At 41.6% G+C, this 72,089-nt stretch overlaps 3 protein-coding genes across 7 annotated transcripts; 1 reads left to right on the top strand and 2 right to left on the bottom strand.

Moving 5' to 3' along the window:
• Positions 1 to 10,003: 10,003 nt before the first annotated feature.
• Positions 10,004 to 16,717, top strand: gnpnat1 (glucosamine-phosphate N-acetyltransferase 1). 2 transcript variants are annotated; one of them, XM_045723285.1, is made up of 6 exons: positions 10,004 to 10,022; positions 13,759 to 13,922; positions 14,290 to 14,352; positions 14,734 to 14,861; positions 15,086 to 15,147; positions 15,733 to 16,717. In XM_045723285.1, exons 2-6 carry the CDS (start codon positions 13,769 to 13,771, stop codon positions 15,878 to 15,880), a joined length of 555 nt encoding a protein of 184 aa, XP_045579241.1. In that variant the 5' UTR covers positions 10,004 to 10,022; positions 13,759 to 13,768; the 3' UTR covers positions 15,881 to 16,717.
• A 107-nt stretch (positions 16,718 to 16,824) lies between these two features.
• On the bottom strand, positions 16,825 to 40,422 carry styx (serine/threonine/tyrosine interacting protein). The gene is given in 11 exon segments (NM_001141584.1): positions 16,825 to 17,317; positions 17,784 to 17,874; positions 17,998 to 18,070; positions 20,218 to 20,268; positions 20,427 to 20,466; positions 25,668 to 25,704; positions 25,814 to 25,874; positions 25,977 to 26,074; positions 39,397 to 39,450; positions 39,559 to 39,591; positions 40,240 to 40,422. Coding segments are annotated over 11 exon segments (672 nt in total). The 5' UTR covers positions 40,300 to 40,422; the 3' UTR covers positions 16,825 to 17,243.
• Positions 40,423 to 57,245: 16,823 nt separating this feature from the next.
• On the bottom strand, positions 57,246 to 66,673 carry fosl2 (FOS like 2, AP-1 transcription factor subunit). 4 transcript variants are annotated; one of them, XM_045723339.1, is made up of 6 exons: positions 66,443 to 66,673; positions 65,928 to 66,047; positions 61,533 to 61,761; positions 60,899 to 61,153; positions 60,535 to 60,642; positions 57,246 to 59,473 (listed from the first exon to the last, which is right to left on the bottom strand). In XM_045723339.1, the coding sequence occupies exons 4-6, from the start codon at positions 61,136 to 61,138 to the stop codon at positions 58,937 to 58,939; spliced, it is 885 nt and encodes a 294-aa protein (XP_045579295.1). In that variant the 5' UTR covers positions 61,139 to 61,153; positions 61,533 to 61,761; positions 65,928 to 66,047; positions 66,443 to 66,673; the 3' UTR covers positions 57,246 to 58,936. The 4 variants fall into 4 exon arrangements, with proteins under 4 accessions (XP_045579295.1, XP_014065488.1, XP_014065487.1 ...); XM_014210013.2 differs by lacking the exon at positions 61,533 to 61,761; XM_014210012.2 differs by lacking the exon at positions 61,533 to 61,761 and having other exon boundaries at positions 65,928 to 66,141; positions 66,443 to 66,669.
• Positions 66,674 to 72,089: the final 5,416 nt, after the last annotated feature.

Here is a 72,089-nt window from a genome sequence, read left to right on the forward strand (position 1 = left end):
TTCTTCAGTCTCCTGAGGTTGAAGAGGCGCTGTTGCACCGTCTTCACCACACGGTCTGTGGGTGGACCATTTCAGTTTGTCAGTGATGTGTACGCCGAGGAACTTGAAGCTTTCCACCTTCTCCACTGTGGTCCCGTTGATGTGGATTAGGGGGTGCTCCCTCTGCTAATTCCTGAAGTCCACGATCAACTCCTTTGTTTTGTTGACGTTGGGTGAGAGGTTGTTTTCCTGACACCACACTCCGAGTGCCCTCACCTTCTACCTGTAGGCTGTCTCGTTGTTGTTGGTAATCAAGCCTACTACTGTTGTGTCGTCTGCAAACTTGACGATTGAGTTGGAGGCGTGCATGGCCACGCAGTCATGGGTGAACAGGGAGTACAGAAGGGCGCTGAGCACGCACCCTTGTGGGGTGGAGATGTTGTTTCCTACCTTCACCACCTGGGGGCAGCCCGTCAGGAAGTCCGGGACCCAGTTGCACAGGGCGGGGTTCAGACCCAGGCCCTCGAGCTTAATGATGAGCTTGGAGAGTACTACGGTGTTGAATGCTGAGCTGTAGTCAATTAACAGCATTCTTACATAGGTATTCCTCTTGTCCAGATGGGATAGGGAAGTGTGCAGTACGATGGCGATTGCATCGTCTGTGGATCTATTGGGGCGGTAAGCAAATTGAAGTGTGTCTAGGGTGTCAGGTAAGGTAGAGGTGATATGATCCTTGACTAGTATCTCAAAGCACATCATGATGACAGAAGTGAGTGCTACGGGGCAATAGTCATTTAGTTCAGTTACCTTTGTTTTCTTAGGAACAGGAACAATGGTGGACATCTTGAAGCATGTGGGGACAGCAGACTGGGATAGGGAAAGATTGAATATGTCCGTAAACACTCCAGCCATCTGGTCTGCACATGCTGTGAGGACGCGGCTAGGGATGCCGTCTGGGCTGGTAGTCTTGCGAGGGTTAACAGTCTTAAATGTTTTACTCATGTCGGCCACAGAGAAGGAGAGCCCATAGTCGTTGGTAGAGGGCCACATCGGTGGCACTGTGTTATCCTCAAAGCGGCGAAGAATGTGTTTAGCTTGTCCAGAAGCAAGACGTTGGTGACCGCGACGTGGCTGGTGTCCTTTTGTTGTCCATGATTGTCTGTGGACCTTGCCACATACGTCTCGTGTCTGAGCCATTGGATTGAATCTCTATACTGACGTTTTGCCTGTTTGATTGCCTTAAGGAAGGAATAAATACACTGTTTGTATTCGGCCATATTCCCAGTCACCTTGCCATGGTTAAAAGCTCTTTCAGTTTTGCGTGAATGCTGCCATCCATCCACGGTTTCTGGTTAGGGTAGGTTTTAATAGTCACAGTGGGTACAACATCTCCTACACACTTCCTGATAAACTCAGTCGCCGTATCGGTGTATTCGTCAATGTTATTCTCGGAGGCTACCCGGAACATATCCCAGTCCGCATGATCAAAACAATCTTGAAGTGTGGATTCTGATTGGTCAGACCAGCGTTGAATAGTCCTTAGCACAGGTACTTCCTGTTTGAGGCCTGTAAGAAGGGAGGAGCAAAATAGAGTCGTGATCAGATTTGCCGACGGGAGGGCCTTGTAGTAGCAGTGGTCGAGTGTTTTAGCTGCGCGAGTACTACAGTCAATGTGTTGATAGAACTTAGGTAGCATTTTTCTCAAATTTGCTTTGTTAAAATCCCCAACTACAATAAATGCGGCCTCAGGATATGTGGTTGCAGTTTGCATAAATCCAGTGAAGTTCTTTGAGTGCCGTCGTGGTATTGGCTTGAGGGGGAATATACACGGTTGTGATTATAACCTAAAATAATTCTCTTGGGAGGTAATACGGTCGGCATTTGATTGTGAGGTATTGTAGGTCAGGTGAACAAAAGGACTTGACTTCCTGTATGTTATCACAATTACACCATGAGTAGTTAATCATGAAACATAGACAGGCACACACACACATACACAAGCTCCATCAAGGTGACACGGGAGATCAACACAACGGGGGATGTGGCAGAGCGGGAAGACCCTGTGAATGAAACAGGAAGCGATGAACATAATAGAACACGACAAAATGCCGATTTTTAGGTCGTGTCACTGTCAAGGAATTTGAGAATGTCTATCGCTCTGTTCTTAATACGCTGCCTGTGTCACGATTCTTCGACAGTCTCAAAAGGTCTGCCATGTCTCATAAAAAAAATGAATAATAATTTGATCAAAATGTTTGGATTGATTCTAGTAACACGAACCAGAGACCATGAGGACATGAACTATATTTTAATTGACAGCATGCATTAAAATGTGTTTGATAGATGAAAGAAAGAGAGGAATAAACATATTGTACTGCAGAATGTTACTGCATCATGTTTCTATCATATGGCTTGGGGGTCCCAGACTGAAAAGGCACTATAGTATGTCTAAACATTTTTACTGGATACATAAAACAATAGGTAAACAGAATAATTAAATGACATATCCACTTTCCACTAGTGTGAATCAGCGTAAGTGTTATTGCAATTTGCCAGGCGTGTAAAACACAGCCGTTTCTCCTCATCTCACCAGGATACAATAGCTTTGCTCAGGAAGTGTTTGGAAAGTGGAAACCCAGTATGCCCATTACTGTGCCCACTAAGCGGGCACAGTTCATCATAGCAGTGCAGCACAGGGACCAGACCAGGGACAGAGGGGCTCCCATATTACAGTGGAATCAATCTGATTCTGATGAACAGCACAATTAACAACAACCTCTATAAATAATTGATGTGCCTGAGTAGATGAATGGGAAGGGAGGGAGGGATTTATAAGCGGCTTTATTTCATGAGCCTTTAGCTTTTGCCTCTTCTGAAGTTGTCTAACACCTCCCTCCTGTCTTATAATTAGTTGTAGCAAATTTTAAACAGACTTTAGTTGGCTATTATTTAGTCATGATCACTATGAGATGATAAAATCACATTATAATTTATACTTGTGAAAATTCTTACAATGCATTATAACCACATAATGCATTATGTGGGTAAAGTAAACCTGTAAAATGTTGCAGAATCAGGCATGTCTGTTTTAACCACAGTCCCTAACGTACCTTTCCATTCACAATTCACATACACTACTACTCTGTGTGGCGACGTTATCACTGGGCTGCCATTCATGAGGCAATGGGGAGAAGGAGTGAGAGGGAGGCAGTAGGGGATAGGCAGTGTTTGGCCTTGCCTTGTGAATTGCACTGAGAGCTAAATTGAATCAGAGAGGAAGTCTCTGGCTCCATTGATCTTAGCTCAGCTCTCTCTCTCTGCCTCTCTCTCTGTATCCCTCTCTCTCTCTTTGCTCTATCTCTGTCACAGCAGGGGCCAAACTGCAGCCACTGCTGTGGCAACCAAGATGCTCTCGATAGTGTTACGGCATAAATGGTCGGACTGACATGATGCACTGTTAGTTGTTAGGAGTCATTATAATGCTATGGTGATAAGGGATTTATATGTTTAAATGTAATGATTAAATAATTATACCCTGAAACCTGACTATTAGTGATTATTAGTTTATGTAGCATGTATAATGAATAATTAAAGTACTAAACGTAAGTCCCATAAGGTTCAGTAGAGACCTGTGAGGAAGAGGTGGTGTGTGTGTGTGTGTGTGTGTGTGTGTGTGTGTGTGTGTGTGTGTGTGTGTGTGTGTGTGTGTGTGTGTGTGTGTGTGTGTGTGTGTGTGTCCAAGAAAATACAGAGAACAATTAAAACTGTTTGACTCGAACTCTGAGAGACTTATGATAGGACAGGGAGTACTTCTCAAGGTTCCTCTAATCTCTGGGGAATGGAACGGACAGTGCTGGGTAGTGATAAACAGTGGTGAGAACTCTGGGGAGGGATACAACTCACCTACTGTTCATGTGTGTGTATGTATGTGCGTAGGATATCTACTGTTTGTGTGGATGTATGTGCGTAAGGAAGGAGTGAACTATAAAATGGATGTCTCTGTATTATGGACTTCAGAACGTTCTCTGAATAAACTGTACGAACCTTTTGCAGAAGCTGAGTCTTTGCCTAATTATTATTATTATTATTAACCCAGTGTCTTACAAACCTTGGGGATTAGTCAAAGCTTATTGATTGTTAGTTATTATCATTGGGATTGAAAATTCTCTTGACATATGGTTAGGATGACTGTGCATGATGAGTCATTGTTTGAGCAGTGTCTTGTCTAATAATACACCATTTTTTTAGGGATAGTGTTCTGTTCAAGAGATTGATTGTGGAGTGGTTGGTGTCATTCAGTGAATTCCTCACTCTTGCGTTGCACTTCACTTCACTTGCTTTACAGTTCACCAGTTTATTGTGCAGCTAAGAATGTGACAAAGTTCCAATGGCAGACACGATCACACAAACAAGATGTTATTTCCTTTGCTTCCTAGAATGTATTTCCTGGAATTCAATAGGCCTGTGTTTGAATCCAGGAATGTCATACCTGTGATTGGCTTCAATGTCTCAGCAGGGCTTCTCTATTAGCTGGGGTGGCCGAATGTACCGGACAACACCTGTCGTGTCCTGCTTGCTCTCACAAACGAGAACCACAATGGGCTTTGACACCATCTGACGTTTTCATGCTATCCTCAATGACTTTAAATTAGTGTAAGACCATACTGTATATTGAGAGAAAGACCTGGGATCACAAACTGTATTTGTTTTCTTTCAAAATTGTAATATTGCCTGTGTGTAGCTGGTGTAGAGGAGTCAGGCGCAGGACAGCAGATATGAGTAATAAACGTAATTTACTCAAATATTCACAAATACAACGCAATAATTGGAGCCCACAATAACGGACCGTATTACAAACAAACAATCACTCACAAACAAACATGGGGGAACAGTGGAGGATGATCAGCTGTCCGTCCTGTCTCCCTGTAGCGCTGCCTTAGGCGTCTCACAGTACAGACATTGCAATTTATTGCCCTGGCCACATTTGCAGTCCTCATGCCTCCAGAATGCCTAAGGCACGTTCCGCAGATGAGCAGGGACCCTGGGCAACTTTCTTTTGGTGTTTTTCAGAGTCAGTAGAAAGGCCTCTTTAGTGTCCTATGTTTTCATAACTGTGACCTTAACCTCGCTGGGCAAGGTGGGATGCTTGTCAACAGCCAGTGGAATCGCGTGGCGCGAAATACAAATACCTCATAAATGCTAAACTTCAATTTTTCAAACATATGACTATTTTACACCATTTTAAAGACAAGACTCTCGTTAATCTAACCACATTGTCCGATTTTTAAAAGGGCTTTACAGCGAAAGCAAAACATTAGATTGTCAGGAGAGTACCCTACCAAAAATAATCACACAGCCATTTTCAAAGTAAGCGTATATGTCACACAAACCAAAACCACAGCTAAATGCAGCACTAACCTTTGATGATCTTCATCAGATGACACTCCTAGGACATTATGTAATACAATACATGCATGTTTTGTTCAATCAAGTTCATATTTATATCAAAAACCAGCTTTTTACATTAGCATGTGATCTTCAGAACTAGCATACCCACCGCAAACTTCCGGTGAATTTACTAAATTACTCACGATTAACGTTCACAAAATACATAACAATTATTTTAAGAATTATAGATACAGAACTCCTTTATGCAATCGCGGTGTCAGATTTTAAAATAGCTTTTCGGCGAAAGCACATTTTGCAATATTCTGAGTAGATAGCCCGGCCATCACAGCTAGCTAATTTGACACCCACCAAGTTTGGCCCTCACCAAACTCAGATTTACTATAAGAAAAATTGGATTACCTTTGCTGTTCTTCGTCAGAATGCACTCCCAGGACTTCTACTTAAACAACAAATGTTGTTTTGGTTCCAAATAATCCATAGTTATATTGAAATGGCTCCGTTTTGTTCGTGCGTTTAGGTCACAATCCGAAGGGTGACACGCGAGCGCATTTCGTGACAAAAAATTCCAAATTATTCCATTACCGTACTTAGCCTCTTGGCGTTCCCCCTAGGATAGGGGGCGCTAAAGCGATTTTTGAAAACAATTTGTGCCCATTTTAAACGGCCTCCTACTCAAACTCAGAAGCTAGGATATGCATATAATTAATACTTCTGGATAGAAAACACCCTAAAGTTTCTAAAACTGTTTGAATGGTGTCTGTGAGTATAACAGAACCAGAGAAGATTCCAAACAGGAAGCGCTCTCTCTGACTATTTCTTGGCCTTCTTGATCATCTCTATCCAAAACAGGGGATCTCTGGCATAACGTGACATTTTCTAACGCTCCCATAGGCTCTCAGAAGGCGCCAGAACGTTGAATGATGACTTTGCAGGCCATGGCTGAAAAACAGTAGCGCATTTGGATAGTGGTCGATCTGAGAACAATGAGACTGGGGGCGCGTGCACCAGACGACTCCATGTTTTTATTTTTTCGTCTTTGAACGAAAACAGGGTTTCCCGGTCTGAATATTATCGCTTTTTTACGAGAAAAATCGCATAAAAATAGATTTTAAACAGCGTTTGACATGCTTCGAAGTACGGTAATGGAATATTTTGAATTTTTTTTTGTCACGAAACGCGCCGGGCGCGTCACCCTTCTTTACCCTTCGGATAGTGTCTTGAACGCACGAACAAAACGCCGCTATTTGGATATAACTATGGATTATTTGGAACCAAACCAACATTTGTTATTGAAGTAGAAGTCCTGGGAGTGCATTCTGACGAAGAACAGCAAATGTAATCCAATTAGTTTTATAGTAAATCTGAGTTTGGTGAGTACCACACTTGGTGGGTGTCAAAATAGCTAGCCTGTGATGGCCGGGCTATCTACTCAGAATATTGCAAAATGTGCTTTCACTGAAAAGCTATTATAAAATCGTACACCGCAATTGCATAGAGAAGTTCTGTATCTATAATTCTTAAAATAATTGTTATGTTTTTTGTGAACGTTTATCGTGAGTAATTTAGTAAATTCACCGGAAGTGTTCGGTGGGAATGCTAGTCACATGCTAGTCACATGCTAATGTAAAAAGCTGGTTTTTGATGTAAATATGAACTTGATTGAACAAAACATGCATGTATTGTATAACATATTGTCCTAGGGGTGTCATCTGATGAAGATCATCAAAGGTTAGTGCTGCATTTAGCTGTGGTTTGGGTTTATGTGACATTATATGCTAGCTTGAAAAATGGGTGTCTGATTATTTCTGGCTGGGTACTCTGCTGACATAATCTAATGTTTTGCTTTCGTTGTAAAGCCTTTTTGAAATCGGACAGTGTGGTTAGATTAACGAGAGTCTTGTCTTTAAAATGGTGTAAAATAGTCATATGTTTGAAAAATTGAAGTTTTTGCATTTTGAGGTATTTGAATATCGCGCCACGGGATTACACTGGCTGTTGAGTAGGTGGGACGCAAGCGTCCCACCTAGCCCAGAGAGGTTAAACAGTGTTTCCTCCGACACATTGGTGCAGCTGGCTTCCGGGTTAAGCGAGTGGGTATTAAGAAACGAGGTCATGTTTCGGAGGATGCATGACTCAACCTTTGTGTTTCCCGAGCTCGCTGGGGAGTGGCAGCGATGAGACAAGATGGTAATTACGAAATTGTTAAAAAAAAAAAATATATATATATATATTATTTAAGGGCCCATCCAAGAATGCTCAAGGTCATTGACCACAGATAAAATGATGTCAAATCACGTTATATGTACCGTGGCTTTGATTGGACTGACCATGTCAACATCATACTTTCAGAATCTAGCCTAGCAGTCATCATTATGAATCAAGTCGACAATCTACTGGCAAATCCTTTTCAATCCTTGTCATATGAAGAGAAATTATAGGTAAAACGTATCGGTGCTCATCGGCCATTGGACGTAAACATTACACAACAATGAGTGGTTTGGAAGGAATCAGTGGCTAACTAACTGCAAGCATAGCAAAACAATCACTAGCCTGCCATACAGTGGAGTGGATGTATGGTCCAAGTCAGGGTTTCAGGGTCTCTTTTCCAACCTTAAAAGGATAAACATTCAACATTGGACATGCTGTCAATCCAGCATGACTTCTGCCGCGTTCGAAACAACTGGAAACTCGGAACTGGGAAATCCGACTTCAGTGAGTTCAACACAACTGCAAACTTTGGCGAAAAAAACTAGCTCCGACTGAGAAAATAAGTTTTGAACAGTCATCCAACTCGGAATTCCAAGTCGGGAACTCGGGCCTCTTTCTAGAGCTCTGACCTGAAGATCACTGAGGTCATGATTCAACCTTGTTTTTTTTCCGAGTTCCTAGTTGTCTTGAAAGCACCATAAATCCAGAGAATGCTAGACTTTGACAAGATTTGATGATCAATTTTACCACGAAGGACCACCGCGCCACCTCCCTGTTCAAGTGAGCACAGCACAACAAGATGTCTTGTATACTGCTGCATAAATTGTAATATGCCAGGGAGATATATACACTGTAGCTAAGAAAGTAATACTTAGTGTATGTTGTGTAGTAAGCTGTTAGTAGCCCATGTGCCTCACCCTAATAATTTGCTCCATTTTCCCCTCATAATTTAGACCTACTGTTGGTGGTGCTGGTTGAGAGAATGCCAAGTGTGCGCAAAGCTGTCATCAAGACAAAGGGTGGCTAGTTGAAGAATCTCAAATATAAAATATATTTTGATTTGTTTAACACGTATTTGGTTAATACATGATTCCATATGTGTTATTTCATAGTTTTGATGTCTTCACTATTATTCTACAATGTAGAAAATAGTACAAATAAAGAAATACACTTGAATGAGTAGGTGTTCTAAAACTTTTGACCGGTAGTGTAAGTATACAGACCCTTTACTCAGTACTTTGTTGAAGCACCTTTGGCAGCGATTACAGCATTGAGTCTTCTTGGGTATGACGCTACAAGCTTGGCAGACCTGTATTTGGGGAGTTTCTCCCATTTTTATCTGCAGACTCTCTCAAGCTCTGTCAGGTTGGATGGGGAGCGTTGCTGCCAAGCTATTTTTAAGTCTCTCCAGAGATGTTCGATCAGGTTCAAGTCTGGGCTCTGGCTGGGCCACTCAAGGACATTCAGAGACTTGTCCCGAAGCCACTCCTGCGTTGTCTTGCTGTGTGCTTAGGGTCATTGTCCTGTTGTAATGTGAACCTTTGGCTCAGTCTGAGGTCCTGAGCGATCTGGAGCAGGTTTTCATCAAGTATCTGTCTGTACTTTGCTCTGTTCATGTTTCCTTCAATTCTGGCTAGTTTCCCAGTCCCTACCGCTGAAAAACATCCCCACAGCATGATGCTGCCACCACCATGCTTCACCGTAGGGATGGTGCCAAGTTCCTCCAGATGTGACGCTTGGCATTCAGTCCAAAGAGTTCCATCTTGGTTTCATTTGACCAGAGAATCTTGTTTCTCATGGTCTGAGAGTCTTTAGGTGCCTTTTGGCAAACTCCAAGCGGGCTGAAATGTGCCTTTTTACTGAGGAGTGGCTTCTGTCTGGCCACTCTACCATAAAGGCCTGATTGGTGGAGTGCTGCAGAGATGCTTGTCCTTCTGGAAGGTTCTCCCATCTCCACAGAGGAACTCTAGAACTCTATCAGAGTGACCATCGGGTTCCTGGTCACCTCCCTGACCAAGGCCCTTCTCCCCCGATTGCCTAGTTTGGTCGGGTGGTTTCAAACTTCTTCCGTTTAAGAATGATGGAGGCCACTTTGTTCTTGGGGACCGTCAGTACTGCTGAATTTTTTTTTGGCACCCTTGCCCAGATCTGTGCCTCGACACAATCCTGTCTCGGAGCTCTTCGGACAATTGACTTGGTCTTTGCTCTGAAATGCACTGTCAACTTTGGGACCCTATATAGACGAGGTGTGTGTGTGTGTGTGTGTGTGTGCCTTTCCAAATCATGTCCAATCAATTGAATTTACCACAGGTGGACTCCAATCAAGTTGTAGAAACATCTCAAGGATGATCAACGGAAACAGGATGCACCTGAGCTCAATTTCGAGTCTCATAGCAAAGGGTGTGAACACTTACTACGTAAATAAGGTATTTCGTTTTATTTAATTTTTTTGCAAATATTTCTAAGAACCTGTTTTCGCTTTGTCATTATGGGGTATTGTGAGTAGATTTCAGAGGAAATGTTTTTATTTAATCCATTTTAGAATAAGGCTGTATGTGGAAAAAGTCAAGGTGTCTGAATACTTTCTGAAGGCACTGTATATAGAGAGTTGGGCCATTGCGGTTTCTGTCAGAACATTTAGAGTGCCACTTTCTCCTCCATAGCCATTACTAAGTGATAATTGACCCTTTGTTGTGCTGATTATTTCAGGTAGTCTTCAAAACCTATGAAGATGTCCAGTGAAAGCAGATATGCAATTTGTTGACAACACAACATAGTACAGACTTGGATACACATTATCCAAAATGCTAATCAATAAAAACATCTTAAATTTGCAACTCTTTTCTGCTCGTTTACAGCAGTAATTTCATAGGGGAATTGTGGGAGGTGCTCTCGTATTGTTACATCACCAAAATGTTAAGAATAACGGTGCAAACATGGCAGCTATTCTAAAACCTGGCCATACTACTTCAGAAAGTATTCACACCCCTTGACCTTTTCCACATTTTGTTGTGGAAAAGATTTGCTTAACAAGTCACATAAATTGCAAGGAATAATAGTGTTTAACATGATTTTTAAATTAATATGTCATCTCTGTACCCCACACATACAATTATCTGTAAGGTCCCTCAGTCGAGCTGTGCATTTCAAACACAGATTCACCCACAAAGACCAGGGAGGTTTTAAAATGCCTCGCAAAGAAGGGCGGGCACCTTTTGGTAAAAAAAAGCAGACATTGAATATCCCTTTGAGCATTGTGAAGTTCTTAATTTCAGTTTGGATTGTGTATCAATACACCCAGTCAATACAAAGATACAGGTGTCTTTCCTAACTCAGTTGCTGGAGAGGAAGGAAACGCTCAGGGTTTTCACCATGAGGCCAATGTTGACATTAAAACAGTTACAGAATTTAATGGCTGTGATAGGAAAAAACTGAGGATGGATCAATAACATTATAGTAGTTACTCCACAATGCTAAACTAATTGACGGAGTGAAAAGAAGGAAGCCTGTACATAATACAAAATATTCAAAAAAATGCATCCTGCTTGCAACAAGGCACTAAAGTAATACTGCAAAAAATGTTGCAAAACAATTCACTTTTTGTCCTGAATACAAAGTGTTATGTTTGGGACAAATCCAATACAACACATTACTGAGTACCACTCCATATTTTCAAGCATAGTGGTGGCTGCATAATGTTATGGGTATACTTGTAAACGTTAAGGACTGGGGAGTTTTTCAGGATAAACTGAATGGAGCTAAGCACAGGCAATATCTTAGAGGAAAACCTGGTTGTCTACTTTCCTCTAGACATTGGGAGATTAATTCACCTTCCAGCAGGACAATAAACTAAAACACAAGTCAAATCTGCACTGGAGTTGCTTACGAAGAAGACGTTGAATGTTCTTGAGTGGCCAAGTTAGTGTTGACTTAAATCTACTTGAAAATTTATGGCAAGACCTGAATATGGTGTCAAGCTATGATCAACAACGAATTTGACAGCGCTTGAAGAATTTTGAAAATAATAATGGGCAAATGTTGCACAATCCAGGTGTGGAAAACTCTTAGAGACATACCCAAAAAGACTCACGCCTGTAGTCGCTGCCAAAGTTGCTTCTACAAATTACTGACTCATGGGTATCAATACTTATGTAAATTAGCTATTTCCTTTTCAATACATTTGCAAAGTTTTCTAAAAACATGTTTTTACTTGGTTATTGTGTGTAGAAGGGTGAGAGAGAGGAAAAATACGCTATTTAATAAATTTTGAATTCAGGCTGTAACACAACCAAAAGGTGGAATAAGTCAAGAGGCATGAATATGTTCTGAAAGCGCTGCATACGGCTCTTGGTCTGGTCTACTTAGTATCATTGACTTCCAATGAAACAGAAAAAATCGGAGTGGGATGTCTCACTTCCTCTTCCGTCTCTGGCTCTAGCATCTCTGCCACGTCATATAGGAGTGATATCAGAAGAAGGAGGAAGAAAAAAATATTCTGTTTCGATCAGTGACGTAAACTAGTGATACACTCGAAAAAGGAGATCGATCAAGTATTCATTCATCTCATTCCGATATTTATTCATCTGTACGTGTCCTTACATTGATGTCACCGTAAGTACATTGACATATTTTCTTGATTTAGCTAGCTACATTAGCATAGCTGAAGAGCAATGTTGTGAAGTGTAGCTAACGTTAGCTAGCCAGTAGATCTCAGATTAATTAATTTAGGGTTAGCTAACTACCTAGCTATAATAAACATGTTAGCAAGAGATGGCATGTTAGCAAGTGTCAGAAAACGGAAAGGTAGTTACTCTCACTAGCTAGTTGTAACGTTAGCTTGTCAGGGAAAACATTTGTCAGGAAAAAGATTGTGGTACTATGGAAACTTATGGCATAAGTTTAAATAAATAATAGTGAACATTTTTTGACGGCTAGCAGTGGTGTAAAAAGTACCCAATGGTCATTCTTGAGTAAAAGTATAGATACCTTTTAATAGAAAATGACTCGAAGTAAAAGTGAAAGTCACCCAGTAAAGTACTACTTGAGTAAAAGTAAAATATTTGGTTTTAAATATACATAAGTATCAAAAGTAAAAGTAGAAATCATTTCAAATCCCATATGTTAAGAAAACCAGAGGACACCATTTTCTTGTTTTATTTACAGATTGCCAGGGGCACACATCAACACTCAGACATCATTTACAAATGAAGTATTTGTGCTTTGTGAGTCCACCAGGTCAGAGGCAGTAGGGATGGCCAGGGATGTTCTCTTGATAAGTGCTTGCATTGGACCATTTTCCTGTCCTGCTAAGCATTCAAAATGTAACGAGTACTTTTGGGTGTCAGGAAAAATAGATGGAGTACGAAGTCAATTATTTTCTTTACGAATGTAGTGAAGTAAAAAATATAAATAGTGAAGTGCAGATACGACTTAAGTAGTACTTTAAAGTATTTCTACTTAAGTACGTTTTACCACAGACTGCTAGCATTGAACTAACCTTACTCTTCTAGATTCATCAAGGGAAAGATATAAACACTTCCATAACTAGACCAGTCCTTTGCTGTTTATGAAACAATTCTAGGCAAGACAATTGACTTTGACCACCATCAGTCAGTTCCCTTACTTGGCAAAAGGTGGACGGTAGGCCTAAATTCTTGTTCTATGGCTGCACCCAAGTGTGTCCACATAGTGGGGTAGGTCCAACTCCTGTTACACGTCCTGGATAGGAGGACATATCCTGAACACAATACAGTTGTAATTCAATCCCAGCAAATGGAACATGGGAGATAAGGAGTTATTTCACCTGACAAAGCCAAGAGGAGAGAATGGTGTCATGAAATGATTCATACAATTTCCTCAAGTTGAATGTTAGTCACTCACTGACATTGTCTACCATTTTGGAAACTGCCCTGAGTGTCTTTCAACCCAAATTTAGACTCATTTTGATCCTCATTACTATTTTATACCGTATTTGCTCGGTCAAAGTCCACTGTCTGTACATCAGAACTGAATTCGTCACTTCAAAAGTAAACATATTAAGCTAATCTTGGAGAAAGGATTTACACACTATATACAGTTAGTATTTGATTAGTACATACATTTTATTCCCACACCTTTATGTCACAGTTTTGCTAACATTAAACTGTGTGTGTGTGTGTGCAGAGCCTGTGGGATGCTGCTGGATGAGACGCCACTATTCGAGCCAGCTCTCCTCCAGGAGCTGGACTGGAGTAGCAAGACCGTGTCCTTCTCTCCCCCAATCTCCCCCTCCCAGCCTGGGGAAGGTCTGGTCCTCAGGCCCCTCTGCACAGCCGACTTCAACAGGGGTAAGGAAGGAAGGGCCACTACAACACACTGCTTTATCTGGGTTGTGTGCATTCGGCACCAACCGGAAGAAAACGGACTGAAGCAGGAACGGTCATTTGAGTTTTCCGTTGCAAAACCTTTTGCTACAGTGTTCCCTTATGAGCACGACCCTGACTGACATATTCCAAATAATAAGACTGACTTAGCTGAACAACAATAAGAGACTGACTAACTTGTCCCTTACAATAGTGGCATTCCTGAAAGTCAGTGTTTTCACAATAAGAGACTGACCTGTCTGGTTCAACAGTCGTGCATTCTATTCTTTGTCTAAAATAAAATGTTGAATGTAAGTTTCCTAATAGTTCCAATGTTGTTTTTTCTACACAGGATTCTACAAGGTGTTATCCCAACTCACAACTGTAGGAGATGTTACGCCAGAGCAGTTTATTAGTAAGTTCCAATCGAAGCCTAGGTATGGCAATACACATTGACTGGTTGATTTTGACATGTTGTAAAGTGAATGTACATTCAGATTTATCAACGGCATGGTATGTAAATCCTAAAACAAACATTAAAAAAAATGTATATGCTGAAGAGCCTTACTAGCATTTACTGCTAAGAACTATTTTATTTAACATTTATTTTGACGGAGTCAGGCCGAGACCAAGGTCTCTTTTACAGATGAGCCTTGTATACACATCAATACACAATCATAGAAAACGCACATTCTTCAGTAAAAAGGTCCTCAATAAGCCTTTTGCCATATGATATCCTGTCCATCAGATATAGATGCACACACTACCCAAAATGATCCTGTATGTTCTCTCATAGAGAAATTTGAGCACATGAAAAAGACTGGGGACTACTATGTCATCGTGGTGGAGGACACAAACCTGGGACAGATTGTTGCCACGGCCACATTGATCACAGAGCACAAATTCATTCATTCCTGTGCAAAGGTAGGATTTACCAACAAGCAATACACAGTAAACCCTCCCTGGATCTATGTCAACTCCTTTTTGTTTGATGTACTTGGTCTAATCTTATCGGGCCGAATAGTGACAGACACACATGTAACATTGCATTGATGACTGGGATATTTTGCTCAAAACCACACGTTTGTCACATAGTTATTCAGCCCATTGAAGACTTCTAAATGTCTGACATTTTGTCTCATTCACAGAGAGGAAGGGTGGAGGAGGTAGTTGTCAGTGACGTGTGCCGGGGAAAACAGCTGGGGAAACTGTGAGTAGTCTCCACTGAGCTTAAAGGAAAAATCCACAAACAACAATTCCACTGTTGAGTCTCAATATTTGCATGTCAGCAGTCAGTTTGCTTCTTGAAAATCCTATTGACAAGAAGCAGTGTTACTTGCCACATTTTCAAAAATGTAACTAGTTAAGAACAAATTCTTATTTACAATGACGGCCTAGGAACAGTGGGTTAACTGCCTTGTTCAGGGGCAGAACGAAGATTTTTACCTTGTCAGCTCGGGGATTCGATCTAGCAACCTTTCGGTTACTGGCCCAACTCTCTAACCACGAGGCTACCTGCTGCCCCATCATGATGACTTGACTGCTGACGTGCATAATATTTAGGGACTATATGAACAGTAAACTAATGAAAAGAATTACCAAAATATAGTTTGACTTAATTGGTAGTTCTTGCCTCTCTTCCAACCCCTGTTCTGTAATACTATTTGGTTAACATGGGTGTTACATTTCACAGTGAGGTTGTAGCTTTAGCCAACTTGTCTCGCAAAACAAGGCGGGCTCTTGTCCTTTGTTAAACTCTTCGTTAACGGTTCTTGTTTTCTCTCACCAATTTCAGGTTAGTGTCGACCCTCACTCTCCTCAGCAAAAAACTAGATTGCTATAAAATAACATTGGAATGTGCACCCAAGAACGTGGCCTTCTACACAAAGTTTAGCTACTCCGCATCAGACGAGACTTACATGCAGTGTCGGTTCTTTGATTGAGTGTTGTTCTCCCTCCCTGGGATTTGACTTGAAGAAATTGGTTCCAGGACATTGTCATATTGGTTCAACATCCTAGGATCCCCCAACGTTCAAGTCGTCTCCCCACCGTCAGAGTCACCGTCCCTCTGGTCACAAAGCTACCTCACGTGGGGGAGATTTGGCATTGTGTCCCTGGCTTCCCCACAAAGGAATGTCAATCCATTCGGGAATTTGGGACTTCTGCACATGCAATAAAGTGCTCTCTGTGCTTTATAGATATTTTTCTGTTTTTTGATTCATAAATGTATGTGTTAAGAGGGTTTAGTTAATATTTACATATGTTAATTGCAATTTAAGGTTTGCAGACCGGTCCACATGTGAGATATGCGAAGGCAAGTGACACACGTACTACAAAGACCATTTGGTAACATTGATATCTTAATGTAGGGCAGAAAATTTGGGACATTGATTATGCTAAGGTACTGCATATTTATTTTGGGAAATTGTATTTTCTGTTCATTGGGAAAGACTTTGATCTCTGTGCCCTTTACACTAACTGTGCTTGCAACCTATTGGGCAGCACAGAATTACTGTGAAGTTTGACATATGCTTTTAGTGATCAATGGTACATGGGCTATTTCAAACCTCAGGAAGTTCAAGTTGTACACAAGTAAAATCATGTATAGGTTTGAGGGAATTCTGTTCTAGAAAATACATAGCTACATTTGGTATGAAGATATGGGTAATTGTAGTGAAAGCTTATTTATTCAACCTTAGGTTTTTTAGTTTCACAATTATGCTGTACAACTGGGGACACTTATTCTATGTAAAATGCTAATAAATTATTTTTACACTGGTTGTTACTTTGTTGGTCAAAATACAAAAACCTAATGTATAATATTTGAGGGCATTGTGTTGAAATGATTAAGAATGCTAGAAACTGGCAAAATAACAGTACAAAAGACAAGTTAGATGTTTGTTTATTGAGCAGTGGGTCGTTATTTCTCTGGCAAGCTGTTTCTCAATTGTAAACCTGATCTGTCCAACATTCCCAATTCCCTAACGTGGGGCTCAGCATTGGGCATTTACTTCCTATTACTGTACCTTACCAACTGCCCCCTTCTGGCAAAAAAATAATTCAAGTATCAAAAGTGCAATACTGTCCTGCTGCAAATGCAAAATACTATAAAACCTTCAGTGCATACAGCTCAAGAAAAACAAGTCACTTATGAAATTGTATCCCTCTCCCTTCTGTCTCAGACGTCAGGAAGTGGACCCCAATGCTCTCCGACCCCCTTTAGAAATTTAATATTTACATTTATATCAATAAAAAGTTTTTAAAAAAAGTGCACTGTATGTGATGACGGCTATCTGCATAATAAGCCTATCCGTTCTGCTCAGCGGCGACCTGCATTCCCCCAAAATCCTCGTCTTCTTCCAGGCTTCGTTTCAGGCTGCCTGTGAGGTACAGATTCAGAGTCAAAAATCCATAGACTGGTGACGAGATTAATAAACTGTAAAAATCAACTTCATGGGATGAAAACCATTTGTAATTGGGCATATGAGTGGATACATTCTGCCCAGTCACTGATCAATAATAATCAGCTACTTTCAATATGTTGCATTATAGGAATTATCTGACTTGCACCCATTGATTGTACATACACGAATGTGCTAGGATGATATGGGGTAGAGAATAACTTCTTGACATTAATGAAAAACATGAACAATGGTCGCTATGATGACACAGCCATGTTGAAATGAGCCTTGCTGTTGGAAAACCACAGAAAGTGTTGGTATATAAGCACCCTCAACTGCAATAGACTTCTTTCTAGGCAGTTTGTAAGTCATCTCAAATGCACCGACGGTGACACAAGCCCAGGTTCTTGGAACTGTCACCTGAATGCAAGTTGCACACACTGACCTGGCATTCCAGCATGCAGGGAGAATGATCTGCCCAGCTGTATTGGTGACATCTTGATGGTCAGTTTAGCTGAGTAGATCGCTTCATATTCCTAGAAAACCCACATATGGAGGGCGCAATGTTAAACATTCAGACAGAAATGTCTTGTTTTGAGCAGACATTGGTCAGAGCTGTTTGGAAGGTTGAGTCCACAACTTGATACAGAGGACCCTACCTGTAATTGATGCACAAAGCCGACGTTAGGGTTGATGCAGAATCTCCTCTCCTGAACGTGGCTGAAAGCATCCCTGCAGAAGAACCAGCAAAATAAAGCAGGACATATGACTAGATCTTTGGTCACCATGCATCTGGACAGAAGCAATACATGGAGTGAACTTATTATAATGTCTATGAACTAGAGCGATGTGGACAAAAAAAATCCATATTGCAATAATCAGCGATAAATTACAGTAAATACTTTTTGGGAGAGATAGTAGCAAAAAAAAATCAGTCAATTGAAATCAATTCCTTAGGACCCATTCTATGAATTTCACATGACTAGGCAAGGGTGCAGGCCCACCCACTGGGGAGCCAGGCCTAGCCAATCAGAATGAGTTCATCACAAAAGGGCTTTATTACAGACAGAAATACTCCTCAGTGTACACCAACCTACACACAACACCCCATAATGACAAAGCGAAAACAGGGGATACATTTACAAATATATATATATATATATATATAAAAAAAAAAATATATAACGTATTTGCATAATTATTCAGACCCTTTGCTATGAGACTCGAAATTGAGCTCTGGGGCATCCTGTTTCTACAACTTGATTGGAGTCCACCTGTGGTAAATTCAATTTATTGGACATGATTTGGAAAGGCACATACCCGTCTATATAAGCTCCCACAGTTGACAGTACATGTCAGAACAAAAACCAAGCCATGAGGTCGAAGGAATTGTCCGTAGAGCTCCAAGACAGGATTGTGTCGAGGCACAGATCTGGGGAAGGGTACCAAAACATTTCTGCAGCATTGAAGGTCCCCAAGAACACAGTGGCCTCCATCATTCTTAAATGGAAGAAATTTAGAGCCACCAATACTATTACTAGAGCTGTCCACCCAGGCCAAACTGAGGAATCAGGGGAGAAGGGCCTTGGTCAGGGAGGTGACCAAGAACCCGATGGTCACTGACAGAGCGCCAGAGTTCCTCTGAAGATGGGAGAACCTTGCAGAAGGACAACCCTCTCTGCAGCACTCCACCAATCAGGCCTTTATGGTAGAGTGGCCAGACGGAAGCCACTCAGTAAAAGGCACATGACAGCCTGCTTGGAGTTTGCCAAAAGGCACCTAAAGGACTCTCAGACCATGAGAAACAAGATTCTCTGGTTTGATGAAATCAATATTTAACTCTTTGGTCTAAAAGCCAAGCGTCACATCTGGAAGAAACCTGGCACCATCCCTACGGTGAAGCATGGTGGTGGCAGCATCATGGTGTGGGGATGTTTTTCAGTGGCAGGGACTGGGAGACTAGTCAAGATCAAGGGAAAGATGAACGGAGGCAAGTAGAGAGATCCTTGATGAAGACCTGCTCCGGACCTCAGACTGGGGCCAAGGATTCACCTTCCAACAGGATAATGACCCTTAGCACACAGCCAAGGCAATACAGGAGTCTCTGAATGTCCTTGAGTGGCCCAGCCAGAGCCCAGACTTGAACCTTATCAAACATCTCAGGAGAGACCTGATAATAGCTTGGCAGCAAAACTTCCATGACAGAGCTTGAGAGGATCTGCTGAGAAGAACAGGAGAAACTCCCCAAATACAGGTGTGTCAAGCTTGTAGTGTCATACCCAAGAAGACCCGAGACTGTAATCGCTGCCAAAGGTGCTTCAACAAAATACTGAGTAAAGGGTCTGAATAATAATGTAAATGTGACAGTGTTTTTATTTTTAATACATTTGAAAAACATTTTTTTGCTGTTTTTGCTTTGTCTTTATGGGGTATTGTGTGTAGACTGATGAGGGGAAAATCAATTTAAGAAGAAGGCTGTAACGTAACAATGTAGAAAGTCAAGGGGGCCTAATACTTTCCGAATGAACTGTATATACACACACTCACAGAAAACGGCGAATCTCCTCTCTGTAACTAGAACAATAGCTGCATTGAAAACTGTATTTTTCCCGCAATAGCATTTTGAACAACATTCACATGCTTGTGCTACTCAGAATACATCGCTCTCTCCTCCGCACGTTCCGAAAGGATTTTACTGTTGAACAAATTATGGTTTTATAACCATCTACACGAACGTTGTGTAGCAAAATCACCGACATTTGCTTTGGTAAGAGGAATGCAATGTCAGTGTTGGACATTTTCGGTTTATCATTCCAGCTCTACTACTCTGAACTAGCTAGCAATAGATGAAGCCTGCTTGGTTTGTTGATCGGACTTACCTGTATTTTACACCAAATGTCTCCATAAGGTATGCAATAACCAAGGCAGCACTGAAAGAAGAGAGAATGATTTAGATTAAGATAGATACCAATCTTCATCTTTAGTAAGAGTCAGATTCAGGAAGATCAATCCAGATCAATAGACAAGCAGGCAATTTTCAAAATACTGGATCTGTTCAAAATCAAATATTTCACACGAGGTAACCAACCTTCTCGATATCCCTGCGTTTCCATGAACTAGTACCTTTCCTATGTGAACAAGACAAGGGTCAAGATAGAAATCTACAGGGAAATAGTAATAATTCAAAAGCACTGTTTCGCACAATCCAACAATTATCCAGGTGCAGACTACAAGAAATGTCATATACAGTGCCTTCTGAAAGACGTTTTGCAAATTCTCGTGTTACAAAGTGGGATTGAAATTGATTTAATTGTAATTTTTGGTCAATGATCTACACAAAATACTCAAATGTCAAAGTGTCAGAATAAAGCACTATCTACACTTAACAAATATATAAACGCAACATGTAAAGTGCTGGTCCCATGTTTCACGAGATTAAATAAAAATGTCCATATGCACAAAAAGCTTCTTTCTGTCAAATGTTGTGCACAAATTTGTTTACATCCCTGTTAGTGAGCATTTAATCCTTTGGCAAGATAATCCATCCACCTGGCAGATGTGGCATATCAAGAGGCTGATTATCATTACACAGGTGCACCTTATTCTGGGCACAATAAAAGGCCATTCTAAAATGTGCAGTTGTCCCAACACAATGCCATAGATGTCAAATTGAGGAAGCGTGCAATTGTCATACTGACGGCAGGAATGTCCACCAGAGCTGTTGCCAGAGAATTTCATGTTGATTTCTCTAGCATAAACCACCCTCCAACATCATTTTAGAGAATTTGGCATTACGTCCAACCGGCCTCACAACCGCAGACCACCTGTAACCACGCCAGCCCAGGACCTCCATATGCAGCTTCTTCACCTGCGTGATTGTCAAAGGGAGTAGTTGTCTGTAATAAAGTCCTTTTGTGGGGAAAAACTAGTTCTGATTGGCTAGGCTCCCAAGTGGGTGAGCGCATGCCCTCCCTGGCCCACCCATGGCCACAGCCCTGCCCAGTCATGTGAAATCCATAGATTAGGGCCTAATGAAAGTATTTCAATTGACTGATTTCCTAATATGAACTGTAACCCTGCAAAATCTTTAGAATTGTTGCATGTTGCGTTAATATTTCTTTTCAGTATAGATTAGTATTCAACCCCGAGTCCATGCGTATTACAATCACCTTCGGCAGCGATTAAGATCTTACTGATCCACACCTGGATTGTGTAACATTTGCCCATTATTCCTTTCAAAATACTTCAAGCTCTGTCAACTTGGTTGTTGATCATCGCTAGACAACCATTTTCAGGTCTTGAGATATTTTCAAGCAGATTTAGGTCAAAACTAACTCGGCCACTCAGGAACAGTCACTGTCTTCTTGGTAAGATACTCCAGTGTAGATTTGGCCTTGTGTTTTAGGTGATTTAATCTCCCAGTGTCTGGTGGAAACCAGACTGGACCAGGTTTTCCTCTAGGATTTTGCCTTGGCTTCGCTCCGTTTCTTTTTAATCCTGAAAAACTTGAGTCCTTAACGATTACAAGCATACCCATTAACGTGATGCAGCCACCACTATGGTTGAAAATATGGAGAGTGGTAAACAGTAATGTGTTGTATTGGATTTGTCCCAAACAACTGTATTCAGGACAAAAAGCTAATTGCTTTGACACATTTTCACAGTATTACTTTAGTGCCAAAAAGGATGCATGTTTTGGAATATATACAGTACCAGTCAAAAGCTGACACCTACTAATTCCTGGGTTTTTATTTTGACTATTTTCTACATTGTAGAAATAACACATATGGAGTCATATACACTGCTCAAAAAAATAAAGGGAACACTAAAATAACATCCTAGATCTGAATGAAATAATCTTATTAAATACTTTTTGCTTTACATAGTTGAATGTGCTGACAACAAAATCACACAAAAAGAATCAATGGAAATCCAATTTATCAACCCATGGAGGTCTGGATTTGGAGTCACACTCAAAATTAAAGTGGAAAACCACACGACAGGCTGATCCAACTTGATGTAATGTCCTTGAAACAAGTCAAAATGAGGCTCAGTAGTGTGTGTGGCCTCCACGTGCCTGTATGACCTCCCTACAACGCCTGGGCATGCTCCTGATGAGGTGGCGGATGGTCTCCTGAGGGATCTCCTCCCAGTCCTGGACTAAAGCATCCGCCAGCTCCTGGACAATCTGTGGTGCAACGTGGCGTTGGTGGATGGAGCGAGACATGATGTCCCAGATGTGCTCAATTGGATTCAGGTCTGGGGAACGGGCGGGCCAGTCCATAGCATCAATGCCTTCCTCTTGCAGGAACTGCTGACACACTCCAGCCACATGAAGTCTAGCATTGTCTTGCATTAGGAGGAACCCAGGGCCAACCGCACCAGCATATGGACTCACAAGGGGTCTGAGGATCTCATCTCGGTACCTAATGGCAGTCAGGCTACCTCTGGCGAGCACATGGAGGGCTGTGCGGCCCCCCAAAGAAATGCCACCCCACCCCACGACTGACCCACAACCAAACCGGTCATGCTGGAGGATGTTGCAGGCAGCAGAATGTTCTCCACGGCGTCTCCAGACTGTCACATGTGCTCAGTGTGAACCTGCTTTCATCTGTGAAGAGCACAGGGCGCCAGTGGCGAATTTGCCAATCTTGGTGTTCTCTGGCAAATGCCAAACGTCCTGCACGGTGTTGGGCTGTAAGCACAATCCCCACCTGTGGACGTCGGGCCCTCATACCACCCTCATGGAGTCTGTTTCTGCCCGTTTGCGCAGACATGCACATTTGTGGCCTGCTGGAGGTCATTTTGCAGGGCTCTGGCAGTGCTCCTACTTGCAAAGGCGGAGGTAGCGGTCCTGCTGCTGGGTTGTTGCCCTCCTACGGCCTCCTCCACATCTCCTGATGTACTGGCCTGTCTCCTGGTAGCGCCTCCATGCTCTGGACACTACGCTGACAGACACAGCAAACCTTCTTGCCACAGCTCGCATTGATGTGCCATCCTGGATGAGCTGCACTACCTGAGCCACTTGTGTGGGTTGTAGACTCCGTCTCATGCTACCACTAGAGTGAAAGCACCGCCAGCATTCAAGTGACCAAAACATCAGCCAGGAAGCATAAGAACTGAGACGTGGTCTGTGGTCACCACCTGTCGAACCACTCCTTTATTGGGGATGTCTTGCTAATTGCCTATAATTTCCACCTGTTGTCTATTCCATTTGCACAACAGCATGTGAAATTTATTGTCAATCAGTGTTGCTTCCTAAGTGGACAGTTTGATTTCACAGAAGTGTGATTGACTTGGAGTTACATTGTGTTGTTTAAGTGTTCCCTTTATTTTTTTGAGCAGTGTAGTAACCAAACATGTGTTAAATCAAAATATATTTTACATTTGAGATTCTTCAAACTAGCCCCCCATTGCCTTGATGGCAGCTTTGCACACGCTTGGCTTTCTCTCAACCAGCTTCATGAGGTAGTCACCTGGAATGCATTTCAATTAACAGGTGTGCCTTGTTAAAAGTTAATTTGTGGAATATCTTAATGCATTTGTGCCAATCAGTTGTGTTGTGACAAGGCAGGGTTGGTATACAAAAGATAACCCTATTTGGTAAAAGACGAAGTCCATACTATGGTGAGAAACGTCATTCCATCATTACTTTAAGACATGAAGGTCAGTCAATCCGGAAAATGTCAAGAAATTTGAACGTTTTCAAAATGCAGTCGCCAAGACCAAGCGCTATAATGAAACTGGCTCTCATGAGGACCGCACAGGAAAGGAAGACCCCGAGTTACTTCTGCTGCAGAGGATAAGTTCATTCGTTACCAGACTCAGAAATTCCAGACCAAATAAATGCTTCAGAGTGCAAGTAACAGACATCAACATCAACGTTCCGAGGAGACTGCATGAAATCAGGCCTTCTCGGTCGAATTGCTGCAAAGAAACCACTACTAAAACGACACAAACAAAAAGAAGAGACTTGATTGGGCCAAGAAACACGAGCAATGGACATTAGACCCCTGGAAATCTGTCCTTTGGTCTGATGAGTCCAAATATGAGATTTTTGGTTCCAACCACTGTGTCTTTGTGAGATGCAGAGTAGGTGAATGGATGATCTCTGCATGTGTGGTTCCCACCGTGAAGCATGGAGGTGGTGTGATGGTGCTTTGCTGCCCACACTATCAGTGATTTATTTAGAATTCAAGGCACACTTAACCAGCATGGCTACCACAGCATTCTGCAGCAATACGCCATCCCATCTGGTTTGCACTTAGTGGGACTATCTTTTGTTTTTCAACATGACAATGACCCAACACACCTCCAGGCTGTATAAGGGTTATTTAACCAAGGAGGAGAGTGATGGAGTACTGCATGAGATGACCTAGTCTCCACAAATCACCCAACCTCAACACAATTGAGATGAGTTGGACTGCAGAGTGAAGGAAAAGCAGCTAACAAGTGCTCAGCATATGTTAACTCCTTCAAGACTTTTGGAAATGCATTCCAGGTGATTACCTCATGAAACTGGTTGAGAGAATGGCAAGAGTGTGTAAAGCTGTCATCAAGGCAAAGGGTGGCTATTTGAAGTATCTCAAATCTATGAATTATTACATCTATATTATTTAACACTTTTTTGGTTGCTACATGATTCCATATGTGCTATTTCATAGTTTTGTCTTCACTATTATTCTAGAATGTCATTATTTTTTTTAACCCTTGAATGAGTACGTGTCCAAACTTTTTTACCAGTACCGTAAATATTATATACAGGCTTCCTTCTTTTCAATCTGTCAATTAAGTTAGTATTGTGTTGTTGATCCATCCTCAGGTTTTCCTATCGCAGCCATTAAAAACTCTGTCACTGTTTTAAAGTCAACATTGGCCTCATGGTGAAATCCCTGAGCAGTTTCCTTACTCTCCGGCAACGGAGTTATGAAGGACGCCTGTATCTTTGTAATGACTGGGTGTATTGATACACCATCCAAAGTGTAATTAATAAATTCAAAGGGATATTCAATGTCTGCTTTATTTTTTATTCAAGCCAATTTTTACGGCTTGCCATAAACAAAGGGGTTGAATACTTATTGACAAGACATTTTTGAAAAACATAATTCCAATTTGACATTATGGGATATTGTGTGTAGGCCAGTGACAAAACATGAATGTAATCAATAAAAATTTCAGACTAACAAAAGTTGAAAAAATTTGAGGGGTGTGAATACTTTCTGAAGGCACTGTAGAAGGAAAATAAGTACCTGCACATTGTTGTATGCTCAGGTTTTTGGAATGAAATTCTAAAGACAATATTCAATCCAATTAAATACATTTTTATTACCTCCGCTTGCTAAACAGCCATCAATAAATTCTTTAGTCTGTGGATAGAGGAGAAAATACATTTAGGCCTACTAACAATAACATGGCAGGTTAGGCTGCAGTACATTGTAACATTACCCACCACATTTAGCTCATGCTGAAACTCACCATAGGGAAATATCTAATTATGTTTTCCACAGGATTGTCAGCAATATCTAAAACGAGGTACCTGAAAACAGAAGAAAGAAGGCAACATGAATTAGCTGATTAAGTGAGAGATGTCATGTAGCTGAATTTTAAAACACGTACCCATTCTCAGTTTGTTTCTTACCTAAATTTATGTGGGAAGTTGGGCTTTATAAAATTTGCCTCAATATCTTGGCGAACACACACTAAATGCGTTATCTCCTGTCTTTCAAGGATGGAAAGCTAAAAGAGGACAAAAAGGTTCAGTTAACAGCACATTGTACAAACTCAAAATGTATTTTTATGGTCCAGGACCTTCAACATTTGGATAACTAATTTTAAGGGCCATCCACCCCAAAGACGCTAACTATAACTATGAGAATAAACTACACAACTAGAAAATGTTGGCGAACATCCACACTAGAGGAAAGGTCATCGTTCTACAGTACATCTGTCAATCAACTGATCAACACATCCTACTGCACGCTGTAGGCCTATTAATACAGCCTGGTCTCAGACTAGACGTAGTAAATGTAAATCTGGCAAACTCAAATTAGTATGTTATGGTTACATAAGACAGAAGGTTACTTAAAGAGTAACTTCTGAAAAAAAATGGGAAAAAAACATTTAAATCCAGATGTTTTAGGTTTAGTTAGCAGGTGACTGTGCACCTTATTTGGCAATGGTGTTGCTGCTGTGTGCAAATGTATTTTTCATGATGCTACCTTGACTAAGCTATTGATGTTACACAATTCTAAAGGCAGTAAGGCACATTTCCGCATATGACCAAATTCAAAGTTTTTGCTTACCGTTTCATACACATCTATGTGCTTTTACAAAGAAAACATGTAGGCTATGAGGATTTATATTTGTAGCTACATCCATCGGCACAAGAAATAGATGACAATGGTAGTCATGTCAACTCGTATTATTTTTCCAAACTGCTATAACCGATTGTTGGCAGTCCACTAAATACAGTTGGCTTATAGTTCAATGGTTGTGAGTTCTAAACCCACATGGGGAAGATATGTTATTTTTTAATCCTCTCTTTAAAATATTAATCCTGCGCCCACACACTTCTAATGATGAAAAGTGAAAGCATACCTGTGAGAGGGGTCGCCCTGGTAGTAGTTGTAGGTTTTTATACAGTACCCATGACCAGTCTGAATACATTTGACCATTGGAAAAAGAGTTACTGCGTAAATAGTGCAATGTGGGTTGGATTTAATTGAGCCCCTAATCTTCATCTTCAAAGTGATTGCACTTTTCTAAAGTGTGATCATAACCTACCTCAAATTTGGAAATATATATATTTTTAAATGGCAATTCAAACAAAGCCAATATGCGGTGATAATTAGCGATGCACGATATATCGGTGAAGATATCGGTATCGGCGCAATGTTTAGTTTAACGCCGATGTGAAAAACCGATGTCAATGCTGACGTGCATACCTATATAACGTAGGTACATGACGCAATGAAGCCACGTAAAATGTTGTGCTACATGTGCAACACAGCATTCCTAACCGAGCCCAGTGTCTGCTGTGTGGATCGAGCAGTCATTTGAAAGAGCAGGAATATTTCAGCGAGACAACTCCAAGGCCAAATCCATTAACGTCAAGATAATGTAATTCGTTGCCCTTGACAATCAGTCGTTCTGCCGTGGGATGTTGGCTTTCGCGACTGGTCGAGCACCGGTACACACTAACGTTACCAAGTGCGCCATTGTTCAAAAATGTTTCCCTACCGGAGTTACACAGTAATAGCGTCACTGCTACTTGCTTCACGACATACTATGGAACGCCGTTTGGCTCTTTGCATGTCAAGAAAGATACACGTCAAATAATACTATTTGACAATAACACTATTTGATGTGTTAAATAAGCTTTTCATTTGACACGTCAAATAACAGTTCTATTATAGAATGTTGTGTTCAGAATTCACATGTAAGCCAAGCACCACCACTACCATCAGTAGCACTGTCAAAGCTGTGCAAAAAAGTCTGCAAACACCGGCCACGAACGATGCGTTTACAATACCACGTTGGTAATAAAGCATTATTTGTTTGACCGCAACTTCTGGGGTACCTTGCAAGCTTTAGCTTGGTACCTAGCTAGCTAGCACCAATACAACCAGCCTGAAAATAATGACCAGTAGAAACTGCAGTCATTTTCACTATTCTTAGCAATGATTTAGGAATCCTTGTGAGTAAGTATTAGCTAGGTAGACACTTGTTCGCAAATTGAAATTGAACTTCAGTTCATGAACATAAATAGCTAGCCAGCTATTTAACCCTGTTGCCGAAATCTAACATTACAAGGAGCCAGCTAGCTTCATCTGGCTAGTGAGGCTCGAAATGACCAGGTTATGTGTTGTGAAGCTAGCCACAATAAGAACGGTGGAAGTGGAATTTGCGGTTTGCCTTCAAAATAAAAGTACCTCTTTGAAAGTGATTCAGAAGGTTACAATTGGTGGAATCATGCCATATTTACACTCCATAATGTTAAACAAAGTTGGAATGTGAAGCAATGAAATGGGGAATCAGTCTACTCAGTGACACACACAGAACACAACTGAAGGGTTTACACAAATATTAGGGTTGTAGCTCTAATCGCGGGACTGTGACTATGTTAAATAGAGGTTGACCGATTATGATTTTTCAACGCCGATGCCGGTTTTTGGAGGACCAAAAAAGCCGATACCGATTAACCTCTCTAGGGTAGGGGGCAGTATTTTCACGGCCGGATAAAAAACGTACCCGATTTAATCTGGTTATTACTACTGCCCAGAAACTAGAATATGCATATAATTATTGGCTTTGGATAGAAAACACCCTAAAGTTTCTAAAACTGTTTGAATGGTGTCTGAGTATAACAGAACTCATATGGCAGGCAAAAACCTGAGAAGATTCCTTACAGGAAGTGCCCTCTGACCATTTCTTGGGCTTCTACACTATTGAATCTCTGCTGTAACGTGACACTTCCTACGGCTCCCATAGGCTCTCAGAAGGCGGCAAAACAGTGAATGATGCCTTTGGAGCCCCTGGCTGAAAAACAGTAGCGCATTTGGATAGTGGTCGATCACAGAACAATGAGACTGAGGCGCGTGCACGAGGCGACACCATGTTTTTATTTTTTCGTCTTTGAACAAAAAAAACAGGGTTTCCCGGTCGGAATATTATCGCTTTTTTACGAGAAAAATCGCATAAAAATTGCTTTTGAACAGCGGTTGACATGCTTCGAAGTACGGTAATGGAATATTTAGAATTATTTTGCCACGAAACGCGTCGGGCGCGTCACCCTTCGGATAGTGTCTTGAACGCATGAACAAAACAGAGGATATTTGAACATAACTATGGATTATTTTGAACCAAACCAACATTTGTTATTGAAGTAGAAGTCCTGGGAGTGCATTCTGACGAAGAACAGCAAAGGTAATCACATTTTTCTAATAGTAAATCGGAGTTTGGTGAGGGCCAAACTTGGTGGGTGTCAAATTAGCTAGCCGTGATGGCTGGGCTATCTACTCAGAATACTGCAAAATGTGCTTTTGCCGAAAAGCTATATTACAATCGGACATAGCGATTGCATAAAGGAGTTCTGTATCTATAATTCTTAAAATAATTATGTTTTTTGTGAACGTTTATCGTGAGTAATTTAGTAAATTCACCGGAAGTTTGCGGTGGGTATACTAGTTCTGAACGTCACATGCTAATCTAAAAAGCTGTTTTTTGATATAAATATGAACTTGATTGAACAAAACATGCATGTATTGTATAACATAATATCCTATGAGTGTCATCTGATGAAGATCATCAAAGGTTAGTGCTGTATTTAGCTGTGGTTTGGGTTTATGTGACATATGGTAGCTTGAAAAATGGGTGTCTGATTATTTCTGGCTGGGTACTCTGCTGACATAATCTAATGTTTTGCTTTCGTTGTAAAGCCTTCGTTGTAAAGCCTTTTTGAAATCGGACAGTGTGGTTAGATTAACGAGAGTCTTGTCTTTAAAATGGTGTAAAATAGTCATGTTTGAGAAATTGAAGTAATAGCATTTCTAAGGTATTTGAATAACGCGCCACGGGATTCCACTGGCTGTTGAGTAGGTGGGACGATTTCGTCCCACATAGCCTAGAGAGGTTAATCGGCCGATTATTTTTTATATATATATATAAATATATATATATATATAAATATATATATATTGTTTAAATAATAAAAATAGAGTTTAAGTTACCTGTGATGAATGCTGAAAACAAAAACTGTAATTTATATATGCAGGAAATCCTATTTTAATAATGGGCATGGTAAGAATTGACTACCAAAGTGCGAGTCACAATTCCCATGACACCTTCTAGCAAAATCTGAAAAGCGGTTCCTTCATTTATTCCATAGGATATTTTTAGATTAACTTAAAATAAGGTCTGTGTTTGGTTTAGGCTTACACCACCTTGCCAATTTTATAACTGTGTAGATATCCATAGGATATAACTCTGATCAATATAAGCGAATAATTTTTTTTTTGTAGAGTGGATTTATGAAAATATGTTGACAAACGTTACCTAGTGAGATTTACACAGGTATCAAAACGCCGAGGCGGTTTAAGCACAAAACACAGACCTTATTTGAAGTAGATCAAGACATTCTCTATGGAAGACATGAACGGTAAAATAACGAAGGAACCCCTTTCAAGTTCAGCCGCAAGTTATTACAGGAATTATGTTATTACAGGAACTCTCTCTCTAAACCATATACCTTTGACTATTACGAGCCTGCTGCTGCCTACCACCACTCAGTCAGACGGCTCTATCAAATCATAGACTTAACTATAATATAATAAACCTTAGGTCATTAATATGGTCAAATCCGGAAACTATCATCTCGAAAACATTCTTTCAGTGACATACGGAACCGTTCCGTATTTTATCTAACGGGTGGCATCCATAAGTCTAAATATTCCTGTTACATCGCACAACCTACAATGTTATTTCATAGTTCCGTAAAATTCTGGCAAATTAGTTCGCAACGAGACAGATTCTGTATACCCTGATTCTGCGTGCAACGAACGCAAGAGAACTGACACAATTTCACCTGGTTAATATTGCCTGCTAACCTGGATTTCTTTTAGCTAAATATGCAGGTTTAAAAATATATACTTCTGTGTATTGATTTTAAGAAAGGCATTGATGTTTATGGTTAGGTACAGTCGTGCAACGATTGTGCTTTTTTTCGCAAATGCGCTTTTGTTAAATCATCCCCGTTTGGCGAAGTCTGCTGTCTTTGTTACGAAGAAATAGTCTTCACAGTTCGCAACAAGCCAGGCGGCCCAAACTGCTGCATATACCCTGACTCTGTTTGCAAGAGAAGTGACACATTTTCCCTAGTTAAAAGAAATTCATGTTAGCAGGCAATATTAACTAAATATGCAGGTTTAAAAATATATACTTGTGTATTGATTTTAAGAAAGACATTGATGTTTATGGTTAGGTACACGTCGGAGAAAAGACAGTCCTTTTTCGCGAATACGCACCACATCGATTATATGCAAAGCAGGATAGGCTAGATAAACTAGTAATATCATCAACCATGTGTAGTTAACTAGTGTTTATGATTGATTGATTGTTTTTTTATAAGATAAGTTTAATGCTAGCTAGCAACTTACCTTGGCAACGTAAAGCAGGTCATTAGAGCGTTGGGCTAGTTAACGTAAGGTTGCATCCAAGCTGACAAGGTAAAAATCTGTCGTTCTGCCCCTGAACAAGGCAGTTAACCCACCGTTCCTAGGCCGTCATTGAAAATAAGAATGTGTTCTTTAACTGACTTGCCTAGTTAAATAAAGGTTTAAAAAAAAATAATATATATATATATATATATAATAATAAATCATCATTCGGCAAATCGGTGGCCAAAAATACCGATTGTTATGAAAACCTGAAATCGGCCCTAATTAATCGGCCATTCCGATTAATCGGTCGACCTCTAATGTCAAATCATCTCCCCAGTCAGCCTATTGTGTGTATTGACATTCATATTGCACTGTACAGCCTTACCCCATTTCATTGATCACCAATCCTTAGGTATCAGTCTACTCAATACATTTTTCCCCCCAACGTCCTCCTGTGAGTTATCAGACTCCAAAACATCCACACAGTATTGTTTTTCCTTGGGAATAGTGTTCAATACACATAGGTTGACAATAAATGTGGCTCAATCCACAGTTGTTTGAATCCCACAATAAGAGCTACAATGCTAATGTTCTCTGGGTGTCACTGAGTAGACTGATACCCCATGTCATTGATCCACAATCCATAGGTAAGGCTGTACAGTGAAATAAGTATGCCCCCAATTTAATTCTAAAGTATAATACATCTAGTGTGATTTAAACAGATTGTCAAATAAATTGTCTTTTGTTGTTTGTATATAACACTCCAACCTCGTTTGCATGATCTATTCAATTCTGGCATAATTCTACGATTTGTATTCATTTGCATCACTGTCAATGACACTTATTTTGAAGGCTAACCGCAAAGTCCACTATTGTGGCTAGCGTCACATAGATGGGTCCGACCACCATTAATCAAATAAGAAGGGTAATAAGGGTAATGTGTAACATTTACATTATATCAGGTATCCTATTGAAATATTGAGTGCAGGGAAGCGATCACGTGGCAGGCATTGATAACGGGAGAGAGCCATGGATTCGCGATGGGGGGGGGTTCGAGATCAGGTCAGGTTAAAGGAGAAATAAAAGTTTACGGCCCACATCACTCAGTGTCCTGCCTAGCAGTAAAGACAATGTTTGTACAGATGTGAAGGAGGAGACTCAGCCTAGGAGGAAGGGTTAAATATCAGTGCTTGTGTGAAAATGTTTGTGTCTAATACAGCTGTATTGTTCCTCTGGGGAAAGCTTTTATAGTGTCCTTTGAGTTTTTTACTCTGAGAATTAGAACCTAACACCTAGCTATATTGTTAGCTAGCTAACTATAGCTACTGAAACAGATTGTCGTTTTGCGCTGTTTTTGGGAAGAACATTGTTTGCATCCATGAGCTAGCTAGCGGTTTTCTTTTTTTTATAACCAGCACTGTAGGTGCGCGAGACAACTTCACCAGCATCATAGTATATGTATCGATGAATCGTTGTGACATGAAATACGAGTGATAGTGTAATCAATGTGTAATAACTGCGTAAAAAATGAACCAACCCGTTAACTTATTATGTGATGTGCAGTCATATTCAGGTCCTGATTGGTCAACAAGCTTATTTGACGTGTATCTTTTTTGACATGCAAAGACCCAAACGGCGTTCCATAGAAATCCTGGTTGAGAATGAAACGACTGAACAAATAAACAATGAAACAGCAAATAAGTGAAAGAAATAGGTTTTGATTATGCTTTACTGGTAATGGGGACATACGTAAATGGCAACAAAACTTTTTGGTCAGTGGTGTGTGTGTAACCTTTATTTAACTAGGCAAGTCAGTTAACTTCACTAGGATAGGGGGCAGTATTTGGAATTTTTGGATGAAAAGCGTGCCCAAACTAAACTGCCTGCTACTCAGGCCCAGAAGCTAGGATATGCATATAATTGGTAGATTTGGATAGAAAACACTAAAGTTTCCAAAACTGTTAACCTCTCTAGGGTATGTGGGACGAAATCGTCCCACCTACTCAACAGCCAGTGGAATCCCGTGGCGCGATATTCAAATACCTTAGAATTGCTATTACTTCAATTTCTCAAACATATGACTATTTTACACCATTTTAAAGACAAGACTCTCGTTAATCTAACCACACTGTCCGATTTCAAAAAGGCTTTAAAACGAAAGCAAAACATTAGATTATGTCAGCAGAGTACCCAGCCAGAAATAATCAGACACCCATTTTTCAAGCTAGCATATAATGTCACATAAACCCAAACCACAGCTAAATGCAGCACTAACCTTTGATGATCTTCATCAGATGACAACCCTAGGACATTATGTTATACAATACATGCATGTTTTGTTCAATCAAGTTCATATTTATATCAAAAACCAGCTTTTTACATTAGCATGTGACTAGCATGTGACTAGCATTCCCACCGCAAACTTCCGGTGAATTTACTAAATTACTCACGATAAACGTTCACAAAAAACATAATTATTTTAAGAATTATAGATACAGAACTCCTTTATGCAATCGCTATGTCCGATTTTAAAATAGCTTTTCGGCAAAAGCACATTTTGCAATATTCTGAGTAGATAGCTTGCCATCACGGGCTAGCTATTTTGACACCCACCAAGTTTGGCACTCACCAAACTCAGATTTACTATAAGAAAAATTTGATTACCTTTGCTGTTCTTCGTCAGAATGCACTCCCAGGACTTCTACTTCAATAACAAATGTTGGTTTGGTTAAAAAAAAATCCATAGTTATGTTCAAATATCCTCTGTTTTGTTAGTGCGTTCAAGACACTATCCGAAGGGTAACGAAGGGTGACGCGCGTATCGTGACAAAACATTTCTAAATATTCCATTACCGTACTTCGAAGCATGTCAAACGCCGACCGGGAAACCCTGTTTTCGTTCAAAGACTCAAAATCTAAAATGGACTCTTCACGTGCACGCGCGCCCCTGTCTCATTGTTCTCAGATCGACCACTTACCAAATGCGCTACTGTTTTTCAGCCACGGGCTGCAAAGTCATCATTCAACGTTCTGCTGCCTTCTGAGAGCCTATGGGAGCCGTAGGAAGTGTCACGTTACAGCAGATATCCTCAGTTTTCAATAAGGAGAGTGTAGAAGGCCAAGAAATGGTCAGAGAGGGCACTTCCTGTTTGGAATCTTCTCAGGTTTTGGCCTGCCAAATGAGTTCTGTTATACTCACAGACACCATTCAAACAGTTTTAAAAACTTTAGGGTGTTTTCTATCCAAATCAAACAATTATATGCATATTCTAGTTTCTGGGCAGTAGTAATAACCAGATTAACCTCTTACATCTAGACGTTCCGCTAGCGGAACACCTGCTCCAATATCCAATGATAGGCGTGGCGCGAATTACAAATTCCTCAAAAATACAAAAACTTCAATTTTTCAAACATATGACTATTTCACAGCATTTTAAAGACAAGACTCTCCTTTATCTAACCACACTGTCCGATTTCAAAAAGGCTTTACAGCGAAAGCAAAACATTAGATTATGTCAGCAGAGTACCAAGCCAGAAATAATCAGACACCCATTTTTCAAGCTAGCATATAATGTCACAAAAACCCAGAAGACAGCTAAATGCAGCACTAACCTTTGATGATCTTCATCAGATGACACACCTAGGACGTTATGTTATACAATACATGCATGTTTTGTTCAATCAAGTTCATATTTATATCAAAAAACAGCTTTTTACATTAGCATGTGACGTTCAGAACTAGCATACCCCCCGCAAACTTCCGGGGAATTTGCTAACAATTTACTAAATTACTCACGATAAACGTTCACAAAAAGCATAACAATTATTTTAAGAATTATAGATACAGAACTCCTCTATGCACTCGATATGTCCGATTTTAAAATAGCTTTTTGGTGAAAGCACATTTTGCAATATTCTAAGTACATAGCCCAGGCATCACGGGCTAGCTATTTAGACACCCGGCAAGTTTAGCCTTCACCAATATCAGATTTACTATTATAAAAGTTTGATTACCTTTTGTTGTCTTCGTCAGAATGCACTCCCAGGACTGCTACTTCAATAACAAATGTTGGTTTGATCCAAAATAATCCATCGTTATATCCGAATAGCGGCGTTTTGTTCGTGCGTCCCAGACACTATCCGAATGGTAAAGAAGGGTCGTGCGCATGGCGCAATTCGTGACAAAAAAAAATCTAAATATTCCATTACCGTACTTCGAAGCATGTCAACCGCTGTTTAAAATCCATTTTTATGCAATTTTTCTCGTAAAAAAGCGATAATATTCCGACCGGGAATGTCCATTTAGCTAAACAGAGGAAAGAAAAGAAAGCTTTCGGTCGACGCGGGCACGAGCCTGAGTCTCACAGTACTGTAACCAGCCACTACCCAAACGCGCTACTTTGTTTCAGCCAGAGCCTGCAAAGCCACGATCCAGCATTTTGCCGCCTTCTGAGAACCTATGACAGCCGTAGGAAGTGTCACGGGACAGCTAAGATCCTCACTCTTCAATAAACAGAGACAAGAAGAACGACACCTTGTCAGACAGGCCACTTCCTGCATGAAATCTTCTCAGGTTTTTGCCTGCCATATGAGTTCTGTTATACTCACAGACACCATTCAAACAGTTTTAGAAACTTTAGGGTGTTTTCTATCCAAAGCCAATAATTATATGCATATTCTAGTTACTGGGCAGGAGTAGTAACCAGATTAAATCGGGTACGTTTTTTATCCAGCCGTGAAAATACTGCCCCCTAGCCATAACAGGTTAAACAGCGTTTGACATGCTTCTAAGTACGGTAATGGAACTTTGACATTTGTCTCGAAATGCGCTCGCGCGTTACCCTTTGGATAGTGACCTGAACGCACAAACAAAACGGAGGTATTTGCACATAACTATGGATTATTTGGAACAAAAACAACATTTGTTGGGGAAGTAGCAGCCCTGGGAGTGCATTCTGACAAAGAACAGCAAAGGTAATCCAATTTTTCGAACACTAATTCTGAGTTTAGTGAGGCTCGAACTGGGGGTGTCAAATTAGCTCGCCGTGATGGCTGAGCTATGTACTCAGAATATTGCAAAATGTGCTTTCGCCGAAAAGCTATTTTAAAATCTGACATAGCGATTGCATAAAGGAGTTCTGTATCTATAATTCTTAAAATAATTGTTATGTATTTTGTCAACGTTTATCATGAGTAATTTAGTAAATTCAACGGAGGTTTTCGGTGGGAATACAATTTCTGGACATCACACGCCAATGTAAAAAGCTGTTTTTTTATATAAATATGAACTTGATTGAACAAAACAAGCATGTATTGTATAACAATGTCCTAGGAGTGTCATCTGATGAAGATCATCAAAGGTTAGTGCTGCATTTAGCTGTGTTTTGGGTTTTTGTGACATATATGCTTGCTTGAAAAATGGCTGTGTGATTATTTGTGTCTATGTACTCTCCTAACATAATCTAATGTCTGCTATCGCTGTAAACCCTTTTTGATATCGGACAATGTGGTTAGATTAACGAGAGTCTTATCTTTCAAATGGTGTAAAATAGTCGTATGTTTGAAATATTGAAATTATAGTTTTTTTTTGGTTTTCGTATTTCGCGCCACGCTCTTCCACTGGCTGTTGAATAGAGTGGGACGTTGTTTTTTCCAAGTATTTTTTTTTAAATTTGACAAATAACTAAAGGAAAGCTTGGAACAATAAAGTAACAATAGCAAGGGGTACGAGTTAGTCAAGGTAATATGTACATGTAGGTAGGGGTAAAGTGACAATGCATAGATAAGAGTAGCAGCAGCATATGTGAAGGGTGTGAATGTATACGTGTGGCGTTAATATGCATGTCTGTGTGTGGTTAGGGTCCAGTGAGTGTACATCGAGCCTGAGCAACAACAAAAAAAGTATAATAACTAATAAAATAAAGGGTCAATGCAAATAGTCCGGGAAGCCATTTGATTAAATGTTCAGCAGTCTTATGGCTTGGGGGTAGAAGCTGTTAAGGAGCCTTTTGGTCTAAGACTTGGCTCTCCGGTACCACTTGTCGTGCTGTAGCTGAGAGTTTAGCTTCTCTACACTGGCTACCAGTCCCTTTCAGAATACATTTTATAATTGCATTAATCAAGTTTAAGGCTTGGTTTAGCCCCATCCTATATCTCTGATATTTTAATCTCCTTACGAGCCAGGATGTAACCGGAGATTCTTTGGCAGGGCACTGTTGACCATTCCAAAGTCTAGGTTGAACACAAAAGGAAACCGGGAATTTGCAATTAGGCCCCCTAAAACTTTGGAATGATCTGCCAGAGGAGATCAGGCATGCAAATTCAGTGCCTCTTTAAATCCCTGCTGAAGACACTTTTATAAAGATGATTTCAAAGTATGATTTTAATAAGCCATCTTTTTTCATTCTCCATCCTCCAGTCTTTGTTTCTTTAGTACTTTTATTATATTAAGCATTGTTACTTGTATTGAAAAGCATTATATAACTGAAGTTAATATTATTTTGGCCTATGCTGTAGGCCTATTTTACATTCAGCAATAAGCAAGAGCAAACCTGCTTCTCTCCTTGAACAGGCCTAGTCTTACAAAAAATCTCAAAATAAATGTCCTATAGCTTTTGTAGCCTATAGCTTTTCCTGGGACTCCACGAAACGAGGAATAGTGGAGAGGGTTGCGTAGCCTGTAGCCTACTGAGCCGGGGAACAGTTGGAAGAGGGAAGATTGAAGATGTGTAGCCAGTAAGAAACTAAATATAAGCAAGATATTAAGCCATTCATTAAATATTAGGGCTATAAATATTTACCTGTCAGAGAGGAAAAAAAAGGAGTTAACATTATGAAAATGGCTGCGCTCTGCAGACCAAAGTTGCACTATTGATTAGGCCTACGTTTTAAACAAAATTACTCTACCTAGGCTAACAGTAAAATTAGAAATTGTATTATTGTTATCAAGTAAGTAGGCAACACAATTATTGTCTAGGCTGTAAACTGCAGTGACGTAGACTAATTTGAATAACAGCTCAAAAGTCCTATTTTGAATGCATGCCTCATGCCGAAATAACTGCATAGTCAAGGCCTGATTATGCAACCATTTGGATCAGTTATGGGTCTATTCGACAGTTTACAACAGGGCTGTCAAAGGCTTTCCATAGGACCTAGTGTCTGCAGGTTTTAGTTTTTTCCTTTCAATTAAGCCCTTGACTACCAGGTGTGCAGAGTTCCTTACTAATATTCATCAATCAAGTAAGGAAGAGCAAAAACCCACATACACTCAGCCCGCCATACAATGAGTGGGACACAAGTGGTTTACAAGGTTCAGAATGGTATATTAGCAGGCCCCTCATATGGTGTATTTTGGAAGAAATTGGCTTCTGACACAGATGTGCTGTCTGTCGTGGAGAATCAGTCTCCCAAGTCATCCTATAATTAATGTGGCCAACAACATGCTCACACAACCAGTTATTCAGGAAAGCTCACCGTGCGCTCTGCCTCCTGTCCTCTCCGAACAGCTATTCCGAGTTAGAACGCTTCAGAAGACGTTTTGATTTGATTGTTGACCGCACTCTGAAAGTGACCCCAATGATAGCCATAGTTTTCCACCGTTTTTGTAGTTATTGTCGTCGTGTGAACGCTGCTGTTCACTTGAATTAGAACTACTTCAATGTTTATCGTCCTTGGTGTGGATGGCCCTTTACACGTAAAGGGTCAGTTTGAGTGTAGGCTTTTGTTCCAGCCAAGCAGAAACACACCTGATTCTACTAATGAATTACCCCCCATCGTCAGTCAAGACTGACTTATTGAATGAGGTGTTACTGCTTGACTGGTCTGGAACAAAGGTCTGCACCCACACCTGCCCTCGCAGATCAGTATAGCCACCCCTGTTTTACTTACAGTATACCAACTTACCTTGCTTTTCATAGCAGCTGAGTAGGGACCTAAAAATAGGCCTGGTAGAATTTCCTAACACAACGGAGAAACATGTTTTGGCATCATTATGAGATATGATGACTCAGCAATTCTGTTGCCCGTTTCAAGAATTCCACTTTGGGGAGAAAAGGGCATAGCTACCTGCATTTCTCGTCTCATTGGATACGCCCAATCCTGTGGAAGATATCAGAAAAATCAAGGGATGTTAGCTGGCAGGCTAACTAGCTACTTAACGGTATATTTATGCAATAATGCACGAGGGGGTGTGGTATATGGCCAATATACCACGGCTAAGGGCTGTGTCCAGGCAAGCTGCGATGCGTCGTGTGTAAGAACAGCCCTTATCCGTGGTATATTGGCCATATACCACAACCTATTGTTATTAAACTGGTTACCAAAGTAATTAGAGCTGTAAAAAAAAAAAAATGTTTTGTCATACCCGTAGTATGAGACCATATAAAATACGCATGACAACTTTTTTGTTTATTTTTAATTACGTTTGTAAGCAGTTTATAATAGCATTTAGGCGTTGTGTCGTGCCCAACAACCTTTCGCCGTGGTATATTAGCCATACAAACTAACTTGACAGTTAGCTGACGTTGGGTAGCTAGTTCGCGGAACACATCTAATTTGAGCAGAAATATCATTAACGGTAATTTAAAAATGCTTCAGACAAGATTACATTTAACTAACGTTAGTCACATTTGTCGAGTGAGAGATGACATGTAAAATGAACGTGACGTTAATCTAACAAGGGCTGTTTTTGAGTACGCTAACTTGTACATTTAGCTAGCTGCGTTAGCTTTGCATGCTAGAACTTACCAATAGATCCTCCTTACACGGAGGAAGGGACGGGAACTGAAGCTTATTCTCCTCGTCCATCTTGCAGTGTACTCGGGCGCCGGTGCCCCGGCCTGTCGCTCGGTTTCGGTGGTTTGCTAGCTAAAACTGTACAATTGCAGGAGTTTGTTTTGAGGTTCCACATGCGTTTCCGCCATGCTGCTACCTTTCGGATGAGTCACGTGACCAGAGACAAACCGTCACCACGATGACGTTTAACGGCGGTTGGAATCCAATAAATGTTGCATTACCGCCACCTACCAGACTGGAGTACAACTCCCTTATTCTTTGCTTGAAAAAAAATAACTTATTCTTCTTCGATCACCACGTAGACGTGCTCTTAGCTGCTCTCTGTAAATAAATGGGAATTTCAATGAGGGATCCTTGGGATGTCACTATCCAATTGAAGTTAACATTGAAAATCTAGACCCTTTTCTGTGTTTGCAAATGTTGCCACACGAGGGCGATGTGCCCAAGTTGGTAGAAGAACAAGGGAGAGTTCTTATACAACGCCAGCATGGCTCCTTGGTGAGAGAGTTGGAGTGAGGTCGGTCTAGAGGAAATGACGAGTGTGCTTGAATCCGAAAGTGCGGCAAGTGAAGTGGTGTGGGGGCTGTGCTTTGGCAAAGTGGGTGGGGTTATATCCTGCCTGGTTGGCCCTGTCCGGGGGTATCGTCGGACGGGGCCATAGTGTCTCCCGACCCCTCCTGTCTCATCCTCCAGTATTTATGCTGCAATAGTTTGTGTCGGGGGGCTAGGGTCAGTCTGTTATATCTGGAGTATTTCTCCTGTCTTATCCGGTGTCCAGTGTGATTTTAAGTATGCCCCCTCTAATTCTCTCTTTCGGAGGACCAGAGCCCTAGGACCATGCTTTAGGACTACCTGGGCTGATGACTCCTTGCTGTCCCCAGTCTACCTGGTCGTGCTGCTGCTCCAGTTTAAACTGTTCTGCCTGCGGCTATGGAACCCTGACCTGTTCACCGGACATGCTGTTTTCGACTCTCTCTCTACCGCACCAGCTGTTCCGGACGACTGTGTGATCACACTCTCCGTAGCCGAAGTGAGCAAGACCTTTAAACAGGTCAATATTCACAAGGCCGCAGGGCCAGACAGATTACCAGGACGTGTACTCAGAGCATGCGCGGACTGGAAAGTGTGACCGAGTCTGTAATCCCTACATGTTTCAAACAGACCACCATAATCCCTGTACCCAAGAAAGTGAAGGGAACCTACCTAAATGACTACTGCCCCGTAGCACTCACGTCGGTAGCCATAAAGGGCTTCGAAAGGCTGGTCATGGCTCACATCAACATCATCATCCCGGGAAAACCTAGACCCACTTCAATTCGCATACCGCCCCAACAGATCCGCAGATGACACAATCTCAATCGCACTCCACACTGCCCTTTTCCACCTGGACAAAAGGAACACCTATGTGAGAACGCTGTTCATTGACTACAGCTCAGTGTTCAACACCATAGTGCCCACAAAGCTCATCACTAAGCTAAGGACCCTGGGACAAAACACCTCCCTTTGCAACTGGATCCTGGACTTCCTGACGGGCTGCCCCAGGTGGTAAGGGTAGGCAACAACACATCTGCCATGTTGATCCTCAACACGGGGTCCCCTCAGGGGTGCGTGCTTAGTCCCCTCATGTACTCCCTGTTCACCCACAACTGCGTGGCCAAGCAAAATTGTCCACGTCAGAAGTTTCATTTAATCTTCGGAAGAGGGTGCCTACCAAAGGCATTATAAAGGGAAAGGAGATACCTAGTCAGTTGTACAACTAAATGCCTTCAACTGAAACGTCTTCCGCATTCAACCCAACCCCTCTGAATCAGAGAGGTGCGGGGGGCTGCCTTAATTGACATCCACGGTGCCTGGGGAACAGTGGGTTAACTGCCTTGCTCAGGGGCAGAACGACAGATTTTTACCTTGTCAGCTCGGAAATTCAATCCAGCAACCTTTCGGTTACTGACCCAACACTCTAACTACTATGCTGTCATATAGCCTGGAGTCTCGTTGGATATAGATGAGGAGTACCTTAGTCAGAAAATCCCAGGAGTGGTCAGTGCATGTTGCCTGACCCGTATGGTAAATGGAATGAAGGAGAAAACCCTGTCGATATTCTTGTTGTTTGAGGAGACTCAACCTGAATATGTGAAGCTTGGAAATGTGAGGGTATGCTGTGAGAGCATTTGTGTCCAAACCATTACAGTGTGGGAATGGTAAAGTATATGGGCACATGTTATATGTTTGCAGATTGGAGAAGTATGATATTGAAGAATCTGTGAATGGAAAATGTTGCAACTGTGGTGGGGATCACACTCTGGACTTCCTTGAGTGCCCTGTTAGGGTGAAAGAGGTTGAGGTGTCAAGGATCAGGGCTGTGCAGCAGATTTCCTATGTGGAGGCGGTGAAGTGAGTCTAAGGAGCAAGAGGCAACAGTGTTGAAGATATGGCGGTGGATGCATTGCAACCAGTTGCTAGTGTTTTAAGTCAATCAAGTAATCTGGATACGCTCATTGTGAAGAAGGTGGATTTTGTGGCATTTATAGCCACAGTAATTAATTGTACAGCACAAGTGTCTAAGAAGTCCAAGAAGCTGGATATCATTATATCTGCAGCCGAGAAGTTTTTGGGGCTCCAAGACTTCATGGCAGAAGCACTACAAGGACTATTGTCGCTAGGAAATGTCCCACCCTCACAGGAGGCTTCTGAACCTGTGTTGGGACCTGATTAGAATGAGGTAGTTTGAGGTAATTGGTAGGTTGAATGATCTTTTATTTTTACCCAAATGTTTTCCTTTTTGGGATCCTTATTATCAGGGTCTGTAGTGACGCCTCTAGCACCGCCTCTAGACTGCTGTGCCACTCGGGAGCCCCCTTAGCAGACGCTTTAATCCAAGTAAGAGGATCGGTGAGTGGATGGAAAGGATTGCTGAAGCGCACGCTGATGTGGAATGTGAATATAATGGTGGGGGAATCAAGGAGAATTGGAGTATTGTCCAAAAGAATAGAAAATGGCATACAGTGATGAGAATGTCCCTTCTTATTTTGTAGGAGTACGTTTTGTTAATAAGGAGCAGCTGATTGGATTACCAATTTTGAAGAATCCATTTGATATATCCAAACTGGTGGAGAGAGTGCTCGGTGAAGTGAAGGCTTTAAGGATCACAAGATCTTTGTCCTTCTTCTGAGGAGCAGAAGGAGCATGTGTTGCGTCTCACCCGATTTGAGAAGTTTGATGTGTCCTGTGTGTCTCTTTGGAACAGGGCACCCCTCTAAGGGGTAATATCTGGCATTTCAATTCTCTCGCAACAGCTCTGGTGGACATTCCTACAGTCAGCATGCCAATTCCACACTCCCTCAAAACTTCAGACATCTGTGGCATTATTTTGTGTGACGAAACTGCACATTTTAGAGTGGCCTTTTATTGTCCGCAGCACATGGTGCATCTGTGTAATGATCATGCTGTTTGATCAGCTTCTTGAGTCGTGAGTGATCAGGGAGTACAGGAGGGGACTAAGCACGCAACCATTGTTGAGGGGCAGCGTGACGAATGTGTTGTTGCCTACCCTCACCACCTGGGGTTTCCCGTCAGGACATCCAGGATCCAGTTGCAGAGGGAGGTGTTCAGTCCCATGGTCCTGAGCTTAGTGATGAACTTGGAAGGCGCTCTGGTGTTGAACGCTGAGCTATAGTCAATGAACAGCATTCTCACGTAGGTGTTCCTCTTGTCCAGGTGGGAGAGGGCAGTGTGGAGTGCAATAGAGATTCGGTCACCTGTGGATCTGTTGGGGTGGTATGCAAATTGGAGTGGGTCCAGGGTGTCTGGGATGATGGTGTTGATGTGAGCCATTTCATGGTTACGAAATGTGAGTGCTACGGGGCGATAGTCATTTAGACAGTCCCTGTGCCCAAGAATGCCATGCTAACCTATGGTGGTCTGCTTGAAACAGGTAGGTATTACAAACTCAGGGAGAGGTTGAAAATGTCAGTGAAGATGCCAGCTGGTCAGTGCATGCTCTGAGTACGTGTCCTGGTAATCCATCTGTCCCTGCGGCCTTGTGAATGTTAATCTGTTTAAATGTCTTACTCACATCGGCTACGTAGAGCGAGATCACATAATCGTCTGGAACAGCTGGTGCTCTCATGCACGGTTCAGTGGTGTTTGCCTCGACGCGAGCATAGAAGGAATTTAGGTCTTCTGGTAAACTCGTGTGACTGGGCAGCTTACGGCCAGGTTTCCCTTTGTAATCCGTGATAGTTTGCAAGCCCTGTCACATCCGACAAGCATCAGATCGTAGTAGGATTCGATCTTAGTCCTGTATTTTACGTTTTGACTGTTTTGATGGCTCGTCGAGGTCATAGTTGGATTTCTTATAAGCGTCAGGATTAGTGTCCCGCTCCTTAAAAGTGACAGCTCTAGCCTTTAGGTCATTGCGGATGTTGCCTGTAATCCATGGGTTCTGGATGGGATATGTACGTATGGTCAATGTGGGGACGATGTCGTCGATGCACTTATTAACGATGCTGGGGACTAATGGCCTTTACCTCCCTTATCTCACTTGCTCACATTGTATATCATTTGCTCACATTGTATATAGACTTATTTTTATACTGTATTATTGACTTTATGTTTGTTTTACTCCATGTGTAACTCTGTGTTGTTGTATGTGTCGAACTGCTTGGCTTTATCTTGGCCAGGTCGCAATTGTAAATGAGAACTTGTTCTCAACTTGCCTACCTGGTTAAATAAAGGTAAAATAAAAATAAAAATAAATACAAAAATGTAGTGAACTCCTCAATGTTATTGGATGAATCCTGGAACATATCCCAGTCTGTTCTAGCGAAACAGTCCTGTAGCTTGGCATCCACTTCATCTTCATCTGAGGACGTCACTGGTACTTCCTGTTGGAGTTTTTCCTTGTAAGCAGCAATCAGGAGCATAGAGATATGGTCAGATTTGCCAAATGGAGGGCGAGGGAGAGCTTTGTCTGCGTTTCTGTGTGTGGAGTAAAGGTGATTTAGAGTTTTTTCACCTCTTGTTGCACAGTTCACAAGCTGGTAAAAATTATGTAAGACAGATTTCAGTTTCCCTGCATTAAAATCATCGGCCAATAGGAGCAGCACTTTTGGATGTGCATTTTCTTGTTTGCTTATGACCCTATACACTGTGTTGAATGTGGTCTTAGTGCCAGGATCGGTTTGTGGTGGTAAATAGACAGCTATGAAAAATATAGATGAAAGCTCTCTCTATAAATAGTATGGTGTGCAGTTTATCATGAGGTATTCTAACTCAGGTGAGCAAAACCGTGAGCAAAACTTCCTTAACATTAGAGATCGTGCACCAGCTGTTGTTGACAAAGAGACACACCTCCTCCCTTAACCTTTTCTGAAACTACCGTTCGGTCTTGAAGATGCATAGAAAAACCAGCTAGATATATGCTACCGGTCAAAAGTTTTAGAACACCTACTCACTCAAGGGTTTTTCATTATTTTTACTATTTTCTACATTGTAGAATAGCAGTGAAGACATCAAAACTATGAAATAACACATATGGAATCATGTAGTAACCAAAAAAGTGTTAAACAAATCAAAATATATTTTATATTCTTCAAATAGCCACCCTTTGCCTTGATGACAGCTTTGCACACTCTCTGGCCTCTAGGTCTCCAGACTGCTGATTATTACACACACCTGTCACCATCACCAGTGCTTATTGACACTCACCTGGACTTCATCACCTCCTTGATTACCTGCCCTATTTATGTCACTCCCTTTGGTTCCTTCCCCAGGCATTATTGTTTCTGTAACTGTTTCACGGTGGTGCACTGTTCGTGGTTTTTGTTTTGGTCATGCTCGTTTATTTATGAAACATATTCACAACTCATCCAGAACGCCGCAGCCCATCTGGTGTTCAACCTTCCCAAGTTCTCTCACGTCAGCCCACTCCTCTGCACACTCCACTGGCTTCCAGTTGAAGCTCGCATCTGCTACAAGACCATGGTGCTTGCCTACGGAGCTGTGAGGGGAATGGCACCTCCGTACCTTCAGGCTCTGATCAGTCCCTACACCCAAAGAAAGGCACTGCGTTCATCCACCTCTGGCCTGCTGGCCCCCCTACCTCTGCGGAAGCACAGTTCATGCTCAGCCCAGTCAAAACTGTTCGCTGCTGTGGCACCCCAATGGTGGAACAAGCTCCCTCACGACGCCAGGACAGCGGAGTCAATCACCACCTTCCGGAGACACCTGAAACCCCACCTTTTTAAGGAATACCTGGGATAGGATAAAGTAATCCTTCTAACCACCCCCCCAAAAAAATATATAGATGTACTATTGTAAAGTGGTTGTTCCACTGGATATCATAAGGTGAATGCACCAATTTGTAAGTCGCTCTAGATAAGAGCGTCTGCTAAATGACGTAAATGTAATATTTACTCCCTGAACTTGCTTCCCAACTCTCAGCGTATATTGTTATGACGACGCTGGGCCAATTGTGCGCTGCCTTATGGGACTCCCAATCATGGCTGGATGTGATACAGCCTGGATTCGAACCAGGTACTATAGTGACGCCTCTTGCACTGAGATGCAGTGCCTTAGACCGTTGTGCCACTCGGGAGCCCTACATACAATCAACCACCCATAAAATATTTTTTGTAACCACATCACATGATGGTGATGATGGTGGACACACAAAGTCAAGAAGAATGCAAAGTACATAAATGTACAGTAAGATACAAGTATACACCCCTTGCAGGTGCGGTGGCAGTAAGCTAACTCCATATTGAAGATAATTTTACAGCCTCAATCTTGTTAGATGAGGCATGCATACAGTATAAAGATTGGTGATCTAGCTAATATTAATTTAGGTTATTGTGTAGTCCAAAAACGTATTGTACAGTCTCTGTGCCCTTATGACCTCTGGTTGCGGTTATAGAGGAATGTGTGTGCCAGCTACTCACAGTCTCAGGTTACGCCAGCAGGTCACAGTCTCAGGTCATCATTACCAATCAACTGCATTACAGTTAAAAACGGCTTTGACGACCACCACCGATTTTTGGATGCTAGCAATGCTAACGAGCTTATGCGAATGGGAGTTAGCAATTAGCAGTCACTACTTCTAAACCTGAAAAGGGACAACTTCTACATGCTATTCAGAGAAAACAACCAAATACATCCAAATCTGATTGTGGGCCTGTTACAATACATAAATCATGATGGATTTGATGAATGCGCCAATGTCTGCATTCCATTGACTCCTTTACTGCGTCTATGCTGTGACCAAGGTGACTCCCTTCACTTATCAAAGCAGGATGCTAAAGCAGAGCAGCAAGCAGAGATCACAACCATAAGTTGCTGTTTTCTCTCTCTCTCTGCGTGTGTGTTGCAGATTCCTTAAGATAGTAGTTTTAATTGCAACCACAGTAGATGCTATATGTGACTGAATACAACAAACAATGGCGCAGATTTATAGGCATGAGAAAATGCATCCAAAGGGGTAAATTCCACCTGTAATGTACTGCATATGCATTCACTGTGCAAGGAGATATCAGGAGTCTCTCTAGGTGGAGATAGAGTCTCTCAAGAAAAGGAGTCTCTCAAGGAGAGGGGTTCAGCCTCTGAAACGAGTCCTTCTGTGGACAATGACCCCCACCATGGAGCTAAGATGTGCTGTATGTTTGAGTGTCTGTGTGTGCAGATATGACTTGAGATCTGAAATCTTTCAAGGAGCTCAACGCAATAACATTGTCTATGGACTTAGAATTTTCTGTGTTGTCCTGAAGCCCAATCGACAAGGAGAGACCAGATTCACCTATACCCAGCTGTGTGCCCGTGAAGAGTGACCAGTCAATGAAGCTGCCAACTGAATTCAGACAGCCAGCCTATAAAACAAGGGTCAATTCCTATACATATATTTTTTTATGGACTCTTCAGGACAAAAGTCTGAAATGTAACATTGTTATGACATTTGAAACGGCACATAGAAGTCAAAACACTGTGAAATGGGAAATACATTATTATTCACCTGGAAGAGAGTAACCTGACATCACATTTACTAAAAAGGCATAATATTCTTTCTGTGAGATGGTTGATCTGATATTAAACATTTTGTTTTTGAAAGGGCCCAGCAGGGAAGATCAGACTCACCTGAATCCAGCTGTGTGTCCATGAAGAGTGACCAGTCTATGATACTGTCTATAGAATTCAGACAGAAAGCCTTCCCTACAAAACAAGGGTAAATACCCGTGCATATCTTTTTTGTGCGGTGGGTGACATTTTACTCTACTTTACTAATTTTACTCTCTACAGGACTCTATGGGATAAAGGTATGAAATGTAACAATGTTATTAGCTACATTTGAAATGACACATACAAATCAAAACACTGTCAGATGGAAAGTACACTATTAATAAATCTGAAAGAGAGTGACTTGACATAACCAAAAGGGCATAATATTCTTTCTGTTTAGTGATTGTAATATTCAATGTTTTGTTTTTGACAGGGTCCAGCAGGAGAGATCAGACTCACCTGTACCCAGCTGTGTCCATGAAGAGTGACCAGTCAATGAAGCTGCCTATAGAATTCAGACAGGCAGTCTTCCAGACAAAACAAGGGTAAATACTTATTCATATATTTTTTGTGGGAAGGGTGACATTTTACTCTACTAATTTTACTTTGTACTGAAGTCAATGCCTGTAAGGCATTTTTGCAAAATTACACCCTTGTTTTCTTAAGTACAATGTCTGGATAAAATGGCTTGTTTTCATGTCTTTACACATACAGTATCTCACAGAAACCAAGAGGAGAGATCAGACTCACAGATTCTCAGTGGTCAGTCTACCCAGAGTCATCATACAGAAATAGCCTCCATATTCAGTGAGCTCGTATGAAATAGAAAATGGGTGGGATTTAAAAGCTACGTAGAAACCTGACCATTAATGGTCAAACACTTTAGTATTACAGCTAAAGAAAAGAAAATAGCAGCAGCAAACATTTCAATTATTCATTTTATTTTCATTGCTCTATTTTTATTTTATTTAACCAGGAAAAGCCCATTGAGACCCAGAGTCTCTTTTTCAAGGGAGACCTGGCAAAGGTGTCAGCAACAAACAATACATTACATAATTAAAACATACAACACGAAAACAAAAAAAAGCATTTACACCCCCCCGTAACAGTCTCCCATCAATATTTTACATTCATTCAGTGGGACTAACATATCTAGATGAAGCATGGATTGTAGACTATTCCATGCCTCTGATGCACAAGAAGAGAAGGCAGTCTTGACTAATACTGTGAATGTCCCGGGGACTTTAAGTAGCAACCACCTAGCAGACCGGGTATGGTAACTGCTGATGGTGAAGGAGACCAGACCACAGAGGTCGAGGGAGTTTACCCAAAAGGACTTTATAGATGAACACATCAAATGTATCTTTCTGCGCATATAAAGTGAGGTCCAACCTACCATTTGGTACAATGTGCAATGGTGGGTGTGTGACTTGGCATTTGTAATAAAGCGCAAGGATGCATGATAAACAGAGTCCAGTCTCTGTAAGACGGAGGAGGCTGCATGCATATATAACAAGTCACCGTAATCAATTACAGAGAGAAAAGTGGCCTGAACAAGCTTCTTTCTAGCCATAAGCGGGAAGCAAGCCTTATTACAAAAATAAAAACCCAATTTAAGTTTTGTCACAAGATTATCCACATGAACTTTAAAGGACAACTTGTCATCCAACCAAATACCTAGGTATTTGTAAGATGACATTTTTTCAGTGGATAAGCCACCAGATGTGACAATGCTAACCTTCTCTGGCAGAGTTCTAGCTCTGCTAAAGGTCATGAATTTAGTTTTTTGTACATTCAATACCAGTTTGAGACCATAAAGGGAGGCCTGCAGTGACTGAAAAGCAGTCTGGAGCTCAACAGCCTGAACCAGAGAAGGAGCACATGAATATATGACTGTATCATCTGCATATAGATGTAACTTTGCTGGTTGCATCCCATTTCCCAAATCATTAATAAAAATGGAGAACAACACAGGAGCTAAAATGGAACCCTGGGGCACACCTCTATTAATCTCAAGAAAGCTAGACTTGTGTTTGTCAGTACGTACTGTACAGATTGTGTTCTGACAGAAAGATAGTTCCTAAACCAATTTCCTGCCCCTTCACTGAGACCAATGTTTCTGAGTCTAGCTAGCAACAATTCATGGTCAGCTGAATCAAAGGCCTTTGATAAATCCACAAACAGAGCAGCACAATGTTGCTTTTTATCCAGTGCATTAATGATGTAATTTGCCACTGCCATAGCTGCAGTTGTGGTGCTGTGCCCCGATCTAAAGCCAGACTGAACCCCGCTCAGTATGTTCTTTTCAATTAAGAAGTTTTTTTAACTGTGAGTTCACTAGGGATTCATAGACTTTGGCCAGGATAGGGAGTTTGGAGATAGGATGATAATTATTAGCATCTGAGAGATCTCCACCTTTTAGCATTGGGAGGACCTAAGCTGATTTCAAAATGCTGGGTAGGGAATTGGTCAAGAGACTCAAGTGAAAATGTGAGCCACAGGTTCAGTAATAATACCAGATGCTATCTTTAAGAGGTAGGGGTCCAAGTTGTCTGGACCTGAAGACTTTATAGACCTCCATATAAGAAACAGACTCAAAGTTAAAATGGTTCACATGAGGGTCTATGTCATAGTTGACTGTAACAGAGCTTACATTAGAGGCCTGGGCCCCACCATTATCAAAAACTGAACCAGCAGATATGAAGTGCTTGTTAAAAACCCATATAATATCAGCTTTATCCTTCACTTCATTTCTCTGTCTTTTCCTATTGAATTGTTGATTTCAGATGCTCGAAGACCACTATCTATTTTGTGATGAAAGAGCTGAAGAGGTTCAAAATGTTTCTGAGTCCTGATCTTCCAGAATGCTTTGAGAGTCAGAGGGAGGATGCAGAAATGGTGGACGCTGAAGATGAGAAGCAGGAGAGCATTTGCCAGAGAGGGGGCTCGGCAGATCACACTGCATTTCCTGAGGAACATGAACCAGAAGGAGCCAGCTGACATAATGGAGAAAGGTAAGCAATCTAGTTCACTGTGCCGTATTGTATTCACTGTGATTACTGGTTCGTTATTTTCACTTAGAAATGTACATTATCACCTAAACGTGATTGAAAATAAAAGGCCTCATTGCCTCCTAAAGGGGGAAATATGTGTGAACTGTGTTTCCAAAGATAATAAATATTACTGGATAAAAAATCTGAAACGCAAAGCATCTATGAGTACTAAAGTTTTGTGTTTTGTTTGACCATTCAGATGAGCTTCATATATAATGAACCAGAATCAGATGGGAGTTTTAGCTAAGGTCCTTGGCCCAATCCAGGTGAAACATATTGAAACAGCATCCAGGAGACTAACAACACACAACATGCCAATCAAATGTAATGACTTCTTTAAACCCCGACCTGCTCAAGAACAATGGCATTGATGTTACAGAAGTGTCAGTGTACTCAGGAGTGTGCACACAGATATTCAGAGAGGAGGGGTGTACTCCTTTGTTCCCCTGAGCATCCAGGAGTTTCTGGCTGCTTTATAAGTTTTCCTCACATTCACCAACAGCAGCACAAATCTACTGGCGATACAGAGATCATTATCCTGGTAATCTACATTACCTTTCAGGCACAAATCAATTAACAATTTACACAATAGCGCAGTGAAGAAGACCTTACAGAGCAAGAATGGACGCCTGGACCTCTTCCTCCGCTTCCTTATTGGCCTCTGACTGGAGTTCAATCAAACTCTCCTATGAGGCCTACTGACACAAACAAGGAGCCCACAGACCCCCAAGGACACAGTCAAATACATCAAAAATAAGATCAGAGAGAATCCCTTTCCAGAGAGGTGTATCAATCTGTTCCACTGTCTGAATGAGCTGTATGACCATTATCTGGTGGAGGGAATATAAAGCTACCTGAGCTCAGGGAGTTTCTCAGAAACCAAACTCTCACCTGGACAGTGGTCAGTTCTGGTCTTTGTTACTGACTTCAGAAAAGAATCTGGATGTGTTTGACCCTCAAATGAGAGTCTTCTGAGGCTGGTGCCAGTGGTCAAAGCCTCTAGAACAGTTAAATGAGTGCTTGAATAACTTTTTACCTTTATTTAACTAGGCAGGTCAGATAAGAACAAATTCTTATTTTCAATGACAGCCTAGGAAAAGTGAACTGCCTTGTTCAGAATGACAGATTTGTACCTTGTCAGCTCGGGGATTTGATCTTGCAACCTTTCGGTTACTAGTCTAACGCTCTAACCACTAGGCTACGCTGCCATCCCAATAGCTATTTCCCTGTTGTATACCCCATAATACATCTTGTTTCATTTTCTTTTATAACTTCCACAAGTTTTCCTCATTCTTTCTTGAGCTCTAGTTCAAGTTATTGTGATATAGTTTCACTGTGTGTAATTATTCTTATTTCATGCTCAGACAATGTAACCTCACAGAAAGAAGCTGTGAAGTGTTGGCCTCAGTTCTCAGCGCAAACTCCTCACACCTGAAGGAGCTGGACATGAGTGACAACGACCTGCAGGATTCAGGAGTGAAACTGCTTTCTATTGGACTAGGGATTTCACTTCTGTAAACTAGAGACAATGAAGTGAGAAATTTTCATGGTTATTGTTGTAATAAATCAATAAAGTGCACATACTTTTGTTTGAATCACATAATATTCTTGCAAATTCAATTAAAGGGGAAATTCAAGATTTTACAACTTGATGTTAGATGGTTCCTCACCCAGAAAGTAGTCCATGGGCTAGGAGAAAGTGTAATCCATGGTTTGGTTTCCTCTAAACTGCCACTAAACACTTCAACTTTAGCCTCTGCTAGCGAAAACATAACATAAGTGTTAGAGGCAATCATGCAATTGTCAAAATATAATGGCAAAATCAATTCAAATAAACTCCATATTTGGTTCGATGTTACGTCTGGGGGCGTTGGCCATAGATGTTTGATTTTGTAAGGAAAATAAATCTGCCATTTTGAAAGCAACATGCTGTATAATAAGAGAAGGACGGGCTCCATGTTGATCCTGCTGCTCTGATTGGATAGTTGACCGGTCTCATATTTCACCCAAAGCTGTCTTCGTTCACTCTCTTGTAGCTTCATATTTCACCCGATCACTTCTCATCACGTTTCGGTCTGATCATTTAGATTGCTGCTGCCTCCTGTTAGCCTGCCACTATGATAAATCAGTAGAAACGCTGATGCACATTCTGACTGAGTGATGACACCCTTGTATGTGACAGTTTTGAGAACAGGACACACAGTCACACACACACCTCTGCGTGCTGGTCCTAACCTGCAGCTATATAAACCTGCATGGAGATGGGTACTTAGACATAATAACCTTACGTTTTTTTCCCATCATGAGTATCAACTGTCAATTTACAGATATGATTATGAATATAGCCACCCTCTAATAACAACAGTAGATTCATCTGATATGTAGGCTAAAGGGGACGCCTGACAGCACGTTTTCTAGCGGGTACTTGAAGGCTGAGAAGCCAAGCAGTTCTAGTGTAAAAGGTGATTTGGCGTTTTTTTTTAAACTAAACAATTACCCCTATCACTTCTATTGATGTTAAGCTAGCGGTGGCTAAAGTTAGTTGAAGTTTGTAATGGCTGTATAAAGAAAACCGAATCATGGATTACATGTTCTCCTTGCTCATAGACTACTTTCAAGGTGAGGAATCATCAAGTTGTAAACTCCTGAACTTCCCCTTTAAAGCATCATATTGCACATCCTGATTGAATTCTGGTTTAAAATATGTCATTATTTTCTCCCACTCAGGCTGTTGAAATGTAACTTCACAGAAAGATGCTGTGAAGAGCTGGCCTCATTTCTCAGCTCAAACTCCTTACACCCGAGGCAGCTGGACCTAAGGGACAACGACCTGCAGGATTCAGGAGTGAAGCTGCTCTCTGCTTAACTCGAGTCCACTCTGTAAACACTGAGCGAAGGTATTATGTGGTTAATGAGACATTAGAATGGGTATTATAGTACATTGACGTTATTGTTGTAATCGATGCCTAGTGTGAGCCAGCTTTACTCTGATTGTTATATCAATTTGTAGATTGTCGCAGAGGGAGGTTGTGCTTCACTGGCCTCAGCTCTAAAGTCAAACCCCTCACATATGAGAGAGCTGGATGTGAGCTACAATAACCCGGGAGACTCTGGAAGGAAGTTGGTCTCTACTAAACTGGAGAAACTATTACCTGTGCACACTTAAGGGCAGGCTACCTGGTAGTAGTAAAGGGTTTAAGTAACCTTTAAGAAGCTACTGCCTAAAAACTGCAGTTGTCAGGTGCGTCGTAAAAAGTGGACCAAGGCGCAGCGGGTATCGTGCTCATCTTCCTTTTTATTTGGATAAACGTGAACACTTAGAACAAAAATAACAAACAACGACGAAAACAGTCCTGTAAGGCTACACAGCTATACACAGAACAACTACCCACAAAACCCATGGAAAAACACCCCAACTAAATAGGACCTTCAATTAGAGGCAACGAGGAACAGCTGCCTCCAATTGAAGGTCAGCCCAATAAACTAAACATAGAAATATAAGAACAAACATAGAAATATATAAACATAGAACATAACCCAAAAACACCCGAAACACACAAAACAACCACACCACTGTCACATCCTGACCAACTACAATAACAAAATGACCCCTTTTCTGGTCAGGACGTGACAGTACACCCCCCCCCCCCCCAAAAGGTGCAGACAACGAATGCACCTTAACCATAAGACAAACAAAACCCCACAACAAAAACCCAAAACTACAGGGAGGGAAGGGTGGGTGGCCACCGTCACCGACGGTTCCTGTGCAAACACCCCCCCTTCCCCAATACTCCCCCCTACGGAGGTGGCTCTGGTTCTGGCCCTAGTCCCCAACCTAACAACAACTCATCAGGTCGATGACACCCTATAGCTCCTTTGCTGCTCCTTTCTCCGCTGCTTGGTCCTCGTTTGGTGGGTAGTTCTGTCAGGTGCGTCGTAAAAAGTGGACCAAGGCGCAGCGGGTATCGTGCTCATCTTCCTTTTTATTTGGATAAACGTGAACACTTAGAACAAAAATAACAAAAATAACAAACAACGACAAAAACAGTCCTGTAAGGCTACACAGCTATACACGGAACAACTACCCACAAAACCCAACTACCCACAAAAAACACCCCAACTAAATAGGACCTTCAATTAGAGGCAACGAGGAACAGCTGCCTCCAATTGAAGGTCAGCCCAATAAACTAAACATAGAAATATAAGAACTAGAACAAACATAGAAATATGTAAACATAGAACATAACCCCAAAAAACACACAAAACAAACACACCCCTGTCACGTCCTGACCAACTACAATAACAAAATGACCCCTTTTCTGGTCAGGACGTGACAGCAGTGTTGTTCCAATTGTATTGAGCACCTATATTTGCCATAAGTCTTTGATATTTGTATATGGTGATTAAGTTCATAATTTATTAATAATATCTTTTTTGGTCATTACAGTAACGAAAGTGACTAACAACATCATGATGTGAAGGGAACTTTACATAAAGCCTACAGGTATAATTCATTATGATGCGGTTTTGTCATAAGCAAGTATGACCCCATATAATGCTTATAACCATCTCATAATGATTCTGACTAAATACCAGACATTTTGAGTCAATGACTCAACGATTTTCGACATAGACATAAACTTATTATAAGCATTTCAATAACACATTATAAAGGCTTTTACATGCTTATAACAAGTAATAAAGTACTATACCTGGAGACTTGAAGTGTTACTGATGCCTTTGAGGTCACACAGGACCAAAACACAGCCATATTGTGATCACTCTAAGATATTTAAGCACAGGCGCCTGCTGAGGGGAGGACGGCTCATAATGGCTGGAACGGCGCAAATGGAATACATGGAAACCATGTGTTTGATGTCGTCCATACCATTCCACTTATTCCGCTCCAGCCTTTACCACAAGCCCATCTTTCCCAATTAAGGTGCCACCAACCTCCTGTGATTTTGAGGTGTGGCCACAGTTGCTGTGTAGACAAGGGCTGACCGGGTACTGTTATTGGGAGGCAAACTGGAGTGGGATATGGGCTCTTGTAGGGGTGACATGTAAAAGACTTAGCGGGAGAGGAGAGGATTTTGACACAATGATAAGTCATGGAGTCTGCTGTGCTCTAACTACATATTCTTTATGGCACAACTATACGCAGACTACCATACATACACTACGACTCTGTTGCAGGTGGGGGTATCTGGACTGGTTGGTCCTTCTACAGCGTCTCCACTGGCACACTTGTACACATTCTGGCTCCACATTCACTGAGCCTCTCTACCAAGGGTTTAGGGTTGATAAAGTCATTGACTCTTTTTCATGATTGAATTATATTCAAAGAATCTCAAACATACCCTGTGACGTTGGATTTACAGATGTTCTCTATCCTCTATGTCTCATTTTAACCACTAGAAATAAGTATAAACTGTGAAATGGATAAAAACGTTTGAAACGAGAAGGATAATGACACCTATCACTTACTTGTAAATGTTTAATTGGCCATTCAGGCATATGGTCAAAAAGTGCCGTTTTTTTTATGGTTGTCACTGTAGATAGGTTCTGACAAACTGACCACTGAATGACCAACCAAAAAGTCTGCATGTATAATAAAGATATTTCCCACGCTGTCAATTATTGCATTTTTTAAGGCAGTGTTATATCCTGCTGTTGCATGAGATATAACATAACAGGTGGTTTAGTCTATCTACCCCACTAAGTAGTTTAGGGGTACGTCGCCTTTGAAATAAAATGTGCCTAATATTCAGTGCGACAAATGTAAGGACACTGTATTGCTCATGGGACACAGTTTGTGGACACAAAGATGAACAGGCCAACACAACAACTGATCAAGAATTCTTTGTTGAAAATGCTTTTTTATTATAATTATTGATTTAAATTACGAAATGAACAAACACTGCTATACATATTGCTGTTTTTGTTTGTTTTCAATCATTTTAAACAGTTAAAGCATTTGAGAAAAGAAGAAATAGATGTCAGAAACAGAAGACGTACAGTAGATGACACGTACAGTAGAAGATCTAAAGTCAATGGCTTTCCTACGTGTTTCTAAGGGGTTCAAAAGACTCAAACAGACTAAGAACACACTCTCTCCCACAATGGTTTTTGGTATCTTTGTTCGGTCTGCAATTTGACACAATGCATGATGGGTGTTGTTGTTCAAATGCTATCATGTGATACCATAACTATCCAGTGAAGTTTACCTCAAGACCATCCACACAAAGATAAATAAGTGATGTGTTCTCCTTCAAGACTAGTCAGTCCACAACAACAGCAGCAGCAATGATTTTTGCACAGTCTTATTTGCTGCACCCAGCACAACAAAAATTGTTCAGTAAGTCTTCTGTCCCGTGATCACAGCAAGGCCATGACACTCACTGACCCTGTAAGGAATGTTTGAAGTAAACAACAGGTCTTAAATATTGCAATTCTATCAACCCCCACCCCATAAATGACTTTCAATGAAGCTCTAGAATGTCTGCTTGAACCTTCACTTCCATTAGTATTGGGGGTATAAGGAGTTGGTCATAATACCCTCATTGGTCGAACTGTCTTGGTGAATGACATAATTTCAGAAGTAGAAGGGTCCCCGGTTTGAATTTCTCCTCATATATCACTCAAGCATTTGAGCCCCGATGCTTCCCATGCTGCTCCTTAAAATAGTTATGAACAACCACACAGAAGAGAAATCCCTGACATCAATGTAAATCACACAAACATGTATTAAACACATAATAAAGTTCAGGTACATTACTGAGAAAAGCACACAATACGATGGCCATCGATACTTTGACCAATATTCGGAGTAGAGTGTTGAGGATCTAGGCAAATGAATAAAAATTGGCTATTTTCGTTTGAGACACTGAGGCTTTGAGGCTCACCCAGTGAACCATCAGGAGACAACAACACCAGAACGCAAGGTCACACAGCACAGGTCATAAATACAAGTAGAGATGAAAATAAAGTCATATGTTTATTAGCGTATCAGCGCATCCACACACTCTCTGTAGTCTCCCAAACAGGTCCTGGTTTCTGGGAGAGGAGGATAAAAAAAGAAAAAGATGAGTCTGTTTTTAAAATCTCTCCATTGTTTCTATATCCCTCCCATTGTCTCTCATTTAGTCATTAATTGGTAGATTGATCATAGCAGAGTGCAACTTTTGCCCGATGGCTTTACTTAATGTTGATCAAAAAATATGTCTTGCTTTCACCAGTTTTCTCCTCTTTTGACTGCCTCTGCTGTCATTTCTAACCTCCATGTCATATGTTCATTGTTCAAAAAACAAATTGTGCTGAAGTTAAAATGGAGAAGGGATGACACTGGCTGGTACAGGTGCACACACTTTGGGTATAAAAAAATCACACTGAAGCGTACAAGAAAAACAAGCGGCTTAGCCCTTGAGGGTTCCTGGTGTCAAGGAAACAGTTACCGGTTGGCTTGGTCCAGGCTTGAGTGTGCTCTTTGTCTTCCAAGTCGGTAGGAGGCGCTGCTCACCCTCCGCACAACATCACCTTACTGCCCCTGCTCAGAGGGCCAGGAGGGTAGGTGAGTTGAGGGAGTCTGAAGACTGATCCCCGCTGCTGCTGCTGCGCCGGTGGGCTTTGGAGCAGGACTCTGAGGACGGCGAGGGGCTCTCGGACTCCAGCATGCTGGGGTAGGTGAATATGAGGCTGGGGGCGCTGGGTGTGGAGGCCGGGGTGGAGGCGGCCACCACCGGGGTGTTGAGGCTGTCGCTATCGCAGTAAATCCCACCACCTCCACCAAGACAGATGGGCTTGATGACGGAGCGCTGGGACTTGCCGTCCTCATCGTCCTCTTGTGGTTCTTGCTTCACCACAACAGGGTTGATGAGGCCTCGGGGACCCAGATTGTTGCGCATGGTCAGCGGAAGAGGAGCACACTGCTGCTGGTGGTGGTGGCCCCCCTGGTGGCGATCGTCAGGGGGCAGTTTGCACACGGGGTTGTGGGCCACCAGCATAAACTCCAACTTGTCCTTCTCCTTCTGCAGCGTCTCGATCTCTTTCTGTAGATCAGCCTTCTCGTCCTCCAGCTCCTCAGTCTCCTGGAAAACACAAACAAACAAAACAGCCGATCAGGACAAGTTTAAATCTTCAGTATCTGGAGGGTTAATATTCAGCTCAATTACAATTCTGGTGTTTGGAATAGACAGAAAAAGTGTTAATATTCATGTTAAACCCCCAATCACTGTTTTAGGTACACATTGGTGAGTTTCTGCACCACCTAATTCTACCGCAAGAGTGTACTGTTTTCCAAAAAGAGCACACTGCACATTATATTTCAGTGTAAGTTTGTTCAGGAAAAGAGTAGGGATACAGCGAAAGGGCAGTCAATAAACATCTTGGCTATGTTGCACCTGAATGACCTGATCTTAAACCTACACTTTACCTGACATTCTGGTTTGACCCTTATCCTAATTCAAAAAAATATTGCTAGTACAACTTTGTCCAAAAAAAAGGTATGAGGAAGTAGGAAACAAACGAGCAAAGCACGGACACACCCCAAAAATAGGAGAAACAATGCAACCGTCTCTTTCTTTCCTTGTTGCATTGTTTCTCCTATTTTTGGGGTGTGTCCGTGCTTTGCTCGTTTGTTTCCTACTTCCTCATACCTTTTTTGTTTGGACAAAGTTGTACTAGCAATATTTTTTTGAATTAGGATAAGGGTCAAACCTGAATGTCCAGGTAATGTCAGGTAATGTGTAGGTTTAAGTTCAGGTTGCCCTTCATGATTGAAATATGACACTTCCTTATTTGGTCATTCAACAAAGAGTGGCGTGTGGTGGAGAGAGGGAAGGGCGTTTTTGCTGGAAGCAGTTTGGGGGAGTGGAAGGTGTAGTCATCAAGTTGAGATCAGATGGGACTATTCTAGCCAATGAGAAGGCAGATACGCACGTGAAAAACAGGCACAACTCATTTTTATCAAAGTTGCCGAAATGCCACGTGCGTCCACTTATATCAGTGCATTCGTAACAACCTAACCATTACAAAACTTTGCCTCTTCTTCTTGGTTAGGGTGTGTGTATATATGTGGATGTGTGTGTGTGTGTGTGTGTGTTTGTGAGTGTGCGTGCGTGCGTGCGTGCGTCTGTGCAATGTAACTCACTCCTTGGAGCGTCTCAGTGAGTTCTCGTCTGCGGTTGCGGCACTTGGCGGCAGCCAACTTGTTCCTCTCGCGTCTCACCCTCCTCTTCTCCTCTTCTTCAGGGGTAAGCTAAGGAAATAAATAACACATCTTGTGAGTTGTCGTTCACACATAAGCTGAACAAGGTAAACAAGAAGAGAAGCCTTGGGTTTAGACATATAAGCCATCATCTCCAAATTCCTCACAACTTGGGACTTTGATATTAAAACTCACTCTACTGTCTCACAATGTTAGAAGACATTCACCAATAGTGCTTGCCGGCACATGGTGGATTCCAGACAAAATTAACTTTTAAACATACACTCTGTACACTTGTGGTCCTCACCTGCTCATCTCTCCTGCGGCGTCCGCGGGTGTCCCCGATGGAGCGGATGACACCCGGACGGGCCAGGGTGGTGTGTCCCAGGAGCCCGGGGCCGTTGGAGAGGTGGTGGCCATAGGGGTGGGAGCGTGAGTAAGGGTTGGACATGGAGGTGATCACTGTGGGCTGCACCATCCACTGCAGGTCCTGGCTGGTCGTTATGGCGTTTATCGTAGGGATGAAGGCACTGCTAGAGCCAGGCATGTCGACCCGGTATTTCTAGATACAGGAAAGGTAGCCAAGAGAGAGGGAGGTGGGCAGAGCGGGGAAAAAAGAGGGCAGAGAGGGAGAAACATGGTGAGTGGATATTTTCAAGATGATAATAGATGTTTTCAAGATGACAAAGAACACAAGTTGTGTGTCTTCAACTCAGGGGACAAACACATTGTGAATGGAGTAACATCAAAATATACATTTCCATGCATTTCTTTTTTTGCTTAAATTGAATGTTATTTATTTATTTCACTGGTTACAACTGGGGGGAAAACTTCACTTGACATGTCTTTGACCCTGCTACCTCAATTTCAATTTCTGCCACAGAGTACTGTAGCGTAACCCCCCGTTTACACACCGGCCACCCACCCTTCATCATACTCACACATCCTCTTCATTACAGCCTAGTAGTGAATCACTGACTCCACACACAAACACTGTCTAGATTCACCCGTTTAACCCCTGGAGTGGCACAGTCAGTGACACATTCAGTGAATCATGGTGGGAAAGCCCGTAGTGTTGCTGCCTCCATCATCATACTACAGCTAGGAAAGGAGCTTGCATCAAGCTGCAAGTCATCTGGAGAGCAACGTGGTATGGAATGGTATACCTCTCTGAAAAAAAAAAAACATCCACCAGAAAAGGTGTGATGACTTGTTTATTCCTGTCAGAATAAGGTGATTATGATGGTTTGCAGTGGCACTGATATAGGCCTCTCTCTTTCCATAGACAAGTGTAGCATATCTATTTTTGTTTATAAAATACATAAGACCTCAAGTTTACTTTATCTGAGGACTCTATCCTGCTCATCAGTGGTCAACACCAAACTGTTGTGAGTGACAACACAGAAGTGACCATCGTTAAAGCAAAATATAGTATCCTTAATTCAGTTTATATGGCTTGAGCCCTCATGAGGCATCTTTGGGGTGATAAGACAATATCTGATGCCACAATGATATTGACCTAAAAGCAAGGATAGGACGCAAGTGAGTATGTCTCAACAAGTCCACGCCAGACACTTGAGTGACTAGAGGGAAAAGGTGAGTGATGCATGTCATCAGCCTACCCGATATGGGCTGGATGTACTTGTTCATTAAACATAGAACATGAAGAGACTAGTAATGCTTCTGGGCTGGCATCCAGGGGTCAATTCATCCATTATTTTATTTTTTCTTGTGATGAGTCATGTTGGGGATATGTAAAGCACGTGCGTCAAACGGTCAGTTCCAGTAAGGCAGAAAGAGGCATTATATTTAGGCTAGAGAGAAAAGCTAGGTCCCCAGCCAGTTACATTCCAGAAGTGAGGCAACAGTGAAAATTCCATTGCAGTCATAAATCCCAGGGACTAATAACTAACGAGAAGGTAAAGTCCTAAATGGGGTAATGGTTGGATACGGTAATTGGGGTGACTGGTTGCCACACAGAAGTAACAGACATTTCTGGTATGAACCGGGGATATGAAAATAGGTAAAGGAAGGCTGTTGTGCAAATTTGATTTGTGAGACAATAGGTGAATCGACTGCGAGTAGACTCCAAATGTGAAACACTGTCCACAATTCCAGGTGCAGGGTACAAATACAACATGTTACGCGTTTCTCGGCCCAGTAATTTGTGAGTTGTCTCGCATAGGCTATCAAGTCAGTATGCTAATGTCTGTGTGCCGGTGTTGTGCCAAAAATCTCCCCCTGCCAGAATTCTCCCCCGTCAGAATTCTCCCTCCCCTTTGCGTTCTTCATTGCTGCGACTTGCTTGCTCGTTGAGAATTCTGCTCTTCACTCCGTTGTCATTTTAGCCTACATTTCACTGATCTAGTAGCAGAAAGCATTTTTTGTCTGCAGTTTTCGGTTTGGCTATTTGTTTCAAGTGTATGTGGCGGTTCTAGCTTGTATGGCGTCCTGGGCGAACCCCCCCCTTCAGCGCCCGCACCAGGGGGCGGCGGCGGCTGCGCACGTCGCCCGTACTTCAATCCGCTACTGATTTTGTATTAGTCTATAAATAAATCTCTTTGCCAAAATTCGTCATCTCTCCCATGTCTTAATCGACTAGTGTTTCTGAAAGTGTAAGGATAATACTAATTTATAGGATAATACAACTAATTTCGGTTGCCTATCCTGACGTGAAGTTTGTTCTATAGAAAGTATTTGACTCTGATGTGTGTCACAGAAAGTATTTGACTCTAGCCACAAAAATTAAGGAAAATAGATGGGGGGGGGGAGAATTCTGGAAGGGGGGAGATTTTCGACACAACACCGGTAAACAGCTTACCACACGTTACCCCCTTTCCCGGAGTCTTACTCTTACGCGCTGGGATTTCGCCATTGCTGCAGAAGAAAATAACACCCCTCATAAACAAATAGAATAGTTGTCCTCCGCCCCCGAGAAACTAAAGGATGACGTACACATCCAGGAACTTTCGCCTCAATAAATCTGTCAACATGTCCAGGGAAGAGAGAGCACCTATGGCACTGCGTCAAACCCGGAACAAATAAGGAAGTGCTTATGATGATCTCGAAATTGATGTAACCAAGTCAATTCAAAAGACGGATTCAGACAGACAACCCATTGAAAGAACAAAGTAAAATGCGTGGGAGTTCTGGTCTGGAGTGGATGATAAATATTATTTAACGCTACGACCAGTCCAGCTGTTATATGTGCGCCCACGGGAGCAAAACAACAGTTGCCATTTGGCAGACAGATCCTTTCACCTACAAAAACGAGACACTTCTTTTAGCCCTCAGTTTTCCGACATGTGCCCGAGAGGAGATCTAAACAGTTGCAATGTTCATTATACGAAATTAAATTAGAGCACTGGTCTAGGTCTATGAAAGAACAAGCTGTTAAATGTAGCGCAGAGATCCCCCTTCATTTGCCTTATTATGCCTACTGCGGGTTGTGAATTGGACACTGACAACCTAACCCCAGACGACTCAAAACATGTCTCTCTGTCACTTTCATAAAACATATCGACACTTTTCAACCTTAAAAGCTCATCTTTGTCGGGAATAGCATTTAAAGTGGACATGTGGTGTGAAATGCTGATTATGGTTGTTCCTCAATGATAGCCACTGGGCATTATATCTCAGAATGTCACTAGAACGAGAGGGCGAGAGAGCATGTAGAAAAAAAAACCCTGTAGGCCTAATCACTATATGGGATCTGGGGGAAATTCCTGCCTCGAAGTCTCCAAATGTTCCAACGTCCACGAAGGCGCATTGGGAGACGCATCGTGAGCGTCTTAACCTGCCGTTTCCAAGTCACGACAAAATCTGCCAGTGCGTGATACACGGGGCCCATCTGCAAACACACACACACACACACAACCTCGAAGCTATGGGTGGATGTCCTATATTGTGCGATGTGCAGCGTACCACCACTGAATGACGCTATAGTCCTTGTTGCAGAACTTCTATCCAATGTGGAGTCCTAGTCAATATTCGTTATTGCTCTGTTCGCTTTACAGTGATGAACACCAAGAAGGCACTGAGAGGGATTGGTAGAATCAGTGCATGTTTTTTGTTCCCCTTGACCAAGTTATGCGCATGAATAAAGTCGTTATCACATGTGCAAGGGAAAAGGTAGCCCTTCGGTTTACACATTCCAACTTATATTTAAATCCATATCTTGGAGGAGAAATGTTGAGAGCAATCAGAATGACAACATATGCTGTAGCAACCTATACGCAGTTTGCTGTGTGTTATAACTCATGATAACTAGCCTCCTGTGTCCCGTGTGGCTCAGTTGGTAGAGCATGGTGTTTGCAACGCCAGGGTTGTGGGTTCGATTCCCATGGGGGACCAGTACGAAAAAAAAAAATTCTATTTTTTTTACAAAATAATCATTAAAAAAAATGTATGAAATGTATGCATTCACTACTGTAAGTCGCTCTGGATAAGTGCGTCTGCTAAATGACTAAAATGTAAAATGTAAAACATGTGTTCATAGAAGTTTATACTCATTCAACAGGTCTTATAATGTGCGTATGCCTAAATAATTTGTGGACTACACAGTATGAACACTTTCTAAAGTATATTCTTCCGTCTACAAAATATGTATTTTCTAATAAAAACGTCCCCTCAACTTCAAATTACCAGTTCTATAGTGCAACACGTGGGTGTTAAATTATAGGCTACAGCGACTGAGCAATACCTGATTGCATATTGCAATTCATATGACGCATACACATAAGTGTCAATAAGTACATTTTCTGCAGTCGTTCATAACACAGGTTTCATAACACAGGTTTCATGACATTCAACATAAATCCGGCATTGAGTCGGTTTGTTCCTTTTTTTACGCACTTCGCTCGCGCATCGGTGTCTTGGCCAGAAGCACATATATAATCTATTAAGTTTCACCTTATTGCAGAGCAGATCTGGAAAATATTGGGAGAATATCACAATATAACGCGCGCAGATTCTGATAATATCACAGGCGATACCGCGGGCGCGCTTTCTCCAAATGTGAAGAAAGATACTCTACAGCACTAGGCTATAGTTTGGAGTAATATATTTCATATCAATATAATATTCTTAATGTTCCTTGAATAAAACATGTGCATAGCAATGTATTAGAAAGATAATATGCACCTCTATTGCATGGCACACCACATCACCTTTAATTACGAACAGCGCTATAGCCTCTCCGGGTTACCCATCTAAAAGTGTGTCATAGACAACTGCACAGTGACGAAATGTCGATACAATGAAACTCAATTTACAGTTGTGAATGGCAATATTTTCATTTGAGAAAAGAGAAAATATATTATGTTGTATTGCGTTACCTGGTAGCTTGAGGTAGAGATCGGACTGCCGATCGTGCTGCTGCCGCTTGTGAATGACTCTGGTTGGACCGGCGAAGTGCTGCTGCCGCAGGACGAGGTGTCGTAGTTCACGGAGTAGTCCTGGTACATGATCCAGGAAAGAGGAAGATTTCAGTAGTTGATATGAGCTCCTAACTCTCAAAAAATCCTCTGACAGTGGAATCCCTTTTGGGAGCTGAAAGTGGACCAGATTGGAAAGTGACCAACTTGAAAGTAATAGTCGTTAAAACACGTGGAAATCCAGAAAAAAAGTGTTTTCAAATAGGTTATTGGTATAATAAATCCAGGCTCTTCGAAATTAAATATTTTTAAGGTAATTAACTAGAAGTAAAACTGAAAATATTTATATTTTTTGTCCACTCCAAATAATTATATCCTGCTTAAGGATAACTTCGGCTACTGTTCTTTCCCTTGTCACTGCTGTAGCCTATTCAGGTGTGCTACAAGAGCCAACTTCAAGAACAAAAGTCACCTACTTTCGCAGTCAATCCAGAGTTGACGGTGAATAGACTTGCGTTGCGAGTGAGTCACATACAGAGGCTTTCAAATTGCTTTCAACCCCAGCCTACTCTACAGAATCTCTTCCCCGCGACACACTTTAGGCCTACTTCAGCTATCCGCTGTTCCCCTGGAACAGTTCTATCTTTCTTTTTCTATTCCTTCACCACACTAGGATGACTCACTTCAATGGCACTACGGAGAACTGCAGCCGCTTATCAACGCAAGTAGGCTCAATCACGTCACTGTCTGGGCGTAGACACTTCACTTGAGGGGTTATCATAGCTAAGATTGTAAAAATCAGCACAAGGTATCGTAAATCAGCTATATTGTTGTAAATAACATCGTTAGAGTCGATTTGCTATGCTTGTGATAAGCCTACATGTTTTCGCACGTGTGTTTTATCATCGGGTTGGAAGTTATACAGTGTCTCTATATTCACGGTTTGTCTGATTTGGTACAGTCCATTGACGCATGTTTCCTAAAATGGGCAGTTGCGAGAGGACAAGGTTTCCTTGGTAAAGGCACGTCAGAGACTGGAGGGATTCCCTACCCTCCCTCACCGCATTTTCTCCTCAAGCTCAGAAGGACAGGGTCTCTGTGCCACATAGAGTAGGTTAGGTATATGGAGTTATTAATAAAGACAATTGCAGTTATATCTTGCCACCCTTGTGGATCTTCATCTCATGACTATTCAACGTTTTTGTAACTTTTGGCTTTCACACGAAGAGACAGAACGAGAGAGAATTATATCCCTTTGAAGTTTTTCGCAGCTCTAGAATTTAAATGCCGGCCCTTATGTGTAGCCCGAGGAACAGATAGATGTGGCTAGTCCAGCAGGAAGGGAAGATTATGGAAGGAAATGCTACCATATTCTCGACCGCTAGTCAAATAAAATACAATTGTATTGGTCGCCTACACATATTTTGCGGGTGTAGCGAAATGCTTCTGTTCTTAGCTCCAACAGCGCAGTAATACCTAACAATACACGCAAATACCAAAAATAAAAATAAAATAATTAAGATATATAGAAATGTTAGAACGATTAATGTCAGAGTCCGTAATATAAATATGTATATAACGTGTGTATAGACATTATGGACAGTATATGAATATAAAAGGTGTGTACAGCAGTAGTTATATAGGATGAGCCTTGACTAGAGTACAGTACACTGAATGAACAAAACATTAAGAGCACCTGCTCTTTCCATGACAGGCTGACCAGGTGAATCCAGGTGAAAGTTATGATCCCTTACTGATGTCACCTGTTAAATCCACTTCAGTCATGAAGGGGAGAAGACGGCTTAAATAAGTATTTTTAAGCCTTGAGACTATTGAGACATGGATTGTGTATGTGTGCCATTCAGAGGGTGAATCGGCAAGTCAAAAGACTTAAATGCCTGTGAATAGGGTATGGTAGTAGGTGCCAGGCACACTGGTTTGAGTGTGTCAATAACTGCAACACTCAGTGGAGACCAGTCATTAATTTCCCCAGTTTTCCATGTTATTTTGGCATTAATACATGTCACATATCAATTTGCAAACAATGTAAAAAAAAAAAAATGAATTATTGAGTTAATAAAGCTGCATACAAACATGGTCTCTTTTTTGCTTTCTTGAGTAAGGCAGCTCCAAAATGCATTTGTTTCAGCCTAGCTCAGTGCTTTCTGTGGTGGTGGGGCAGCCAGCAGAAAATACAGAGCATAGGGGTTGGTAATGTTCTCTAGTTGAACTGTGATTGGCTCAGTGTTCCATCACTCATGGGGACACTACGTCACAGGGAGAGCTTCAAAATTCAAGCCCCTTGGGTGCTGCCATAGAGTTACATTAGAAGTGCCCATCCAAGAAGGCTCAAGGTCATTGGCCACAGATAAAATGAAGTCAAATCCCGTTATATCTACAGTAGCTTTGAATGGGCTGATCATGTCAACATCATACTTTCAAAATCTTAGCTAGCAAGCTCGCAGTCATCATCATAAATCAAGTCAACAATCTACTGGCAAATTATTTTCAATCCATGTCATATGAAGAGAAATTATAGATAAAAAGTATCGGTGCTCATTGCCCAGCAGAGGTGTGGACTCGAGTCACATGACTTGGACTCAAGTCACAAATATGATGACTTGCAACTCGTCTTTGACTTTAACACCAACGACTCGTGACTTGACTTGGACTTGAGCCTTTTGACTCGACGTGACTTGATGCCCTCCCCAAGCCCAAATATAAAAAATTATGATATTAAAAAAAGTGTGCAGCGCATCAACTCTTCATTTAATGGATTACAGTTTGAATCGGACAGCAGCCAATCAAATTGTGCCAGCTGAGAAAAAGTTGTGCGTGGCAGTGCAGAGGAACGTCAGCGGGTGAATTCAGATGGAGCCTTTGGAAAGATGATGCCCAAAATTTTTATTTTGGATATAAAGACGACGCTGTATCAACAAAAAACGGATTGCAACTTGCAAAACATGCGGGAAGAAAATTACAGACGGAGGCGCAATAATTTACAATTTTGTTCAACATTTGAAGCTGCACAAAGAACGGTAAATCGTAGCTAATATAGCCGACAGCTATATAATTTATAACTTTAACTTACTAGTGTAGGATGTAGGCTAACGCAATGTTAAATCAATGAGCCTCCACACAGTCAGTCAGTCCGGGAACGTGATCATTGCACCCAAGATTGAGCTACAACTGGCTAGGCAGTTGGTAGCCTAAATCCTGCCTGATGTTACTGCTGTTCCTAAAACCATAAGGTTGGATGATTGTGTACAAGCCTACATCGCCCGATTGCGCCCCATAGCGATCCTCGATAGTCGATCACTATTGGGGGGGCCATGCTGTCAATCCAGCATTGGCCATGCTGTCAATCCAGCATGATTTCTGCCGCATTCAAGACAACTGGGAACTCTGGGGAAAAAACGAGCTCCGACTGGGAAAATACGTTTTGAATGGTCATCCAATTTGGGAACTCCTCTTTCTAGAGCTCTGACCTGAAGATCACCAACGTCATAATTCAACCTTGTTTTTTCCCCCCCAGAGTTCCCAGTTGTCTTGAATGCACCATAAATCCAGAGAATGCCACATAAATTATGTAATATGCCAGGGAGACAGGGAGAATGTATACAGGGAGAATACTGTAATAACGGCCCATGTTCTGAATTCTGTCGCTGTACATTTCAAAAGTACTGAACAAATAGTTATATTGACTAAGTCCGTCCTAGCTCGCTCATTAATGTCTTAATCGGAATTACGGATTAGCTCTTATCCGCTCGTCGCCTCCTTTTGCCATAGTTTGTACATCTCAATTGTCAGTAGAAAGCACATTTGTTAGTAAGTCATCCATATAAGCTATGCTTCTTTTAAAGGCAGTAAATGAGGCTGAATGAACTGTTTCGCTGGCAGACAAGGCTCCACTGACAGCCATGTGTAGCGGTGGTAAGGTGTTGGGACTGCTGTTGGGATTCTGCTGTTGGGTGTTAAGGCTGTGTAAGGGAGGCGAAGTCAGGTGAAGGTGAGCAGAGTAGAGTAAACAGGCGCACTTTTATTCCGTTCAACAATAGGCACAAAAAAATGACATAAGTGCGCAAAAACACAGAACATAAACTACAAAAGTATCGCGCGTGAACATACACCATTAACAATGAACAATTACACACAAAGACATGATGGGGAACAGAGGACTAAATACATGTAGATTGATTGGGGAATGAAAACCAGGCGTGTATGGAACAAGACAAAACAAATGGACATTTGAAAAAATAGAGCGGCGATGGCTAGAAAGCCGGTGACGTCGATCGCCGAACGTCGCCCGAACAAGGAGAGGAGCCGACTTCGGCGGAAGTCGTGACATTGGGACAGCTTTATGTAGGCCCTAACAGTTTTTGGGCACCGTTTGAGTGCAATTCATGTATTGTTTAGTGTTGTGTTGTGTAGTGGCTTTGCTAGCATGCATCTTTAAAAAATTGGGGGAGTTTACCCTACCAAGATTTACATGCTAAAATCGCCACTGTCAACACTGCTGTTTTTTCACACTCAACAGTTTTCCCTGTGTATCAAGAATGGTCCACCCAAAGGACATCCAGCCAACTTGACACAACTGTGGGAAGCATTGAAGTCAACATTGGCCAGCATCCCTATGGAAAGCTTTCGACACCTTGTAGAGGCATGCCCCCCAAAATTAAGGCTGTTCTGAGGGCAAAAGGGGATACAACTCAATGTTAGGAAGATGTTCCTAATATTTTGTACACCCAGTGTATATGGGTATTTCTATAAATAATGTGGCCAATGTGTGACATTGGGATAAACATTTCAAAATGGTTTAAAAAAAAAATTTAAAAAAAAAAAAAGGATTTTCATGCAGTTTCATGCATACATCCTTTAAGCAGTGTTCATACAGACATTGGCAAGTCAAATTCAAGGACTTTCTTTAACTTTTTCAAGGACCTCAATGTTATACAGTTGTAAAATGTATATAATTGTACATATAGAGCCTAATTTAACCCCCTCTCCCCATTGTAAGTTCCAGTAATAAATGATGTGGAACTCTGAACACGCTGCGCCTTGGTCCGTCTCTCCACACAACCGTGACACCCATTACTACTTTATGAAGGCTTTTTTTGGGGCCTTGCCAATGCATTGATATTCTAATTATTATATTCTAAAATATGTGAGAATAATGTGGACATTGCCAGACTAAATAGATTGCATGCATGCATGGTGATTGTTCTTTAGCCTATGTGGCTGACGCAGGCACACATAGGCCTAATAAAGCCATGAATAGTGGTAGCATTAATCTCACCATCTCTGGGGGGTTTTTTATGAGAAAGTGACCAAAAACCAGGTAGCTTTTTTTTAATGAAGGATTTTATGGAAAGCCAAGATGAAGCCAGCATTAGATGTTGTCATCCTCATAATAACTGCATGCTGTTTTACTGCAACAGAGTAGCGCAACACCCTTCAATTGAAGCGGCGGGAAACAAACGAAAGTGGCCACATCTCTGGCAAAAACTGATAACAAATGAAATCACGGATAATTTATAAGGGAGCAGGAGAACTTAGAAATGGGCAACAATAACTTTTCAAACACCAGGAAGCCTAGCTGTTAAGAGTGTTGGGATAGTAACCGAAAGGTCGGAGGTTCGAATCACAGAGCCGGCAAGGTGGAAAAATCTTCTGCTCTGCCCTTGAGCAATGCATTTAACCCCCAACAACAACTTCTCATCGGGCGCCGATGACGTGGATATCGATTAAGGCAACCCCCTGCACCTCTCGGATTCAGAGGGGTTGTGTAAAATGTGGAAGACACATTTTGATTGAATCCATTCAGTTATGCAACTGACTTGGTATCCCCCTTTCCCAAATTGAGGAAATGTCAGATTTTCAAGGTAGGTCTATTTCAGTACTTTAATTTATGAGTTCCAAATTCAAGTAGGATACTTCAAGCTCCTTGTATTGATAGCCATGGGAAGTAGGGGTGCTGATGGTCCTACAGCACCCCTACTTCAGCACCCCCTGAAAAACTATATTCAAAACACATTATTACTACATTAAAAAAAAGTATATTTATTTTTTCTCACAATGGTAGTGCACTGGAACTTTACTAGTCCTGTGCTAGTGGACCGATAT

This window comes from Salmo salar, chromosome ssa09, assembly GCF_905237065.1.
Source record: "Salmo salar chromosome ssa09, Ssal_v3.1, whole genome shotgun sequence".
Lineage (NCBI taxonomy): Eukaryota > Metazoa > Chordata > Actinopteri > Salmoniformes > Salmonidae > Salmo > Salmo salar.

Bases quoted from the DNA above. Each gene is read 5' to 3' on its own strand.
- gnpnat1 (XM_045723285.1), top strand. From the start codon at position 13,769: ATGCTGCTGGATGAGACGCCACTATTCGAGCCAGCTCTCCTCCAGGAG. The intron at 14,353-14,733 runs GTAAGTTCCAAT...GTTCTCTCATAG, and splicing joins TACGCCAGAGCAGTTTATTA to AGAAATTTGAGCACATGAAA. The intron at 14,862-15,085 runs GTAGGATTTACC...TCTCATTCACAG, and splicing joins TCATTCATTCCTGTGCAAAG to AGAGGAAGGGTGGAGGAGGT.
- fosl2 (XM_014210012.2), bottom strand. From the start codon at position 66,056: ATGTACCAGGACTACTCCGTGAACTACGACACCTCGTCCTGCGGCAGC. The intron at 60,643-60,898 runs GTGAGGACCACA...TTATTTCCTTAG, and splicing joins GCCGCAGGAGAGATGAGCAG to CTTACCCCTGAAGAAGAGGA. The intron at 59,474-60,534 runs GTGAGTTACATT...TGTGTTTTCCAG, and splicing joins TCACTGAGACGCTCCAAGGA to GAGACTGAGGAGCTGGAGGA.